Source organism: Mytilus trossulus, chromosome 5, assembly GCF_036588685.1.
Source record: "Mytilus trossulus isolate FHL-02 chromosome 5, PNRI_Mtr1.1.1.hap1, whole genome shotgun sequence".
NCBI classification, from domain to species: Eukaryota; Metazoa; Mollusca; class Bivalvia; order Mytilida; family Mytilidae; genus Mytilus; species Mytilus trossulus.
The window spans coordinates 7,355,092-7,413,287 of NC_086377.1; the positions used below are offsets into that span (position 1 = coordinate 7,355,092).

The 58,196-nt window shown below is 32.7% G+C and overlaps 3 protein-coding genes across 3 annotated transcripts; 1 reads left to right on the forward strand and 2 right to left on the reverse strand.

Moving 5' to 3' along the window:
• Positions 1-23,470: 23,470 nt before the first annotated feature.
• LOC134717544 (uncharacterized) lies at positions 23,471-24,526 on the forward strand. Its single transcript, XM_063580033.1, has one exon. It carries the CDS (start codon positions 23,471-23,473, stop codon positions 24,524-24,526), a length of 1,056 nt encoding a protein of 351 aa, XP_063436103.1.
• A 3,165-nt stretch (positions 24,527-27,691) lies between these two features.
• Positions 27,692-28,603, reverse strand: LOC134717545 (uncharacterized). Its single transcript, XM_063580034.1, has one exon. It carries the CDS (start codon positions 28,601-28,603, stop codon positions 27,692-27,694), a length of 912 nt encoding a protein of 303 aa, XP_063436104.1.
• A 22,872-nt stretch (positions 28,604-51,475) lies between these two features.
• Positions 51,476-52,732, reverse strand: LOC134717546 (uncharacterized). The gene has a single exon (XM_063580035.1). The coding sequence runs from the start codon at positions 52,730-52,732 to the stop codon at positions 51,476-51,478; it is 1,257 nt and encodes a 418-aa protein (XP_063436105.1).
• Between the last annotated feature and the right edge of the window lie 5,464 nt (positions 52,733-58,196).

Below are 58,196 nucleotides of genomic sequence, written 5' to 3' on the forward strand. Positions count from 1 at the left end.
CAAAGAGGCATCAATGATTCGTTGATCCTTTTCAATCCAAATGTAATGAAGAACCAGGGTCTGTTCATGAAAAAAATCTACCCTTTGTTTTTTCTACCTATTATGGTTATGGAGTTAAAATGATAACAAGGTTTTCAGTGTTAGTGAAGATAACGGCAATAAAGGAAATGTTACGGGGTCGTGCCCTCACCACAAGATAGCTTTTGGTCCACTGATACTAGATACCTAATTTTATTTCAACATAACGCGTACTTCTTTTAGAAAATTTCGTTACAGTTTGACGGAAAGAATACTAATAATAATCAGAAGAAATACAGTAAGGTGCTTCCTTATAAAAAAAGAAAAGACCTTAATAAGATTTATAGATGCGGAGAATTTAATCTTGGATGTAACATGTCTTTTGATAAGTTGACAGTGTTTTGTCTATCAAATTACAGACTTAAATGTTTTCATATGACCGTGACTTTATCAAGTTTTTTTTATTATCTACTCCGTATAAAACAGATTAAATTAAAAGGAATGATTATGACATTTTTTCTGTCTATTCGAAATGACATAAAAAAAAATGGTGTATACTTCAAAATAACCAATACGCGGGTTATTTACTTTGCACAGCATGTTTGATTTAATTTTTTAATAGTCAGAAAAAATATTACAGTAATTCCTTTCATAATATTTTATTTACAACATATAAAAAAGAAGATGTGGTATGATTGCCAATGAGACAACTATCCACAAAAAACAAAAATGACACAAACATTAATTTCTATATGTCACGGTTCGGCCTTCAACATGTTCAACAATGAGCAAAGCCCATACCGCATAGTCAGCTATAAAAGGCCCCAAAAAGACAATGTAAAACAATTCAATCGAGAAAACTAGCGGCCTTATTATGTAAAAAATGAACGAAAATCAAATATGTAACACATTAAAAAAAAACCCACTGAATTACAGGTTCCAGACTTGGGACAGGCACATTCATAAATAATGTGGCGGGTTAAACATGTTAGCGGGATCCTAACCCTCCCCTTAACCTGGGACAGTGGTATAACAGTATAACATAAGAATGAACTATACAAATCAGTTGAAAAAAGGCTTAACTCATCAGATAGACCAAAAAAAGTGACAACACTTCATCTCTCCAAACTTCTTCATTGGTCATATTTAATGGCAAATGTATTAAAACGAAACGATTTGTGGCTAATTGTAATACAAAGTGGCATTCCCGTGTTGGTAATAAATAAAGGCAACAGTAGAATATCGTTATTCTAAAGTCATAAATCGATAGACAGAAAACAAATTCTGATTAAGGCTACAATTTGTTTATTATGTATTCTTCGTTGTGTTTTATAATGTGACTTGTAATCTTTTGTTTTCAAATTAAAATTTTACCCTTAAGAAATTGATTGTATTTTAAATTCCTAAAAATAAGCTACCCTCATCTGTAGTCTTGACAGAGGTCTTTGGTGACTGGTCACATGATTCAGTCCTCATAAAGGAAGTTGAACTCTTTCGGGGAGCTGGTGTTGGAGTTGGTTTTGTGTTTATATCATCTGAAAAACAATCATTTTATTGCTTGAAGAAAGATAGGAACACTTTATAACAATTGTACACACTATGTAGTACAAAGTAATGTGACGATTTAGATAAAATTGATGTATCCACAAATATTTTGGTGAGACATTTCTCTCTCTAAACCAGAAATATCTTAAATTAAAACAACAGTAGTATAACGCTGTTCGACATTTTGATTTCGATTGAGACAAAAACAAATCGGGGCTTCAAATTTAAAAGAGGGACGAAAGATATCAAAGGGATAGTCAAACTCATAAATCCAAAACAAACTGACAACGCCATGGCTAAAAATGAAAAAGACAAACAGAAAAACAATAGTACACATGACACAACAGTTAAGAAAACTAAAGAATAAACAACACGAACCCCACCAATCTCAGGTGATCCGGAAGGGGAAGCAGATCCTGCTCCACATGCGGCACCCGTCGTGTTGCTTATGTCATTACAAATTCGGTAAAAAGTCTAATTCGGATGGTCACATTCATGAAAGGGAAGGGGATTGTAGTTACGACGTAAGGAACATATCCGATATCATTTGTGAAACGGTTATTCCATAACGGTCAACCAACTCGTGATGGCGTCCGTAAAATTTACGAAGGGATGATTTCAACTTCACCATTTGGAACTGTTGGTTTAATAGCTTCCTTGTGAGCAGTAACCTTCTATGAAGAAAATCATGATAGGAAATGCAAGCACGGGAATATCGTATCAATTGGGTGATATATATCCGTATGCAGGTGCTTCTGGAATGTTGCTACTTAGAAATGGAAAGTTCACAATTGGAGCTGAAATCATCTCTTTTGTCGTAAAGTTTTGTTTTCAACCGACCCTCATTGTCAATTTCCAGCTGTAAGTCAAGATATGAAGCCGACTTAAGGTGATATGGGAGTCTAAAATAATAATGATAGAATTTGTTCATACTTTGCCAAAACGTAGTTTCTATTGATATATGTTGAAAAATATAATAAAAATGAAAGGTCACCGCACATTTTCTCAAGCTACAGGACGTGACAAAATGACACATTTTGTAAGGATTAATCAGGAAAAAACACCATTTTGTTATTAGAAACTAAACAAAATGATAGAATTGTTAAATACATTTGTACTTCAGGAAAAGATAGCTTTCATACCATGCTTTGAGTATATCAAAAGAAAAGATAGGGTCACTGTACGTTTTTTCCGGCTAAAATACAAAAAAGGAAAATTCCATGTAGAATCCTTCAGACAAATGCACTGTTTTAGAATTACCTCCCCTTAAAATGCCAGTTAAATATTTTTTTTGAAAAGTCATCTTCTCATTATTCAGATAAACGAACACAATATTTTCATGTTCTTTTGATTCATTTCCTAGAACGAAAAGGCGTTTAAAACAATTAGATGAATAAATATGAAGAATTTACTCTTGGGTGTAACATGTCTTTTGATAGGCTGACAGTATTTTGTCTATCAGATCACTTCATTAAATTTGTCATATGACCATGATGTCATCAAGGTTTCTTTTTTATTATCTACTCCGGGTTAAAATAGAATAGGATTAAAAGGAATGATTATGACATTTTTTCTGTATATTCAAAATGACATAAAAAAATGTGGTGTACACTTCAAAATAATCGATATGCGGGTTATTTAGTTTGCACAGCATTTTTTATGTTATTTCTTCATTGACAAAAAAAACCGTCTTCATTCATGTGTCATTGGTCATATTGAAGGGCAAATGTATTACAACAAAACGATTTGAGGCTAATTGTAATTTTAAATGGCATTCCCTTGTTGATAATAAATAAAGGCAACAGTAGTATACCGCTGTTCTTATGTCATAAATCGATTGAGAGAAAACAAATCCTGATTAGGGCTACAATATTATTTATTATACATTATCTGTTGTTTTTATAAAGTTACTTGTAATCTGTTTGTTTTCAAATTAAGATTTCACCCGTAAGAAATTGATTGTATTTCATAATCCCTCAAAATAAGCTACCCTCATCTGTAGTCTTGACAGAGGTCTTTGGTGACTGGTCACATGATTCAGTCCTCATAAAGGAAGTTGAACTCTTTCGGGGAGCTGGTGTTGGAGTTGGTTTAGGGTTTATATTATCTGAAAAAACAATCATTTTATTGCTTGAAGAAAGATAGGAACACTTTATAACAATTGTACACACTATGTAGTACAAAGTAATGTGACGATTTAGATAAAGTTGATGTATCCACAAATATTTTGGTGAGACATTTCTCTCTCTAAACCAGAAATATCTTAAATTAAAACAATAGTAGTATAACGCTGTTCGAAAGTTTCAATTTCGATTGAGATAAAAACAAATTCGGGCTACAAATTTAAACTGAGAGAAAAAATAAACAATTTGTTAACTTCCAGTGCTGATTATCTGTTTTATGTGCAATGAAATGATATGTGATTTTTTTTTCTATAGTGCCGGACCGGATATCATACTCATGACATGTATTTCTTCATTTGAAATAAAGAAAAACTATGCACATTTTTTTGAAACATGTAAATTTAACAAAGACGAATAGGGGACAATAAATGGTGTTATTACACCTCAACTATAAAAGGAAAACAACGAAACAACAGAAACACTGCAGTTAACAAAAAACATACAAAAATGCAACATACCCAGAAACGAACTATACGATAGATAACAACTGCATTTTCCTTACTTGGTACCGAACGTTCTAAAAATAAATGGTGGGTTGGACCTGGATTTGTGTCTACCCTCACCTCGAACTTATATGGAATGTTAAATATATCACTAAATTGATATCATAACATTAGAGGAACACAGTTCAAAAAAATGCAAGAAAATTCAGGACAGGGAATTACGAAAATTATTAATTTTATTTGTTTTGTAAATAAAATCTACATCCTAAACATTGCTAAATGAATGTGGTGATGCATGGTATATTTACCTATTTTTTCTGATGAAAAAACGGTAAACATGCTCAAATAATAAGTTCAGTAATTCAAAACTATTTGAACTAACTCAAAGATATAACCATTCTGTTGCACTGGGCCGATATCCCAATTGTTGACTGTTAACACCCGTTTGTTTCATAGGTTGAGTTGTTACTGCTTTAAAATTATTATTCTGAACTGTTATCAAAACATTGATTAAATCTAAAAAAACTCAGATTTAACTATGTTTCATATTTCAAACGTTTGTCATATATCTATTCATATAAAATCTATAACACGTGATAAAGAGATCGGTGTGTTTTCTATTTACCAACTATTTGATACTTTTTCATCATTATAAGTCACTATAAATACATGCAAGGAAAACACGAGATGACTTATAATCATTTTGTTTTTAATTTAAATTTTTACACTTAAAAAATCATTGTATTTCATGATTCCTAAACATAAGCTACCATCATCTGTAGTGTTGACAGAGGTCTTTGGTGACTGGTCACAGGATTCAGTCCTCATTTGAGAAGTTAAACTCTTTCGAGGAGATGGTATTGGAGGTGGTTTAGAGTTCATCTCATCTGAAACAATCACTTTTGTGTTTATTGCTTGAAAAAAGATAGAAACACTTTATAAACATTGTACACTATGAAGTAGCAAACAACCAAAAAATAAGACATAAAAATACTTCGAAGACATTATTGTCTCTACATTTCATTTGGTTAAACATCCATTTTTTGATTATATTAATAACAAAAATGTACTGATCACGCAGATCTTTTGAATAAAATGAGCACACTGAATAATAGTGGCGATGATGATACATAGTGTATTTACTTAATCTGGATGATGTAAAAACAGTTAATATGTTCAAATATTAATAGTCTAGTCAAACTAAGATTTAACCTCAATCTAATTGCAACAGAATATGTTTTAGTTCTATTTTATAGCAAAATGCCCTTTAAATACACAGAAAGAAGTTTTAGGGAAAAGTCAAAATCAGCATTTTTGATTCCCTATGAAAATTAACATTGGAAGGGGAGATAACTCTTGCAAAAATGTTTTTTTTTGTGTCAGTATTTTTTTTTTTTGAGAAATTTAAGTAAGGTTTAATACTTTAATGGGGTAATAAGTTTGTATTTGACTAAATTATATAATCTTCTGCTCATGAAATGTTCAAAGCCAAAGTGCTTTGAGTAGTTTTATTTCATGCATTTGTCATTTAGTTTAAAGAAATTGCAAATTTGAAGCTTTGTTACCATTTTGAAAAAAAATAATGTGAAAATTTGATATTGTTTATATTATATTTTTCAGCAACTTACTTATCTAAAGAAGTTTTTACCCACAAAAAGAAGGATACATGCTAAAGGATTTTTTTTTAAATCTGAGATTCTTATCCTTGACATATTGAAATATTCATTAAATGGTGAACTAATAAATTACGAAATCTAGATTATAGCTTGATAAAATATATGAAAACACCTTTAGAGTTGTTTGTTTTACTTTAACGATCGCTAAAAAATAAAGAATCAATACATTCTGATGAATAGAACCGGTAAAGTTATAATTTTGTAACAATTTTAATTGATATTTCTGCCTATTTTTGCACGGGTTATCTCCCTTTTCAATGCAAATCCCCTTAGGAATTTTAAATGGTGATTTTTCTAGTCTTTTTCAAGTTAGATTTTCTTGGGCTTTTTTCTGTGTGTATTTGGGTATAATGCTAAAGATAAAAATTCAAAAATCTCCTGTTGCAATTACTTTTAGATTAGGGCATTTATGCTAGATTGACTGGACTATAAATTCAGTTCCCGTCGTGTTGCTCATGTAATAACATATCCGGTAAATAGTCTAATTCGGTAGGTCACATTCATGAAAGGAATTGGGTTGTAGTTATGACGTTAAGAACATATCCGATATTATCTGTGAAACTAATTACGTATACGGTCAACCAACTTATAACGATTCTAACTTCACTATTTGAAACTCTTGGTTTGATACTTCCTGGTAAGCAGTAACCCGCTATCAAAAAATTCATGATAGGAAATACAGGCACGGGAATATCGTATAAATTTGGAGATATATACACCGTATGCAAGTGCTTTTTGTAATGTTGCTACTTAAAATGTAATGTTCACAATTGGAAAGGTGCGAGTTGTCAAATATAATCATTTGTGGTCATATATCTGCTAACATTGATACGGATTCATACATTTGTAGATTTTCAAGTGTCTGGATTAAAGCCTTCATAGTGAAGGCTAATAAAGAAACGTGCTGCAGAAGCACGAAGTTCATAAAAATATATTCTGTCATCTATTATAACGAACAAATTAACTTTTTTTTCAAATTTGTCTTATTATCATCCACCAAACCATTGTTTTCTTGTCGTTTTGATAGATGAATATAAATAAATATTTGTTTGTGTACTTTAATCCATCTCTTGACTTGTCTTCATTGATCATATCGAAAGGCAAAGATGTTGAATCCACAGCAAGTTATGGTTTACTGTATTTACAACTGATATTCCCTTGTTGGTTTAAAAGGCTTAAATACATTTATGAGACACTCAAAATTGGGTTTTGTAAACATCGTTTATTATTGGGTTCGTTTCTCGTTTGCTTTGGTAATGGCGTATTAATGTAAAATTAAGAGAATATGGCATTGTTTCGAATGATACAACTATCAATCAAAGTTGAAATAAAGAAAATATAAGCAAGTATAAGCACGTGATCGATTTGCTTGCATTTCTTACAGAAAACATATTTGTTGAATATAAAGGTAGAATTTCTGTCCCAATTAATTTGATCCTCATGAGCTTGTAGCTCCTACTCGGACTTTTTAAAATGTCATCAGTGCAAAAAGTTGACGAACCAGGTTTATTTCAAAGAACGCCTCGTCATTTTTTAAAAAACAAGTTCATCGGAAGGACCAAGATCATGTTGATAAATATTTCGTTTCAAATAAACAAATAATACACGATAATGTTAAGCATAGATTATGAGTACTGACGTTGTTTATCATCTTAATTATGTGTTATACCTTTCTTTTGTTTGTCTTTTCCAAATTACTGTGACTGTTTATATTTTTTTTATTGTTAGAAATTTGACATTGATCGGTACTGGAACATCCCGTCATTGTGTTATTGTTCTTTGATTATTCCTGTGTTAATTTCTTCCATATTTGCTTATGTGCGTTTAATGATATGCCGTTGTAATTTATTGATACATACGACAAGGCTCTTCACTTAGACCTCCCATTATTGTGCTCTTGTATACAAATTGTGTACTCTTGTCTTTCTCTTATGCTAATGTGCTTTGTTTATATGCTTTTTCAAGTTTCTTTGATACACCCCTTCATTGTGTTATTGTACTACAGTAATTTGTGTATTCTTTTCCTTAACGTTTGCTAATATGATTGGTTTATATGTCATTGTGTGCTGCTTTGTTACGTTTAATTTAGAGTGAATAAGATATTAACACAATTTTGACTGCTTTTGACATTTGATTAAGGATTTCGTTTTTTAATTTCCTCGGAGTTCGGTATTTTTCGTGAGTATACTTATTTGTAAAATTTAGATTACTTATAATGACATAATGAATTAGTTATCTTCGGATGATGAGTATGCATATTCCTGTACAATCTTTTTTCACTAACCATAGACTAACCTCTAAGAAAGGATCATGAATATTATTATTTAAATCTACTAACATATATGTGTTGAAAACAATACAAATAAAAATTAGTTAAATTTCTGTGACCCTGGCAACAGTGTCAACTTGAACTGTGTGCTCGATATTCAAAACTGTTTAATTTTACAATAAGGCTTTTTATTTTCATTTGATCACTAATAACTTCTGATTCTCTACCAAGCGTCATTTTTCATTTTCCTTCACAACTATATTTATCCATGATATCATTTATTATTCTATTGATCTGAAGTCAATTAAGGTGGTACCCAACATTTAGACCTAAATTAATTTGGCTCGTTTAATTTTCATAAAATGTTGAGAAAATATTAACTTTGAGCCTTTGAAAAACATATAAAATTTTCAAAAAAATTCAACCAATCACTTTCTTGAAAAAAAATTGTTGGATATATAGCAGTTGGACAAACACTAATTTTGATCATTGAGAAGCTTATTTTTTTCCTGAACAATACTACGTGATTTAAACGTTTAGCTGATTTTACAGAGTTATCTCCCTGTAGTGTTAGGTACCACCTAAAATAATTTTCGGTAGTAGCTTTGATAAAAGTATGGATGAAATGCAAATTAAGCAGACACTTATTTTGTTCAACGTTTGACAAACATCTCTTTATAAACAGATTAAACAAATGATATCAAGTTTGATGTGTTTCCTTTTAAGAAACTTTCTAACACTGTTGTAAAACTATTTGTTAATGTAAACCGAAAGACGATTTTGTTATAAAGGACAGATATGATAACTTATATAATCATTTTGTTTTCAATATCAAATTTCACTCCAAAGATATTGATTCCATGTAATGATTCCTAACAAATAAGCTACCGTCATCTGTAGTATTGACAGAGGTATTTGGTAACTGGTCACAGGATTCAGTCCTCATGTGAGAAGTTGAACTCTTTCGACTGGCTGGTGTTGGAGGTGGTTTATAGTTCATTTCATTTGAAAAAAGCAACAAGTTAATTGCTTGAAGAATGGAAACCCTTTACAAAAGTAGTAACAAGCAGCCACAGTATAAAAAATTAGACAATTTTTTTTTTAATGTTTCCATTTTTCATTTAATGGGTTGATCATTTTTCTAAAAAAGGGAATGGAAATTTTCATTCACATATTTTGAAAATGAAATGTGCACATTAAATGATGATTGTTATTATGCATGGCGTATTAACTTAATCTTCATGATGTTAATATTTCAGATACTTAATTCAGTATATAATTCCACCTTATGTAATAATGCTGTATTTTGATTGGATGAGAAACATGGTATTTTTCAATAATTTTTATGTATTGGGATTTTCTTTTCTCTGTCGGGGTATTTGCTAGCAAATAACTTGGCAGATGGGAAATACTCTAGCAAATACCATGGCAGATGGGGAATACTATGTCTAAAAATAAGTCAATAAATTATTTCTATACTAATATGACAAATTCAGTGTCATTCTGAATATATGGTTCCAGATGAAATGTTTAGGATAAAAAGTTTCATTATTGAATTTAAAGCGAATGACGTAAAGATACCTGGAATGACGTCATGAATAAAACTCAACGGAAACGATTTGTCAACCGGACACATAGAACCTGAATTCCGTTTCACTAAAACAATGATTATATGGTCAATGCAATTTGACTGCGCAAATAGCACAGCTGCAGTGTATACAAAAATTATACATCCAAGTCGAAACTTCATATAATACCTTATTATAATAAACCTTCTAAGGTGGAACATTCGGTGGAATTAAACAATTATATCATGCTTATAAGAGGTATTTCCCCAAAATACCGGTTTCGAGGTTATCGAATTTCCCTCGCCTAACGGCTCTGGAAATTTGTACCTCTCAACCGGTATTTTTGGCAAATACCCCTTGTAAGCATGATATATTTGTATATAATTTTCTGTTGCACTGGGCCGATATGACGGATTGTTGAATGTAAGTCCCACTGGTATCAGTATATCAGTAGTTATCGCACCGCGGGTAAATTATCACGTAGTGAGACCGTATCGGGGTTAGTTAATTTCATAGGGGATTCATGACGCTTTTATAGTGACGTCATCTATAAATGTTGCTGTGTTTCATTGTTTGTTTTTTCAACAAAACGCAGCAGAAAAAGTCTAGGGTGCCATTGATTCGTTATACGAACTGCTACGGACCCATATATGGTATATAACTTGCCTCGTCTCCAATGATCATATTGAAGGGCAAATATATGTCAAATAAAAAATGATGTTAAACATTAAAATCCTGCTATAGTTGATAAGTGTTTTTTGGAGTCATACATACTAATATGGTGCCCAGTACCGAAAAAGGTGCCTAGTTAACGAGATAAAGTTAAAGGATAACACACGGCTATATTTATATGCAAACTATTGGATATAAACTCATTTTAAATACCAGGACTAAATTTAGTATGTACGCCAGACGCGCGTTTCGTCTACAAAAGAATCATCAGTGACGCTCGAACCCCAAAAAGTTTAAAAGGCCAAATAAAATACGAATTTAAAGAGAATTGAGACCAAAATTTCGAAAAGTTTTGCAAAATACAGCTAAGGTGATCTATGCCTGCGAGAAGACAAGCCTTAGTATTTCCAAAAAAAATTCAAATATTTGTAAACAGTAAATCTATGAATATAAACATATCAATGACAATTCATGTCAGCATAAAAAGTGCTGACTACTGGACTTGTGATACCCTCGGAGAAATAAATATCCACTAGCAGTGGCATCGACCCAGTGGTTGTAAAAAACTCATCATAGAAACCAGGACTAAATTTAGTATATACGTCAAACGCATGTTTCGTCTACAAAAGCTCCCAATGACGCCCGGATCCAAAAAAGTTAAAAAAGCCAAATAAAGTACGAAGTTGAAAAGCGTTAAGAACTACAATTCCTAAAAGTTTTGCCAAATACAGCTTAGGTAAAAGAGGGACCAAAGGGACAGTCAAACTCATTAATCTAAAACAAACTGACAAAGCCATGGCTAAAAATGAAAAAAAGACAAACAGACAAACAATAGTACACATGACACAAAATAGAAAACCAAAGAATAAACAACAGGAATCCCACCAAAAACTAGGGGTGATCTCAGGTGCTCCGGAAGGGTAAGCAGATCTTGCTCCACATGTGGCACCCGTCGTGTTGCTTATGTGATATCAAACACGGTAAATAGGCCAATTTTGACTGTCACATTCATGAAAGGGAAGGGGATTGTAGTTACGACGTAAGGAACATATCGGATATCATTTGTGAAACGGTTATTTCATAACGGTTAACCAACTCGTGATGGCGTCCGTAAAATTTACGAAGGGATGATTTTAACTTCACCATTTGGAATCTATGCGTGCGGTAGAAAAGCTGTATTATTTCAAAAAAATCAAAATGTAAACACTAATTATAACCATAGAAATGACAATTCATGTCAGCTCACAAAGTGCTGACTACTGGGGTTGTGATACCCTCGGGGAAATACATCTCAACCAGCAGTGGCATCGACCCTGTGGACACTCATTTAAGTTACCAATCATAAATGTCATCTTAAGCTCCCGTTGTCATGTTTTCATTTTTTTTTGGTTTCTTAGGGTATCCACAAAATACCTCATTATACAGGCCATCTTTAACACGAAAAATCGATTATTGCTTTCCGTGTTATTTGTTCAAATGACACTGATTATTTTGCTTAAATTTTTTTCTATCATATAACGAAAGCTGAAAAGATTTATATAATTTAAGTATCAGAATTTCATAAATTTAGTAAGATTATTTTTAGCTGAAATTTACCACATTTTGAACAAATAAATATTTATTGCGAGTTACTTTTACGTGATTATAACTGTGATAACATCAATAACTGCAGATGTTTTCTTGTTCTTGTTCGTCTGTAAAAGTGTTTCGGGTAAAAAAAAATATGTAGAAGGTTGTCAAATCCCTGACTGGAAAAAAGTTTCTTTGAGTCTGTGATAAGCAGCAGGCCTTAATAAGATTTCTTGGCGAATCGATTGTTCAGAATCGTGGTAGATCAACTGTTACTCTGATACATGTACATGTATCTAGCTAGCAATTCCAATGACCCTAAATCTGCTCAGGAGTATCTTAAAAGATTTTAAAAATAATTTTCTACGCCAGATGAAGTAGATACTCGCATTATTTTACATGTTATTCATCTAGACAAAGAGTTCGTTGTAAAACATGTCAAAGGAATCAAGGGTAGGATAATAATAAAGTCACAAGATACAGATGTTCTGATCTTATGCGTTTATAACCCCCCTCCATGCAGCATACGCATGAGCTATAATTTCAAACAGGCACTTTAACTTGCACACAAGATTTGCACCGCGATGTATATACCTGTCCACGAAATACTTAAAAGTCTCGAGTTTGCCATCTGTAACATTCTACCAGCCGTACATACTTTACCATAATCATCCCTGTTTCGGATAGTTTTTTTTAGTCTTAAAGGACTTTCCAGATTATTTCACCGATTTGTCAAACCTTTCTAATTTTGACATCGATTAATCTATAGATGTAGCTCGAGATCTTGTAAGGTTGAATGATCTCAAGTAGAACTAAAAATAGATCATAGTGACCTAAAAAACTTAAGAGTAAAATTGGCTATAAAAATGTCTTTTGCATCTACATTTAGAACTTATATATATTTTATAATTTTTTTGTTTTACATTACTACCTACAATGTATCTTATATTGAATACTATACATGTTTTGATCAACAGCAAAGCACAACTTCCTTGTATTTAACGGGAGAAGTCAGTGCTTGTTATTGTCCGGGTTTTTCGAGAGCAACTGTGAAATCGTCTGTTTTTTTTTAAAACAAGTGGTCTGGTTTTTTTTTTACAGAAAATTTGAATAAGAAAAACGGTATTCTAGATCTTTAAAATAACTGTTATTAAGTGTAGGACAATATCATATATTCCCAATAAATAATCAAAAACATAGTACGACGTTGATAAAAATGAACTTTATTTTTCAATTTAATGCACATTTTCGGAGATCGTTCTACAACTACTTTTTAGTGTTCATTAAGCAATTACTTGATTCTTAACAAAACGTTGTTAATGACATAGTGCAGGGAACTCATATTCATTTTAAATTCATTTCATGTTGGTTTTTTTATTTTACAGTTAATATTGCTTGTGGTGCACCCCGGAGATTAAAAAAAAGAGTAATAAACATAATAAACAGCAGTGAAGAATCAGAAAAATGAATGGAAATAAAAAAATATTACTTAAAGTGGTATGACCCCGTCCACATAGACAAAGACCATTCATAAATCTTTTTTTTTAAAACACACACACTTAATCCACCCTATCTTTTTATTGCCATTGAAAATAAAATTTGAATAACATTTTGCATATAATCAGCAATGAATTCAAATGAATAGTTCATCAGCCAACGTATACATATGATCCTTTAAAAATGATCGAAAATGCAAAATGTGTATATTATATGCTATCACCAGTTAGATTGTCCATATTTTCCATTTTTATGCACTTTTTTTTTATTGAAGGGAGGTTCTCATTATGTGTTGTTGATGTATAACCAATTATTACATATGCATAATCAGACTCCATCATGCAGTATTAGCATTTCAACATTTTCGGTTTTCATTTCTTGAACAAATAAAATAAATAATACAAGATACAAGACAAATAGTTAATGGAATATTTCGAATGTATACTCTTTAAAACAAACGTATATCTCACATTACACAATATATGTATGTACGTCTCAATTCGAAATGTCTATGCTTATGTCAGATCGTTGTCATCACGAATATATGCTATACATGCAATTCATAAGATGTAAGAACAAAAATATATATACTAATGAACGATACTTTATAAAATGCAAGTGTTAATACACCATGTGCCTTGAAAGTACTTATTTTGAAACTTAATTAATATATAGTTTTAAAACGTAATACACCAACACATAATATATTCAGCTATAAAAAAATTGTGTAATCACTCGATAAAACAAGGAAGGTCTCGAAAAAGCCCGGACATGAAGAAATGAATTTAGTCTCAAAATGTCACTTTCAATTAAAAAAAAGATTTAAATCAAACAATTTAACTTGATATCAATAAATATATTTATTTAGTTTGATTACCTTTAGGTGAAATTATTTTTTCTAGATATGTTTCAGGAATCCATCCTCCTATTCCATTAAAGACAACCCACACATCACAACTACCATTTTTGTTAATAACTGTGACTTCATTTCCCTCATCTAATTTTAAGTCGCCTGCAACCTCATTATTGACAGACTTGATGACTAAATATTTTTCTCCTAAAAACGAAATGTTTAATCAAGAAGTCTCGTATCTTCACTGTGAAGACTGTTCACTAGTGGTAACAAGTATTTTTCCTTTACGATGTAAGGTTATTGCATACGAACTATTTTAAAATAAGTAGAGTGTTCAATGTAGATTGTTAGACAATTTATATATGTTTATATATTTATATTGGTATATTTGTGTATGAAAAGTTCCTTGGTAAAAACAAAAAAAATATAGAACTGCATGGCAATAACGTCAAACGGTTATATGTTATTTCTTTTTATTGATATGAATACGTTAACGTTCCTGCTACAAATGAACAAAATGCATAGAACACTAATGACGTTTAGCTAATAGGTTGAATTGTAAATACATGATTATGGATTGAATGAGGTTTCGTTGCACATTATGATAATATTGAACCAAATTGTCTGCTAAAAACAAATTAGTATATCATTATTTCATTTTAATTAATTATTGAAACACACAAAATTGTATTCTATTTTTTTTCATTTTTCATAAAACTCGAAATGTAATGTTAATATTGTAGGGCTTAAATTTCTTCATATTCATGTAGGATAACTTCAAACAATATTACTTATATTGTAACTGTGACATAGACTCAATGAATATTTGGCTAAAAACGGACGTCTTTAGTATCAAATTTAGGTGTGGTTTGAACTTTAGCCTTAGTCGTCATTAAAACGTAACTGCACCACTTATAATTATTTTGTATGTTTTTTTTTATTTGTTGTCAATCCGTTATCATTTTTTTTAATACATTTGTATTATCACTTTGGTATCTTTTACCTCTTTTTTTCGATCAACTTTATGTATTTTATTTTTATCAAATAAGACGTTAATTTGTAATTTGATTCAAAAGCGAAACTAACTGTTGAGCATCAATTGATTGATTTGGTAATATTCCAAAACTGCGTTGTTAGACACCATTCGTATTGTGCTATTTTCTTCACTTCATATATTACATGTAAGCTAAAAAAGTTGTTTGTAAATTACAAAATTTACAAAATTCATAAATAATTACTTTCACCTGTTCTTCTGATGCTAGAATAAAGCAATCTATATTCAAACAAATACTTTTTCTTCAGGTCATTTGTTTTCATATTTACTTTCTACTTAAATGTTTTATATGAAATCTATGAAAGTTTTCGGAAAATGTAACACACAAAAAATGGTGGTTAAAAAAAGACACATATTTTATATCATTATATTTGAAATGTATACGCTTTATGATTGTGGCATCAACACATTTCTTCGGGAACCATCCTTCATGAAAACCAAATTTTCCTCTCCATCTCTCCCCTTCTTTCTTGAATACACTGATCACATCACCGATAGATAATTTAAGTTGATCTTCAGCTTTTGGTTCATGATTGGTCACAACTGTAAATGGTCAATTGTAATAATGATTATCACAAGACATGTAAATGCATTTATGTATCACTGAGGTAGGAAAAAAGAAGACAATATCAGTTGACAATTAATATATCTTTTGCAAATTTAATGATTAAATTAAATTGATTATTAAATAACTAGTTTAATGAAGTTTGATAGACCAGGAACGCGATGTGACTACCTTACATTTTTGTTAAGTTCAATTGTAATTTAAAGTCAATGACGCGTACTGTTTTCAAGCAATTTATTATACCTTGACAAGGTAAGTTCAATTTTAAATTTATAGATCGAAAGCGGAAAAGGCCAACACATATCACAAGTAGAGGCGTGACCTATCTTACATGTAACGTAATTATAATACTATGTTATTACGGCATTAACAATTGATTGACATGTAACATGTGAAAACAATTTAAAAATTTAATGGTTGGCATACATTCAATTTTCTTTTGTTAACTGTAACATCACTCAAAAATTTATCAAAGTGAGCAACATCAGCATGCAAACATCTACATCAAGCTCTTTGTAAATGCAAGAACATGCAGTAAAAAAACTGTATTTTCGAGCACACCCCTGTGTCGATGCCACTGCTGGTGGACGTTTCGTCCCCGAGGGTATCACCAGCCCAGAAGTCAACACTTCTGTGTTGACAGGAATATCAATAATGTGGTTATTTTTATAATTTTCCTGTTAAAAAAACTTTGAATTTTCGAAAAACTAAGAATTTCTTATTCCAGGTATTGATTACCTTAGCCGTATTTGGCACAACTTTTTGAAATTTTGGATCCTCAATGCTCTTTAATTTGTACTTGTTTGGCTTCATAACTATTTTGATTTGAGCGTCACTGATGAGACAAAGAAGGCAAAACGCGCGTCTGGCGTACCAAATGATAGTCATTTTACCTTTAATAACTATTTACTATCAGATTTTGGCAAAAACAAAAAAAGCATCGAATTAATTTCTAAATTTACAATCTTCCAAATACCAGATGTTGGCTTTAAATTGTAAACCACTGACGAGTAAGGCTTTCCGTTCCTTTTTCAAACATCACTTTTTTTTTATAGATTTTTCTTTATATACAAAAACAGAAAACGTTTTTTTCCCCATTTTTTTTTAAAATAAAACAAAAGAAAAAAAAAAAACTCAATTATTCGGTTAAGAAAAGCACAAATGGATTTTTTTTTAATTCAAAATATTCCTGTTCTTGCACAGAATATTGCAAACAATATTCGGAATTTATTTCGTACCTACATGTTCTGTACTGTTCTTTGGCATAGGACACGTGCTACAGAAGTCATCTTCAATGTTATTTAAAGTCATGCAAATCTGACAAAGCCACATGTTGGAACCTACAACATATGATTATATAAACATTGATCAATAGGAAATACAATATCGATGAAAATGTACAAATGTACGATAATGGAACCCAATCTGGCTAAAAAACGATAGAAAAAAATAGTAAAAAACAATAAATGACTCATACGAATGGCCACTTATTCCTTATGGACATGTTTACCAAAAAAAAAAATCACATGTTTAAAAAGATTGACATGTTAAACACAATTGTCGTAGGATAATGAGTTGTACTTTAAGAATTTGCTAGCCATAATCATTGCTCAATTTTTTTCCAACTTTATGTTTACACGGGAAATTGATTTCTTTTTAATTTATGTTGAGGAACGATTAATGAAAAATAATATATATCAATTATGTCATAGATAATCAATATTGTTTTACCTGTCGTATTTCAAAATGAGAAGTATCAGGAATGATAAATTGAAGGACAGACCGTATATTATCACGAGTTGGCACAAAGAGTGCCTGGAATAGTGTGTAAAACCAGTAGGACGGTCATCAATTGGTAATAGTACAATTTCTCGTATAGTGCATTTAATTAGAGTAAAAATACATCGACCATAAACAAGTAAATTTTAGATTTTCTACAGTTAATTTTTTTTAACATTGATTTTTACCTGGTTTATTTAAAAAAAAAGTCCTGTCTTGTAAAATGATAAATCCATATAAGGATATTTATATATACAAGAATGGGTTATATATACAACTCGTCTTAACATCAACCCAACAATGTTAGATCTGTAAATTTGCTTTCGCAAATTTTTTGGTTCTTCCCTCGCCGGGATTCGAACCCATGCTACTGTGATATCGTGACACCAAATCGCCTGCACTGCAGCCGTCCCGCTAGACCACACGACCACCTGGGCTCTTAAAAAAAGAGCTTTCGCTGGCCATGTGTTACCTTACCACGTCAGTTTTAATCTAGCGGCGTACTACAGTACATGATATATGAGGCATGAAGATGTTATTGTTACAGATCAGCTAAATTATCTATAGTAAAGGATCCTACAAATTAATGTAAGATACAGTCACAGAAAATAATTATATTCATTAGTACGTCTGAGTCAGTGACAACCGTACAACAGATGTATCCATCGGATCGCCATCAATGGTGGTGATACATGGTTGTGTACATAATGTATATACAACTCGTCTAAACATCAACCCAACAATGTTAGATCTGTAAATTTGCTTTCGCAAATTTTTGGTTCTAACCTCGCCAGGATTCGAACCCATGCTACTGTGATATCGTGACACCAAATCACCTGCACTGCAGCCGTCCCGCTAGGCCACACGACCACCTGGGCTCTCAAAAAAGAGCTTTCGCTGGCCATGTGTTACCTTTCCACGTCAGTTTTAATCTAGCGGCGTACTACAGTACATGATATATAAGGCATGAAGATGTTACTTATGTATATAGAGCCCAGGTGGTCGTGTGGTCTAGCGGGACGGCTGCAGTGCAGGCGATTTGGTGTCACGATATCACAGTAGCATGGGTTCGAATCCCGGCGAGGGAAGAACCAAAAATTTGCGAAAGCTAATTTACAGATCTAACATTGTTGGGTTGATGTTTAGACGAGTTGTATATATATATAGATCTAACATTGTTGGGTTGATGTTTAGACGAGTTGAATATATATATATATATATATACAACTCGTCTAAACATCAACCCAACAATGTTAGATCTATAAATTTGCTTTCGCAAATTTTTGGTTCTTCCCTCGCCGGGATTCGAACCCATGCTACTGTGATATCGTGACACCAAATCGCCTGCACTGCAGCCAACGTTCAAACCTATGATTGCGTTGGATAAAAACCGCAATTTTCATACGTGTGCATGTCAAACAAATTTCGTTGTAGAAGGGTCTAAAAACAGCACAAACAACATTTTCCAAAAGACCAAAAATGTGAAAAAGTATATTTAAACAAAACGCATTTGACTAACAGGTCGAACAACTGATGTTCTTAAACCCTGCTGACTGCCATTGACGATTGCCAAACAAAATTGATCACAAGATGTAACAAAATGGATCTGAATATAAATTTAATACGTCACAGAAAAAAATATTTTGTTAACTTGTGGCTACGATGTTGTGCCACAAACATTCGGTGTCAATATTTCTTTAGTACACCAGATCTAGATTTCGACAATATATGTCTCTTCAGTGATGTTAGGGATCGAAACGGTATTTGGAAGGCCATATAATTTACTCTCAATTTAAGATTGACTCTTGAATTTTAAGAGACAATATAGGATGAACGGATCATATAAACCGGAGGGAAAATATGATACATCCCCAAACAAAAAATATAAACGAGTCTAAATTGAAAACTACGTTCAAACCTATGATTGCGTTGGATAAAAACCGCAATTTTTATATATATATATATAAATTGCGAAAGCAAATGTACAGGTCTAACATTGTTGGTTTGATGTTTAGACGAGTTGTATATATATATATATATATTTGCGAAAGCAAATTTACAGATCTAACATTGTTGGGTTGATGCTTAGACGAGTTGTATATACATTATGTACACAGTCATGTATCGCTATCATTGATGGCGATCCAATGGATACATCTGTTGTACGGTTGTCACTGACTCAGACGTACTTATATATATATATATATATATATATATATATATATAAAATGACTGAATAAATAGTCAACGATCAATCTTACAGGGCGATGGATCATGTAATATGATTCTGTACACTACAAAATATAATATATAACAAGTCAAAAAGAGTACAACATCACCATAAAATAACTATAAAATATACAAATATTAGATATTTCGGATAACAGATATCCTTCTTCAATAATAGCACGATGTCAAATGAATCGTGTCAATTCAAATTGAGACTCTATCAAAATCTTGATTTATACAATTTAAGCGAACGCTGGAACAATTTTAAAATTTCCAAACACACCGCAAAGACTACAGAAATATGCCAAAAATAAAAATAGTTATCAACGATGTGAAATGGCACAACTTTAGATTTCAAAAGGATGTGACAGTTGAGATGTAATAACTGCATTGAGGGCAGTCCTCAAACAAAAACATCAAAATAATCATAAAATAATCAAAAATGTCCTTACAGATCCAGGATGGTATAAATTAGACAACGGTAGGGCAATTACAACGGAAACTACATATTAAAGCCTTCCAAACGAATAGCAGTGTAATAGTGATTGAAAAAATAAGTTTTGTATATCGAGCTTAAATAATTGAACGTGGCAACGTACTTATACATCATCCCGAATCAATGAAAACCTGTAATTTAAACGGTAATTTAAAAAATAATTTCGAACTGTAAAGCCAGTACTAAATCCGGCGTTGTTAACAGGTGGTCACAGGAAAATGAGGGACTCGTTCTATGTTTTTTCATTTATGCCCTCTGGGGAGACTGTCCGTAACTTTCTTATCCAAAATTTTTCCCGAGCGACTCTCGTTGTGGTCTATGATCGTGATGGTAAGGTTTTTGAGATCAGCTTGTGTGTGTCCAGGTGATCTCAAATGACGACTTACGGGTAGGTCGGGCTTGCAAGTGTAGTCACTTCGATGACCATTCATGCGTTTGTTAAATGGCTGCTCTGTCTCGCCAACATACTGCATGCCACATCGACACTGAAGGGGTATACAACATTCTGGGTTTTGCAAGTTACATTGCAATATATAGTGTACACAGACCCAGTCGAGTGGCAGGTGAATGTTTGAGTATTCAGTATTTGTTGACAAGTCAGGCAACGTCTGTTACCACATGACTTGCACCATCCTGCAGTTGAACAGCTTTTATTTGAGGAAACGTCAGCTCTAACAAATAAGTCTTTCAGACTTGCTGGTCTCCGAAAAGCTAAGACAGGAGGATTGGGAAAGATCTTGGATAATTTAGGGTGTTTGGCAATAGTTTGCCAATTGGCACGGATCAAACGTGAAAGGTTATTAAAGGCTGGATTGTATGTAAGAACAAACGGGACTATTTTGCTGCGCTTCTTCCGTTTGTACTGTAAGAGGTCATTGCGGCTGTTATTGCTAGCGCGCTCAAACCCCTTATCTAGGTCCAATTTCTTATAACCTCGTTTTGTCAAAAATCCGCGAAGTTCCTGTAACCGTTTCGTGACAGCCTCCTCAGAGGAGCAAATCCGCTTGACTCTGAGAGCTTGACTGTACGGGATACTTTTTGTACAGTGTTTTGGGTGACAGCTTTGGGGAGAAAGGTATTGATGTGTATCTGTGGGTTTACAGTAGAGGTCTGTTGATATGACACCGTCCTTTATAGATGTGGTTGTATCTAAGAAAGATATCTTAGAGTCGGAAATTTCATACGTAAATTTAATTGAATGGTGGGCGTTGTTTGCATGTCTGATGAAATCATCCAGTTTTTGTTGAGATTCAATCCATTTCATGTCAACATCATCAATGAAACGGAACCAAGACAAAGGTTTGGATAAAGATGTTGCAATAATTTGTTTTTCTAATTTGCCCATGAAAATATTGGCGTAAGACGGTGCCATTTTCGTCCCCATCGCTGTCCCGTTAATTTGAAGGTAATGCTCACCATTAAAGGTGAAATTGTTGCATTTCAGGACCAGAGTAAGCAGCTGGACTAAACATTCAGTAGGTGGTTCTAAAATGTTGCGCGAGTCCCATATTTCCCTACAAGATTGTATGTCGTCATCATGAGGTATGTTGGTATACAATGAGGTGACATCTAAAGTGACAAGGAGGATTTCCTGAGGAAGAGGGTGCATGGATTCCATTTTACGAAGATAATCTGTAGTGTCTTGAATGTGGGAAGGAAGATTTTCTACATGAGATCTTAAATGAAAATCGACGAATTCCGAGATTTTCTCAGTCGGATGGCCGTTTGCGGATACAATGGGTCTACCAGGGTTGTTGACCTTGTGTATTTTGGGAAGAAGATACAATCGACCAGGCTTGGCATTCTCTGGCTTTAAATAACCAATTGTATCCTCATCTATGTGACCGTCATTGTACATGGTTTGTAACGCAGTGGTAATTTTGGAGCTAAACTCGGAAGTAGGGTCATAGTCTAGCTTCTTATAAAATCTCTCATCTGAGAGCTGACGCACTGCTTCCGCGATGTAGTTAGCTTTGTCCATTATCACAACGGCACTGCCCTTGTCTGCTGGTTTTATCACAATATCATCTCGGTTTCTAAGCGATTGTATGGCTTTTTTCTCGTCAGGAGAGGTGTTGTAAAATGACGAGTACTTGTTGCTAGCTAGATGAACAACATCCGATTTGATTTTGTCGATAACATCTTCCAGTGAAGCAGATTTACTAGGTTTTGGAATCCATGAACTCTTCTTTTTAAAATGCGGAATTATGATTTCTTCCTCCAAGTCAGACGTGTCTGTGTCCTCCTCATTATCCACCTCTTTATCCTTGTTACCAAAATATTCTTTGATTCTGAGGGTTCTAGCAAAGTTATCAAGGTCATCTCCCAATTTCATATCATCTATGTTATTGGGAGTAGGGCAAACATTCAATCCCTTGGACAAGACTTTAGTTTCGTCCTCAGATAAAGAGACTGAGGATAAATTGACAACCGTGTTGTTGGGATCCATCGGAACTCGAATTTTTCTTTTAAATCTACGATTTCGAGTTTTTTTCTTAGATTTTGTAGAGGGTCTAATTGAAGGGGTGTTAATTTGCACACCATCACGTTTAAATTTGTTGATCTGTTTGACGTGGAGCTTATGTGATTCAATATGGTTGATATCACCAAGACGTACTTGAATTTCGTCAAGTTCAGGATCAGACAAATGTTCACGGGATCGGCGGTGCAAATTATCACGTAGTTTATAAATATAATTAACTTGATGAATTGCTTCTTGGCGTAAGAGATCCATCAGACGAAAAGAACTGTTGTATAAAATGTTGTTCCATCTGTGAAAAAATCTGTTCGACTTTTCTCCTGTTGTGAGTGGGGAGGCCTTTAAAATAAGTCCTTTCGGAATAATTCCTTGATTAATGTAGGTTTCTAAATTTGCACGAAATTCAAGTACGTCTTGGTGATATCAACCATATTGAATCACATAAGCTCCACGTCAAACAGATCAACAAATTTAAACGTGATGGTGTGCAAATTAACACCCCTTCAATTAGACCCTCTACAAAATCTAAGAAAAAAACTCGAAATCGTAAATTTAAAAGAAAAATTCGAGTTCCGATGGATCCCAACAACACGGTTGTCAATTTATCCTCAGTCTCTTTATCTGAGGACGAAACTAAAGTCTTGTCCAAGGGATTGAATTTTTGCCCTACTCCCAATAACATAGATGATATGAAATTGGGAGATGACCTTGATAACTTTGCTAGAACCCTCAGAATCAAAGAATATTTTGGTAACAAGGATAAAGAGGTGGATAATGAGGAGGACACAGACACGTCTGACTTGGAGGAAGAAATCATAATTCCGCATTTTAAAAAGAAGAGTTCATGGATTCCAAAACCTAGTAAATCTGCTACACTGGAAGATGTTATCGACAAAATCAAATCGGATGTTGTTCATCTAGCTAGCAACAAGTACTCGTCATTTTACAACACCTCTCCTGACGAGAAAAAAGCCATACAATCGCTTAGAAACCGAGATGATATTGTGATAAAACCAGCAGACAAGGGCAGTGCCGTTGTGATAATGGACAAAGCTAACTACATCGCGGAAGCAGTGCGTCAGCTCTCTGATGAGAGATTTTATAAGAAGCTAGACTATGACCCTACTTCCGAGTTTAGCTCCAAAATTATCACTGCGTTCCAAACCATGTACAATGACGGTCACATAGATGAGGATACAATTGGTTATTTAAAGCCAGAGAATGCCAAGCCTGGTCGATTGTATCTTCTTCCCAAAATACACAAGGTCAACAACCCTGGTAGACCCATTGTATCCGCAAACGGCCATCCGACTGAGAAAATCTCGGAATTCGTCGATTTTCATTTAAGATCTCATGTAGAAAATCTTCCTTCCCACATTCAAGACACTACAGATTATCTTCGTAAAATGGAATCCATGAACCCTCTTCCTCCGGAAACCCTCCTTGTCACTTTAGATGTCACCTCATTGTATACCAACATACCTCATGATGACGACATACAATCTTGTAGGGAAATATGGGACTCGCGCAACATTTTAGAACCACCTACTGAATGTTTAGTCCAGCTGCTTACTCTGGTCCTGAAATGCAACAATTTCACCTTTAATGGTGAGCATTACCTTCAAATTTAATAACGGGACAGCGATGGGGACGAAAATGGCACCGTCTTACGCCAATATTTTCATGGGCAAATTAGAAAAACAAATTATTGCAACATCTTTATCCAAACCTTTGTCTTGGTTCCGTTTCATTGATGATGTTGACATGAAATGGATTGAATCTCAACAAAAACTGGATGATTTCATCAGACATGCAAACAACGCCCACCATTCAATTAAATTTACGTATGAAATTTCCGACTCTAAGATATCTTTCTTAGACACAACCACATCTATAAAGGACGGTGTCATATCAACAGACCTCTACTGTAAACCCACAGATAAACATCAATACCTTTCTCCCCAAAGCTGTCACCCAAAACACTGTACAAAAAGTATCCCGTACAGTCAAGCTCTCAGAGTCAAGCGGATTTGCTCCTCTGAGGAGGCTGTCACGAAACAGTTTCAGGAACTTCGCGGATTTTTGCAAACGAGGTTATAAGAAATTGGACATAGATAAGGGGTTTGAGCGCGCTAGCAATAACAGCCGCAATGACCTCTTACAGTACAAACGGAAGAAGCGCAGCAAAATAGTCCCGTTTGTTCTTACATACATCCAGCCTTTAATAACCTTTCACGTTTGATCCGTGCCAATTGGCAAACTATTGCCAAACACCCTAAATTATCCAAGATCTTTCCCAATCCTCCTGTCTTAGCTTTTCGGAGACCAGCAAGTCTGAAAGACTTATTTGTTAGAGCTGACGTTTCCTCAAATAAACGCTGTTCAACTGCAGGATGGTGCAAGTCATGTGGTAACAGACGTTGCCTGACTTGTCAACAAATACTGAATACTCAAACATTCACCTGCCACTCAACTGGGTCTGTGTACACTATATATTGCAATGTAACTTGCAAAACCCAGAATGTTGTATACCTCCTTCAGTGTCGATGTGGCATGCAGTATGTTGGCGAGACAGAGCAGCCATTTAACAAACGCATGAATGGTCATCGAAGTGACTACACTTGCAAGCCCGACCTACCCGTAAGTCGTCATTTGAGATCACCTGGACACACACAAGCTGATCTCAAAAACCTTACCATCACGATCATAGACCACAACGAGTGTTGGTCGAAGGTCGACAGAGTCGCTCGGGAAAGATTTTGGATAAGAAAGTTACGGACAGTCTCCCCAGAGGGCATAAATGAAAAAACATAGAACGAGTCCCTCATTTTCCTGTGACCACCTGTTAACAACGCCGGATTTAGTACTGGCTTTACAGTTCGAAATTATTTTTTAAATTACCGTTTAAATTACAGGTTTTGATTGATTCGGGATGATGTATAAGTACGTTGCCACGTTCAATTATTTAAGCTCGATATACAAAACTTATTTTTTCAATCACTATTACACTGCTATTCGTTTGGAAGGCTTTAATATGTAGTTTCCGTTGTAATTGCCCTACCGTTGTCTAATTTATACCATCCTGGATCGGTAAGGACATTTTTGATTATTTTATGATTATTTTGATTTTTTTGTTTGAGGACTGCCCTCAATGCAGTTATTACATCTCAACTGTCACATCCTTTGGAAATCTAAAGTTGTGCCATTTCACATCGTTAATAACTATTTTTATTTTTGGCATATTTCTGTAGTCTTTGCGGTGTGTTTGGAAATTTTAAAATTGTTCCAGCGTTCGCTGAAATTGTATAAATCAAGATTTTGATAGAGTCTCAATTTGAATTGACACGATTCATTTGACATCGTGCTATTATTGAAGAAGGATATCTGTTATCCGAAATATCTAATATTTGTATATTTTATAGTTATTTTATGGTGATGTTGTACTCTTTTTGACTTGTTATATATATATATATATATATATAAGTGCCTATAAATAGCAGCACATGACATACAAATCTATGGAAGTGTGGATTAATCAGTACAGAGATTAATTCAATTACACAAATAAAATTATAGATTGCCTAACAATGTAATTTTAACACACTATTTAGAGTGTAAATATAAGAATGTTTAAAATATTTACAAAATGATGAAAATAAACGCAATATTTCGCTAGACCAACTAGCTTTATCAAGCGTGCATCTATCCAGGTGAAATCGGATGTAGATGCTAAGAAACTTTTGCAGCTCAATGTATATGTTGAACTTAGCTGCCTTGATAATAAGAAAATTTTGCAGTTCAATGTCTATGTTGAATTTGGATTGAGCTGCCTTAAAAAAAAATACAGCTCCATGTATATGTTGCTCTTGGATTTAGCTGCCTTAAAAATACATAATTGGTAGTTGAAATTAGCAACGTCCATTGGCCGAAATTACGGGATAAAAAGGACGATGCTTAGTATTTTTTTTTTTTTTTTTAACATTCATAAATTCTTTATTGCACTCTTTGCTGTTTTAACAAATTACTTAATGTACAGCATTCCATCATAGTATTGATGCTTAGTATTTAAATTATTCTTTATCTTTCCTGTATCTTTTCTCGTCTTTTTCGTTAAGACCATCAGGTTCTTAAGTGTGGAGTTGGTGAACCCAAAAGTTCTCGCCGTGGTGTCCCACTCGGTGTTGACTTCTATAATTTGGAAAGTGACATTTTCAAAAGGATGTTTCGTTGAACGAAGATGTCTTGTGAGAGGACAGTTTTTGTTGGTTTTGTACGATGAACGATGGTTATTAAGCCGAATATTAAATTTTGTCCATTGTTTCTCCCACATACTGAATACCACAAGTGATACACGTTAATATATAAATTGAGTTCTCCGTTTTACAGTTGGAATTTGAGTAGATGGTATAATTTTGTTTAGTAACGGAGCTGATGAAAGAACTGCTTGTATTGGCAGCTTTACAACACAAACAATTCCTTCGACCACATTGTTTGTAGCAACCGGGCGATGGAGTAGGCTGCTTTGCTAATACAGAAGTCACTAATTTGTCACGGATGTTTTTAGGTCTTCTAAAGGCCATGACTGGTGGTGATGAAAATACTTTTTTTTACATTTAAATCATTTTCTATAATTTTCCAATGCTTCTGAACAATGGATGACACATTTTTAAAATCAGGATGGTAAGTGAGTACAAGGGGTGTTTTGTTAGCTGCTTTATTCTTATCTTTGTACTCAAGAAGTTCTTGCGACTAGTTTTGTTTGCTCTTTCGAAAGCGCCATCAATGATGTTGTTATTCTATCCTCGAACAACTAGATGTTTACAAAGTTGTCCAAGTCTAGCATCTTTCGTATTTTCATTAGAGCATATTCTCTTGATTCGTAATGCCTGGCTGAATGGGATACCACGGGAGCAGTGTTTAGGATGGCAACTTTTTGGAGAAAGGAATTGATGTTTGTCCGTTTGTTTGGTATGAAGGTCCGTTATAATGGTTCCGTTCTTGATGTAACTCGTAGTATCGAGGAAGTTAATTTTCTCCATACAGGACTCATATGTAAATTTTATTGAATGGTGGAAAGAGTTACAGTGTTCTAGAAATTCATGAAGATGTTCTTGTGAATCTGTCCATTTGAAATCAATATCGTCAATGAATCGGAACCATGAAAAGGGCTGATATGGAGCACTAGCCAAGAGGCGTTTTTCAAGTTGGCCAATAAATATGTTGGCATATGACGGGGCCATTTTTGTGCCCATACTAGTACCGTCTATCTGGAGATAGTGTTTTTCATTGAAAGAGAAGTTGTTATTCTCCAGTACTAGTTTGAGAAGTGTAACAAGGCACTCGGTAGGACGATTTTTTTCACTACGAGTGTTCCATGCCTCTTCACACGCTATTCCTTCGTTTTGTGGAATGTTGGTATATAAAGAAGAAACGTCCATGGATGCAAGTATAGTATTGCTTGGTAAAGGATTGAGGCTTTCCATTTTCTTTAGATAATCAGTTGTGTCTTTCACATGAGGTCTTAGATGATGGTCTACAAATTCTGATATCTTTTCAGTTGGATGACTATTCGCTGATACAATTGGTCGACCTGGATTGCCCGTTTTATGTATTTTAGGCAACATATAGAATCGTCCGGCCTTTGCTTCGTTCTCAAGAGGTCGGACATAATCAAAGGTGTCATTGTCTATATGCTTATTGTCGAACATATCTGGAAGGATGGTGTTGATCCTTCGAATAGTATTAAGCGTTGTATCTGTGGTTAATTGTTTTTAAAAATTAGAGTTTGAAAGTTGGCGATTCCCCTCTGCTATATAATCTGTTTTATTCATGACAACCACAGCACCACCTTTGTCGGCAGGTTTTATTACAATATCCTCTTGATATTTTAATGCTTTCAAAGCTATAATTTCGGACTTGGATAAATTATAATTTCTTGTATTTGACTTTATATCAGACCTCACGTAGTTAATGAATGACTCCAAGTTATCATTTGGTTGGTTTGGTGGTTTCCATTAACTTTTTTTCCTAAATTTTAGGATGGACGTGACTTCTTCATTGGTGTCAGTATCTGAATCTGTTAATCCGGCTTCTTCAAGGTTTTTCTTGCCCCTATTGTAGAAAAAATCTTTCAAGCGTAAACGTCTAGCGAATTGGTCTAGGTCTTCGTCTAGCTGAAAGTTATTTACAGTTGATGGGATGGGACAGAAATTTAAACCTTTACTTAAAAGAGATTCCTCAGCACGTGTAAGTTCTTTAGATGACAAATTTACAACAATGCTTTCAGTTTATTGTTTCCGTCTTTTAAATTTTCTTTTTCTAGGGGTCTTATGGTTTGTTGTATTAATATCATTTATAGGCTGATTTAAATTGACAGTTTGAATTTTATCTCTTTGAAATTTATTCTTTTGTTTTTCTTTATGTTTCGATAGTTCAATTTTTTCAATATCTGCGAGGCGACGTTTAATTATTGCTTAATCATCACGAGAAATGTTACTATTGTTGATGATATATGATATTTCATTTACAATTTGTTTGTAATTTGTGGTTGTAAAAGAAAGTAACAGTTGAAGAAGCTGGATTGAGCAGTTAAACAGAATTTCATTCCAACGGCTGATGAATCTTTTGGATTTATGTCCCGGTGCCTGGGGACTCACTTTATATATATATATATATATTTTATATTTCACTGACTCAGACGTACTAGTACTTATGAATATAATTATTTTCTGTGACTGTATCTTACATTAATTTGTAGGATCCTTTACTATAGATAATTAAGCTGATCTGTAACAATAACATCTTTATGCCTTATATATCATGTACTGAAGTACGCCGCTAGATTAAAACTGACGTGAAAAGGTAACACATGCCCTCCGAAAGCTCTTTTTATGAGAGCCCAGGTGGATGTGTGGTCTAGTGGGACGGCTGCAGTGCAGGCGATTTGTTGTCACGATATCACAGTAGCATGGGTTCGAATCACGGCGAGGGAAGAACCAAAAATTTGCGAAAGCAAATTTACAGATCTAACATTGTTGGGTTGATGTTTAGACGAGTTGTATATATTTTATATATATATATATAAACTTCTCAAATTGTTTGTGCTTCCTTTGGTGGTATTCGAACTCATGCTACTGAGATATTGTGACACCGAATCGCCTAGCACTGTATTCGACACGCTAGACCATCCGACCACCTAGGCTTCACAATAATAAAGCCCTCGGTAACCGGGTGTTACCTTTCCTCGCCAGTTTTAATCTAGATTCGTAATAAAGCACATGATATTTAAGGCATAAAGATGGAAGAAAAACAGATTTGCGAAATCAAATTTACAAATCTTACATTGTGACTGGTTCAGACGTATTTACAATAAATAATTCAGTTGATCTGTATCAATTCCACATTCATGCATTATATATCATGTTCTGTATTACGACTCTTGCGTTCAACGTTAATTATTAGCATGTTGTTTCCCTTTTCTTTGAATACAATGCATTGAATTACTTGAGTCAGTCTCATAAAGTTATGCCCCCTCTTTACAAAACATTATTATGGTGGTTTTTAATGGAGATTTCTATTCAACTGTAAATATAGACAATGTCCGACCTACGATAAAATGCGAAAAAGTTTGGCATTAGATTAAACAATGGTTTCAATCAAGAAATTGATTCATGTCTTTCAATTTTGGTCTAGCATTACAAATGCATGATGCATATGATACACATAGTTTGGTTAAAACTTTCCATACAGTCATTGTTTCTTGCATTTTACAACAATATAACGTGTATTACTAAGGCTTCTCTCAAGATATACTGTTGAATATCCAATTGGGGCCATTTACCAGGAAAAAAACAAAAAAACTTTCGGGATAGACCATCATCGTAAAACATGTTCGTACTGTACATGTAGATCTCTCAGTATAGAACTAATGTGTAGTACCACTTTCTAGGGCTAATAAACACTATACTTTCTTCTTTACAATGATATATATATATATTAGAAAAGCACTACTAGCAGTTTGTCCGAGTACACAGTTATTTCGTAGTGCATTTCTTTTAGACAATAAATGGAAATAAAAAAAGTCTCACCTGCGCTTTCTCAATAATACAGTGCTGTGTATTATTGTTGGGACACATTATATCAAAATTATCATATTATAGAAAACTTCATCGTCTCTTACTCAAAATATGGACAATTTTATGTTCAGGGGGTCTTAAAATCTTTTGACAGCTTCCGAAATACTTATTTTTAACCTGTTTCAGCTGAACCAAATCAGTAGTTTACTTTAAAAATTCATAAATATTTTTCTTCACAGTGTAATTTTATCCCCCTACTTGCTATTTGAGGCATGAAGAAATAAACTTGAAAAGGGTATAAAAGAGATTGACAAATAACACACTGTTCACACTTGGGACTATATTCGTGGACAATGAAAATCAAGGGACGATAACTGTGTATTCGGGCCGGTTACTGAGATGCCAACTGCAAACCTCAATTAAACTGATTAAAAGATGATGTCTTCATTATATAAATATTAAGTATAATTTTTGTTCAGGGGTCTTAAAATATTTTGACAGCTTCCGAAATACTTATTTTTAACCTTTTTCAGCTGGACCAAATCACTAGTCTACTTTAAAATTCATGAATCAATTTGAATCAACTTTTTGTAAATGTACATACCATATTAAATGATTCTTAGTTTTATGGTGATTGTGCAAATAATTTTAAAAGGGTTCATAGATTTATAACATGTGAAACATAAAACAAGTTTCTATCTGATGAGTTTAGCCTTTTTCTACAGATTTTTATAGTTCGTTCTTATGTTGTACTTTTATACCACTGTTGCATGTTAGGGGAGGGTTGGGATCCCGCTAATATGTTTAACCCCGCCATAAATGAGGCCGTTAGTTTTTTTACGTTTGAATTGTTTTACATTGTCTTATCGGGGCCTTTTATAGCTGACTATGCGGTATTGGCTTTGCTCATTGTTGGAGGCCGTACGGTGACCTATAGTTGTTAGTTTTTGTGTCATTTTGGTTTCTTGTGGATAGTTGTCTCATTGGCAATCATACCACATCTTCTTTTTAATATTACAACTTCGTGGGAAATAAAAAAAAATAATATAAAGTTTTGAACAGAAAGGAGATAACAATTGTTCACGGCTTAGAATTTATTACCCGGCCAAAAAAATATTTAATCAGTTTATTTCCATTTTTTTTTTACGTTTATTCATTGTTAACCACCCCTTTGACTAGCTTGTAAAATTCATCTTTAGGATTAGTAACTAAGAAATTGTTTGTTTGATTATTTATTTCATTTGAAAAAACATTCATTTGTTTTTGTTTTAATGTCAATTCTCGTATGTATATAATTGTAGAAACAAGTTGAAAATTTTAATACTCTTCTTTAATGCGGCTTATAAGCAATTTTGATATTGATTTGTTGCAGTAGGACAATTATTTATCGAAGAATAAAACAAATAATGAGTGAAAACGTATTGGCAATCAAAAGAGGATACAATTTAAACATTATAGGTAATAGAGGTATTGCCGTTGTTGTAATTTATTAGATAATGGAAGCCATCTGTTATTACATTGTAAAGAAGATGAATGATTCAAATACATTATTTCCACTTATATACGAAACAAATACATGTGTATTATTGATGTGAGAGATGATGAAAGATTGAACCTATCACCACTATTTTAAGTCATTGAAATTGGAACTTATAAAAAATGAAATTTAATTAAAACCCTTTAAACCTCAATGTGGACCAATTCGATGACAGAACCTGAAAAAAACTACAATCTGAAACCTAAGTTAGATCCAATATATGAAGAAAAAAAAACCTTTATGGAAATTTGGACCTAGATTTGCACTTATTCAGCATATCCAAGTACTCAAACAATGTAATCAATTTAGTTCTAAAAGGACAGTTAGAGCTAATGTGTGTATTATGGTTCGTTCCTTAAACAATATGTATATATATATAAATTGAAGATCGCAATATAATAATTCGAACGCAAAATTTTGCTGTCGATTCAAAGTCATGAAAACTAAAAGAATGTTGATTTCATCTGTGTTCCATAGATATTTATCAACTTCATTGTATTTTTCTATGGTGTATAGGTCACATACTTATTTAGTCAAATAACAATAAATATCTGAATTGAAATCGAATTGACTAAAAACGTAAGATGTCAATAAATTAAGATCTATGGGCAAAATTATACTAACACATAATCCTAAATACAGGTTATTTACAGTGTGTACACGATATTTTTCAACAATGTCATAAATCGTTAGGTTTGGCATGCCTTTAAATCAGGTTCAACCAACCATTATTTTTAGATAAACTCATCAAAGATACCAGAAACAGATTTTGTATATACGCCAGCCGCGCGTTAAAATTCCTAAAAGTTTTGCAAAATACAGCTAAGGTAAAAAGGTCTTGTATCAAATATTTCGTTTCTGTTGCGTGTTGGCGTTTGTTTTAGTTGTATCTCGGTGTTCCTGTTCTTCCTTTGTTTTCCTCTGATAATTGATGTGTTTCTCTTAGTTTTTGTTTTTGAATAAAGCAACAGTAGTATGCCGCGGTTCAAAAATCGATTTAGAGGACACAAATCCGGGTTACAAACTAAAACCGAGAGAAACACATCATATATAAGAGGAAAACAGCGAGCCAACAAAAACAATGAAATGCAACATACATAGAAACAAACCATTAGATAACAATTGCCAATTATATTCAGGAAAAAAAGGGGAGTTAAATCTTGGTATGAGGTTAGTCAAACCTCGCACTTTTATAGCAATAGTAAATATACCGTTACGGATTTCTCTATGAAATTATGACTTTTGAACACAGTTATACCTTCTGTTGCCATCAGATAAGTTTTTGCTGCTGTCGAACAGTTTGTATATAGTAAGTATAAATTATATCATACTGAATGACACGTCGCCCATAATAAAACGGCGTGAATCAGTTGCTGTCAAGGAAACAACAACAACGATGTGGTGACACAAGGATCATCTAAAAGGATGTAATGAAAACGACACATTTGCAGTCTTCTTATTCTTCTTTGTACTTTAAAATTTAAACAAGTTGTTTTAATTTTGGCCATATACTGTTCAATTTTAAGAAATAATATATTTCAACGACAGCTTTCAATCTTGCCTTATCTATAACGGTTCAAAAAAGTTAAACCTATGATTTACTAAAATCTGCTTCATATGTAAAAAATTAAAACAAAAACAAATGAATGTTTTTTCAAATGGAAATAAATAATCAAACAAACAATTTCTTAGTTACTAATCCTAAAGATGAATTTTACAAGCTAGTCAAAGGGGTGGTTAACAATGAATAAACGTAAAAAAAAAAAATGGAAATAAACTGATTAAATATTTTTTTGGCCGGGTAATAAATTCTAAGCCGTGAACAATTGTTATCTCCTTTCTGTTCAAAACTTTATATTATTTTTTTTTATTTCCCACGAAGTTGTAATATTAAAAAGAAGATGTGGTATGATTGCCAATGCGACAACTATCCACAAAAGACCAAAATGACACAAACATTAACAACTATAGGTCACCGTACGGCCTTCAACAATAAGCAAAGCCCATACCGCATAGTCAGCTATAAAAGGCCCCCGAGAAGACAATGTAAAACAACTAAAACGAGAAAACTAACGACCTTATTTATGTAAAAAAATTTAACGAAAAACAAATATGTAACACATAAACAAACGAAAACCGCTGAATTACAGGCTCCTGACTTGGGACAGGCACATACATAAATAATGTGGTGGGGTTTAACATGACAGTGGGATCCCAACCCTCCAAACCTGGGACAAATGGTCCCACATTAAAAGTAACTTGGCCACAAATAAGTTACAATACATATAGTTATGAAGATTTAAATTGTACTGCTTCTATTATTATGTATGGTATTGAATTTGATCGTAATGAACTGATAAAGAAAGACTCAATTTATGAATAAATTACCTCTGGTCTAATGTATTGATACTAATAATAACAAAGTAGTAGGTCCATTAAGACCCCTTTTTGGCAAAAAACATATAGCAGTTTTACAAAAATCTTAAAATTAAAAAAAATAGTTATTCATTGGAAATTACAATGCTTCTGCTTCATAAATATGGAGTGTTTTTTTTAAATACAATGCATATATACATCTGTATCTGATACTAGCACCATTAAGTCATGCCAAATTACTGAAATCTTCACTTTTCTAGCATTTTAGTTTGATTTTAGACGGTTTTCGTGTAAAACGAAAGTGGTCACATTCGTGTTCATCCTAAATATTGAAATGTAAGTTGTATTTGATGATAATACATAACATACATAAAAGTTGATGACAAATACGGATGCGATCACTTTCATTTGTGACCAACAATATCTTAAAAGTGGCATTATTTGGCATATTTGATAGATTTTACATATTTAAGCTTGGATCGGATCGTTCTTAAGGGCTATCTTATTTAAAATATTTCACATAAACTAATTGAATCAACTGAAATAGACACTTAAGTATAAGTGTCCAAAAGCTTTTATAAGATGAACATAAAATATGAACCTGGAAATTATTGCCATTTTAGCACCACCAACTATACTATGAGTACAGATGAATTGATGCATTTAGGAACATTTAAAGGCATAGCAGGACATAGTTATAGAAAAGTTGTCTAACGTCCATAGTTTAGGAAATTGAAAACTAACCTAGATTTCGATGTGCATTTTTTCCCAGTCTGCAGAACATTTTTCCATTCTGTAGAAGATAGCAAAACAAACAAAAACATGAGTTTTATTTGTTACGGTCCACTCAGCTACACAGTTTAAATAACATTTATTTTGGCAGATGTCTTTTGTCCATCTATTGTACATTTAAAGCAATACAATTCACAACTTTTGATATATAAGGGGAGATTCTCAAACCTCTTTTCCAACTTAGTTATTTTGGAACTTTTTGCAGGAACAACAAAAAATGAAAAGCAAAATCAAGTAAAGTTATTAATATTTTGAAACTTAAAATGCATTTCAATTTAATCATGTAGGTCCATCCATACATTTAAAGACTTCAAGATGTACAGTTTTGACTGTACTCTGAGTGAAATTTGAAGCGTATATACGACCTATTTGTGAATAGATTATGATGAACCTTAGAAGGAATATGCATACTTTAAAACTCATACCTTTCATTATCATTTTTTTTATTGTCATACTGTCACAGTTCAACAAATGGTTAGTCTATGCACAAATTATGAAATGTCTTTACGATTCAAAATCAGGCCCAGTTTCAAGCTTGCGTTTTGTTACTCGACTGATATGTTGGGACAGATGGATACTTATTTGCCCGAATGTGCGCAAAAGGAGAATCCTGTGCAACATAATTGGCGGGAAGTTAACGTGTGCAAAGAAGATATGTACCGATCATTCAGATCTCAATATCATATACACTCTGTTATTATGATGAATTAACCTGTGAGTTAAACAAACAGCCAGTGCTATTTAAAAAAATGCATGAAATTTAACCGACTGCTTTCTTTTCAGTGATTTTTTCTTTTTTTTGTCAATGTAATTTACGGCCCTGATCATTGATTCTTTTTTTGCTTGATATATATTAGTCTAACAAATCATTGACATTGCTAACCAAAGACTATTTGAACACGTAATAACTACCTCCAACAATGCGGATTTAAAACAATTTCGATTCGGTAATACAAATTAAAGTGCGCTCACTAGTAGCAATAGTTTGCATCACCAGAAATCTGTATTAAAAATATACCTAGATATAGGAAGATGTAGTGTGAGTGCCAATGAGACAACTCTCCATCCAAAATAACAATTTAAAAAAAGTCAACCATTATAGGTTAGTGTACGGCGTTCAACACGGAGTCTTGGCTCATACCTAACAACAAGCTATAAAGGGCAACAACAGTACTAGTGTAAAACCATTCAAACGAGAAAACCAACGGTCTAATATATATATATAAAAAAAAGAGAAACGAGAAACACGTATATATTACATAAACAAACAACAACTACTGTGCATCAGATTCCTGACTTAGGGCAGGTGCAAACATTTGCAGCGGGATTGAACGCTTTAATGGATCAAAACCTTCTCCCTTTTTCTCAAACAATAGCATAACTTCACAACATAGAAAAACACACGATAAAATATCAATTGGCAGACTTAAACTCTATCAAAAAACGTAAATAAAACACAATGAACGAATAAATTTGATCTGCGATATCTGAATGCAAATGCACAGTTAATAAAATATTAGAGACAAACATTCCGGGTCAAAAAGCAAACAAACAAGTCCAAACAAAGCCATGGCAAGACTGAGAAATATTTAACCCTTCGAAAATATTGATCAATATTCACTTCAACAAACAACCGGTTTTAAAAAGAATAATGTAAATCTTGAAGTTCTACAAATGTAGTCGGAATAAGTGAAAAAATAAAGATATTCCAAATGATCAAAGCTGGTATATAGACAAGATCCATATACATATAAAAAAACAAAAAAGCATTATAAACAGTTTCAAAAGGTCGAATTAACAAGAAAATAGGATTTGAGAGTACTCGCAGTTACTGACAGCTAGTTTAAAGCCAAAACCAATTAATAATAAAAAAAAACATGCATCAGAGACTAAAATCAACTAAAACACATGCCAGGGATTAAGTATTTTAACGTCATTAACAGTCAGAGAAGACATGACTTGTACAATGCCAAAATTAAATGTACCGACAGGTAGTAGGAAAGTGAGGAGCGACTTCTAAAGAGATAACAATTAACATGTCTATGTCTCTATACATCTCGCCTCAAAAGATAATACAATTTAGTTATGTTTTAATTTGATAAAGACAAAATCGATATAAGTGCCAATGTAAACTATGTTCAGAGATCTAATTACAAAATTGGTACGATAACCATTACTTATAAGTTTGTTTAAAGGTTCGATGAGTTTAAAAGGATCACATAGTGATTTCCTCGCTTTAAGTACAATATTACCATACAGTTAGGATGTGAAATACAATTTTTGATAAGTTTTGTACAGGTATACATGGTATAGCCAAATTTACTAATTACATCTTTGTATCTATGAAAGAATTTAGTAAAATTGTAATTTATAGTATCGAAATCACTGACACAACAATTTCCCAGTGATGCATTGATTACATTAGTTAAAATCTATGACATCAGAACACACACGGGCAAACCGAACGAGTTGGGATATATAAACACCGTATGATGGAGTCAATGCACATCGCCGTCAAAAAAAAGGAAAATTAACAATAGGAAATGAAAAATCGTCTCGTATGTCGTAAATTTTAATGTGAAGTTTCCCGTTTGAAATTGAAATGGCTAAATCTAGAAAAGGACAACTGCTGCTGTTTATGTTAGACTTAGTTAAAGTAAGTTCTTTTGGGTAAAATAAAAAAAATAAACTTGTATTTTTATACCAAGTAGATTGCATCAAAGATTTTTACCCATAAGAGGGATTTAGAGGCTTTTAACATCAAAGAAGCCGTTTTGAAGACCGTCATATGACCTATAATGGTTAAAAGTTAATAGTTGTGACTTGGATGGAGAGTTGTCACATCTTCTTATATCTATAACGTCAACTTCCTTATAAAAAAAATACCATTTCTCAGCTATAACATACCCTTTTTTCTGTAGTATGGTTTGAACATAACATAAAGATACGGTATCCTCGTGTATGTTCATCCGAAACTGATCTCGTATATAGGAGTGTGGTTATTGCGCGGGAACTGCCAAAACAAAGTAGGGAACATAAAAAATAACACTTCGTTAATTTTATTGACACCATTACAAATGTGTTGATCTAAACGATAAATATGTGTCGAAACCAACTCCAATAAGGTAAAAGGTACTTTAACGTTGGCTTGAACATCCATATCTCTCAATCTTGATTTTTTTATGAAATTTATCAGTAGAAACAAAATAAATCTAGCATCAAAAGAAAGGGAAGCTTCCTGTCTTCGATATTTAAACAGGCTTCATAGTTCCAGTTTGATATTCAAAATATATAGTTGAAACCCACGGAAGACCGCTTAATCACGATACGTGTTTCTTGGTCCTTCAATGTCTCTACACTTAAAGTATATCTGAGATTGTGAGATTATGAAATATATAGACCAAAAAAATTTCCCTTAAAAATGTCCTCGTGCATAAAATATGCTATAGTTTGTTATCTTGGTAATTTCATTCGTTTCCCAAAATGTAACTCATATAAAATTGCACTCACAATTTTTTTTTTTTCTATAAAAGGACGGAGCACCAAATTTAGCAATGGGACAATAAGATAGAAAATATGTATCCACTTTTTGGAACAAAGTATTATTTGATCAAATCGGTCAATGCTAACACGTCAGCCTGTAATTATATATTTCGTATCTGGTCAATACAAATGATATATGATGCCATAGCTAGGGGAATGACATCTTTTATCAATGACGCATAAGAGAAAATATTTATGCACATATGAAACAAGTGTTCAAAGTCATGAAATTGCACACATTCTTTCGAAAATTTTACTGACGCCATCATAATTCGGTTAACTGTTACAGAATATATGTTTCGTCGATCAATGTAAATGACGATGGATTTGTTCCAAAAGCCATAATAACAACCGTGTCCGCTTTTCCTAGTATGTGACCTTCCGAATTACATTCATCACTAGAGTTGCACGTAAATGAGCAACTCAACAAATGTCACATGGGGAAAAGATACCTTTCCAGAGCACCTGAAATTGACCCTAGTTTTGCTAAAAGGCATTCGTATTACTCGTTTACTCTGTCTACATATAAAATGTTTATAACGATCCACATTTGCCTAATAATTTGAAATGACAATTTGTTTGATTGAATATATCACACTCGGGCAAGTTTCAGGGTTCGAAAATGTACATGATCGATAATTTACAACATTGTTGATGTATTACGGTAGATAAAAGTTTAATTGACAATTATAAGATGCAAGATCACTTGATTTGTAAATTTTTGTTATCATATCGGGGGCAGAATGATCAAATAACACTTCCTCGGCACTGGGGACTCCCCTTATGCTCATTCAGTCTATTTTTTTGTTTTGTTCTGTTTTGTGTACCTATGTTTGTGTTTTTTTCCTTTACGGTTTTTGAAATATTATGGTTGGTTTATTTTTTAGTTTTAATGTCTCTATTGAATTTTCCGCTTCTCATATTTGTATATGAAGATGAACGATTTTTATTTATTATTTAACATTATCTGTTTAAGCCCTCTATACATATCGGAGATGAAATTTGTTGGGTATTCTTTTTGATATAATCTGTAAACAACTGAGTCTTTGAGATTTTCATTTTTATCGACATAGCAAAACTAGGCGGTCTTTCTGTTTTTACTGCGGTCTACGGCGGGTTTCCTCAATATATTTGTGACAATCCGTGAACATAGAAGACGATCAGTTTACGCAAATTCCTTTTGATGTCATTTGTATCTTAACTAGCTATTTGCACCACTGGTGTAATCCTTGAAAAAACACTAACCTCGTAAAGTCATATCGCTATATCTTTCTACGAAAGACAAAAGAGTAGGTCTGTTAAAATGGCAATAGGTTTCGGCCTTAAATTTCAGGTTCATCTAACGAAAGTTTTTGGACACTTCTAAAACACTAAAGTATCTATTTCAATCGATTAGATTATTTTTCCTGAAAGATTATAACTGATTTAGTCATTAAAAAACTCCGATTAAAGCTTAAGTATGGAATATCTCTTAGATATGCCAAAAAAACCCGTCACTTTTCAGATGTTTTTTGGTCAAAGTCAGAAAGTGGTCGCATCCGTGTTCATCCTCAACCTTTATATTTGTTATGTATTATCATCGGAAAGCTTCTAAAATTTAAATAAAATGCAAAATTGTGAAGATTTCAGTAATTAAGCATGACTTAATGATGCTAGTTCCCGATATATGTACATTGTTTTGCCTAAATAGCATATATTTACGTTGCAGAAGCATTCTTCTTTCCAATAAAAAGCTAAAAGATTACAACTTCACAATTTTGTAAAACTGCTATATTTTGGGCCCAAAAATGGGTCTTACTGAACCTACTCCTTTGTTGTGAAATTAGTCAAAACAGTACACTATGGAAGTATCATGCACTTGATATATATGTTGTTAGTTTGACGGAAATGATCAACCGAACGACCGTCTGCGTTATTGTTTGACAACAAGGGTAATGCAATGTTTGTTCTCCAAAATAAAAGAACTGATAACAAAGTTATTCTTATATTAAGGTGTTTAATTAATAGTTTATTATATAATGAAAATTAATTAGTCGATTTGCCAAATGCATGATAGAGTTTTACTTATCCAGTCTAAATAACTGTTCAGTTTTCAGAAGGATTTGTTTCTCTTAGCTATTAAAAAAGAATAAAATTGATTGAAGACTGCTTATCGAAATCTTTATTAAAGAGGTTGTGACATTATTTCTTGAACAACAAGGTACTTTCTTGGACACACTTGACAATTTCATAATCGGCAGAGAAAATTGAAAGTTAAGATATGCCAAAAAGAGGTCATAGGATAGAAGTAGTATCCAAAAAACAAAAATAATAAAACTATATGGTTCATGTGTATCAAAACATAAGAACATGGAATCTATTCCAGCAATACATCAAGTTAAGCGTTTGCGTGTATATGTACGTATGTATATCAATTTATTTCGACACACCCGTTCTTATTAATTTAAAAGTGGTCGCTTATAACTTATATTACAATATAAATCATATTATCTATCTTTTTTTACCTGCAATAAGTGACAAAGAAAAATATAACTATAACTATGTGACAAAAATAAGAAAATGAAACATAGTGTTATATTTCACTTATAAAAATACATTTAAAGGTATTTAATTTCTTATCAGCTGCAATATACAAAATCAAATGCAAACTTCTTGTTTTAAATATTACAAATGATAATGAACAAGGAACACACCTACCTTTACTTCAAAAGTCAAATTTAGAATGTAAATATGTAATAAAGTGATTTACCTGAAATCAAATGAAAGTTTCGTCATGTAAAATTATAATTGTTCCATTGGTATGGTTTATTTCAAACTAAAGTTTACTACGTCATGTCTCCAATTTAAGAAATACATAACGTTGAACGATTGACAATTGAAATATACTACACAGCTACTTTTGCATAAGTACTATTTCTGTACTAAAAATCTGTAGTACTCGAAATTTATTTTTATTATTCAGTACTATTTTGTTACTATAAAATTATTGTAATATTTAGGTACTTGTATTTTACAGTACTTGATTTGTACTAAATATTTTGGTACAGAAATAATACAATATTCCATGTTTGAAAATCATAATTTTCAGAGATTTGAAATAGAAAACTTTCAAAATGCTGAAAATGTAACGGAAGAAACCAACAATCTCTAGTACCTAAATCTCAAGTACAAATCAAGTACCGTAAAATATAGGTACCTAAATATTACAATAATTTTATAGTAACAAAATAGTAATGAATATTAAAAGTAAATATTTTAGTACAGAAATAGTACCTATGCAAAAGTAGCTGTGTAGAAGGACATTCGAAATCATTGATCAAAAACAAACTGCATGACAATGGCTAAAAATGAAAAAAGAAAAAGAAAATTACTCCACCCACAACATAATACACCACAGACTAAGAGCCACAAACACAATCACTTGTATCAGATTGTTTTCAACTCCTATATACCCTAATATAACACAAGGTACATAACTTACTTTTTTGAAAAGTATCGGCCGGTCGACAGCTATTTAAAAAAAAATTAAAAATTTTATCAAAAAGGTAACCTTCATTACAAAGTTTACACTTTAAGTAAATTTTCAGATGAATATCAGACCTGTGCATTAGTTTTTTCAATGCCATCATAGCAACAAATAAAAGATTTGTATTAAAGTGTATCATTAAAAAATAAATTACACAGTTTAATCTCAATTTACTGCCAAATAGGGTTACATATATTCTATCATATAAATTACAGCAATATAAAAGTGACAACTGTGACATAAAATCAATTTGATAGCTATCTTTCATATATTATACAGTCAATAAATGAACAATACTTAATATATCGTGGCGACGAGAACAACTTGTGAAACTATTTACCATACATGCCGTAAAATATTAATTGAGTATTGGCTATGTTCATATATAGTCTTTAAAGGAAAACACAAGGGCATTTAATAGTTACAGTTGAAAATCAGATCTTTTTATAGTGAGTAAGAAGTTATAACATCCTGTTTATTAAAACTTAAAACAAATACCCACCTCGATAGTCTCATACTTGAGGCGCGTGTCAAAAGTACACAGTCTTGATACATGACTTCGTCAGATAAAATACTTGTTTGGAACCATGGGTGTACAAAACCATCAAAACCGTCAACACCGTCAACACTCTATATTTTAACATAGCCAAAAACAAATATCAATACAAAGAAAAACGTAAGATATTGGTAAAAACGTTTTCTAACTATTTCACATAGATTTTATCATCGGTGAGGAAACATGTTGAAGTAAAAAAATAAAATCAAAGTACTATGCATGTATCATAACGGGTAAAAAGATTATCAGAGTTTATAAATCTACACAATTATTTATATTAGATTGTGAAGTTGTTATTTTATTATTTTATTTTAAAGTTTATAAAATCAATATTTATAAATATGCATACAGATATGACAAATTGATACAAAATACTCAACGTATGTTTCCTTAGTTTTCACAATAGTAAGAAATTAAAATGTACTATATTAATTTTGTTTGGGCCCAATCTAGGTTTCATAGTATAAGAAACAACTAGTCCCATTTATAATTTCAGGAATTATTGTAATTTTTTTTTTAATGCAAATGCAATTTGGTAACTTTTGTAATATTAAGATATCGTTTTCTGATATCTGATACATGAAAAAAAGGTTACAAATTGTTGTTGCGAAAGTACGCAATTATAAAGACATTGGACTTTTATTTTGACATTGTGTATATAAAATTACATTGTTATTTTAATTATAGTAAATTAATCATACTAGAATATTTTAGATGGATAGTGAAAGTACTTGTGTATATTTATGTTCAAGAAAATTTTGGCAAATTCCGGAATTTACCCTGTTACTAAAAATAGATTATTTCCCATTTCTGATGTTAATTATAGTTTGTTCTAGATTTAGCATGTTCTTATGATTTAAGTATATAAGTGAAGGGTTTTTATTGATAATTATCATTATAAAATTGTAGTAACAGAAGTATAGAAGTATTATCAGTTGAACTAGAAAGAAAAGACGGATTATTCCAATGTGGTATTTATTAACTGTACATACTGTAAATAACTACTAGTTATTTGGATTAAAGATATTTAAAGGATTCCGTGTTAGTCTGATTTCGCCACATTGTATGGGGCCGGAACCTGGGAATTACAGAAACAGAAATGTATAAAGAACACGGAAAAGAAGTAACCACAGAAGAGATGGCAGTCTCTGTACAAGGTACAATCTTTGTTAGCTAAAGAATTAGATAACAGTGGAGAAATAATAGCACAAGGGATTCAAGATGAAAGTGTGACTACACAATTAAGGCAAGTTTTATCAACAGAGAGACGATTAAATGATTTTGCAGCTAAACTTAAAGATAGTATGAAAGAAATTTCACTTATATTACAGGAGAGAGAAGATAACGAAGGTGACATTGCAAAATGTACAAAGGCAGTTGAATTGTATGTTTTTCTTATACAACTTAATTTATGTATGTAAAGTCTTCCCGTAAACGATAGAAGGTTTTCAGTTCTGGTGTAAAATTGCGCGCTTGAAATTCGCACAGGTAGACATAAAAATAATTTTGTCGTTCAAAGTATGACGGCATACATACAACTAAGCCGAGCATGCCGATGAGAGCGGACGTGAACATTTTTGCAGATACAATCCTTCAACATCATTGAAATTGTTTCGTCAAATTGATTTCATGGATAAATATTATTATCCTTACATCGTATATTTTATGATTTGGATTATATTTTTTTGTTGAGAAAGGTTTCTGCAGATATTTTCAGGTTTGTTTGAGACATGTTGTCAGATGGGATCCATTAGTAGTTTCCATGTGGGAAACTATCAGACCAATCTATTTGATGTCTGAGGGTTTTAGCTGTTCCCCTAATGGATCGGTAGTTTCTTTCCGAGATCCTTTCTCATAGGATTTTCGGCTTTCCTCTACCAGGAATACAGCTGGGCATTTAGCGATATCGGTTTGGATTCTAAGTATGTCCTCTCCGATTTCCCGTTCGTTGTCTAGGCATTTGTGCGGCATCCGGGGTGACCTTATCCTTTTATACCATAACCCATGGTGGTGCTCTTACTAAAGGAGGAAGATACAGAACATACATACATACATACATGCAGAGTCACTTAAAGTAGATATAACAAAAATAGATTTTACAGTTAAATTAATAATAATAAATAAAATAATTGTGAAGTTCAAAGTATGACGGAATACATAAGTACAGTTTCACGTCAAAAGTATATCATAAAAAACAGACCTAACAGAAAAAGTAGTATTATTGAATAAAATAGTTTAGTCATTCATAGTATTCAAGATCAATACGTAAAAGTAATAATAGTAGTAACACAGCGCTTAGACGAACTACAAATATTCGAAGAAGAAATTCAGGCCACAGACTGGAATAGATTCGACAGAGAATGCAGTTACATTATATAAAAAGGCAAAACAAATATTCAGTGATGCATCAATGAACTTAAGAGAATGGGCATCAAATTCACAACAATTTTTAAAATGCATTCTCAAGGAAAACCAGGTGAATAGAGAAAAAAATAAAGGTTCTTGGATTAACTTGGACAATTAAATATGATACTTTAACGGTGAACAGTGCAAGCAATGATTACATGTTTCCAATCACCAAAAGAGAAGTATTACAGATAGTGGCTTCTGTGTTTGATCCACTTCGAATTTTTACACCTGTGACTTTAAGAACCAAGCTTTTCCTCCGAATGTTGTGGAACAAGAAAATGGAATGGGAAGAACAACTGACAGATGAAAATATTCAGCAATGGAAAGAAATCTTTTTTGATTAAGATGAAATTCCGGAATATCATATTCCTAGAGCTATTGGGCTACCAGGTACATTTAAGTTCAGATTACTATGCTTTTGCGATGCTTCAACCAAAGCCTATGCTTCTGCTGTTTATCAACATCAACTCAGGGAAGACAACTTAAGTAAAATTAAATTTACTGTTTTCCAAGACACGCTTGGTACCAAATAAGAAAATAGCATTACCACGACTTGAGTTATAAGCAGTTGTCAATGGTGTCCGTTGCATTGACTTTGTTAAGAAGCAATTAAACCTTCTTATCTGTGAGACGATTTTGTTGACAGATTCTCAATGTGTTTTACACTGGATTAGATAAAAAAAAACCTCTAGAAACATATGTTGATAAGAGAATAAGGGAGATAAGGCATCAACAAGACATTCAATTTCAGTACGTCTATACGAAGGAAAATCCAGCTGATATTGCAAGCAGAGGCACAACAGTATCACTGTTAAAAGAAAACAGCCAATGGTGGCATGGTCCCTCTTGGTTAACAAAACACAAAACTGAGTGGCCTAGATGGAATCATTACAATATAAGTGTTGACAATCAACATTCGATTTAATCAGAATACAAGGTATCGAACGTATTACATGAAGCAAACTTGCTTGCTGCAGAGGGTCCTGACGGAGAAACAAACAGTGTTGGAAATTCGAAATCTAGTGTTGGGTATCTGTTAGACAGTGATTGTAGCAGATTTTTTTTTTATCATTTATCCGTTTGATCAGAGTATCAACTTGGGTATTGAGATTTGTTAAATGGTTAATTAAAGAGACAATATCTGGTCCTCTAACAGCTGCAGAGCTAGAACACGCAAAGTTATTGTGGATAAAATCTGTTCAAAAAACAATATTTTGGTGAAGTGATGATAGTAGTTAAAGAAAATAAAAGACACAACTTAGAAAGTCAGTTAGGGCTCATTGTAGACCAGGAAAATGTGATCAGGTGTTTGTAGATTAGGAGCTGATTAGGAGCTGATTAGGAGCTGATAAACTATCAGAAGGGGAAAAAAAAACCAATATTACTTCCAAAGAAAAACAAAGTTACTGAACTGTTAATTGAAAGCATGCACAGAAAACAATTTCATGTTGGTGTCTCACAAACTTTATCGGCGATGCGTCAAACGTACTTGAGTCCACAAGGATGTTCAGAAGTAAAAATAGTTTTGAGAAGATGTACAATCTGCAAACGGTGTGAAGGCGGACCATATAAAATGCTATTAATGCCTCCACTACCAAAGAAACGAGTAAAGGAGTCAGCCCCATTTACATATACAGGAGTGGACTATTTTGGACCAATTTTTGTGAAATGAGACACTGGGAGCAAAAAAGTATGGGTTTGCTTATATACATGTCTAGTGGTTCGAGCCCTACATATGGAATTAATGCAAGACATGTCAGCAGAGGAATTCTTACTAGGCTTTCGAAGGTTCATTGCACGCTGGGGTAACCAAAAATAATTTCAGATAACGGATCCCAGTTCAAGTTAGCTAGCAATACCAATGGTGTAACAGTTGACTCAGATGTGCAAACATACATGGCAAATAACGGAATTCAGTGGCAATTCATCGTTAAGTTAGCACCTTGGATGGGTGGATGTTTATGAAAGATTAATTGGTATTGTAAAACGATGTTTACGGAAAACAATTGGAAATTTACGTTTAACATTTGAACAATTTATAACTCTCTTAGCTGAATCTGAAGCAGTGGTGAATTCTAGACCACTTGTTAAAATTGGAGATGACATAAATTCCAATATTATTCTTACACCAGCACACTTTCTAACTCTGAACGCTAAAACAGGATTTCCAAATCATAACGAAGAAGATTCTACAGATCCAGAATATTTACCGCAAATCAGTAGTGCTAAAAAATTGCTATTGACATGGAAGAAAGGACAGAAACATATGTTTTAGAAACATGGAGAGATGAGTATCTCCTTAGTCTACGTGAAAAAACTACCAACAAACTAAAGGAGTGGAAGAATTCAGAGCAAAACTCCAGCTAAGGTTGATGACATAGTGTTAATTAAGGAAAACCTTTGACGAGGATGTTGGAAAATTGGCCGTATATGTCAATTAGTAGTCAGTCGAAGAGTTAGATGAGGGCTTAAAAAACTTAGATACGGAAAAAGAGACTGAGTTGATAAATGACAAAACTAGTACTACACGAGAGAGAACACAAAGACAAGCAGCCCGAACAGCAATAAAGAAGATACAAGAACAGTTGCAATCATGATAGACTTTCTTTGGCCTCTGGAGTGTTGCGAAAGTACGCAATTATAAAGACATTGGACTTTTATTTTGACATTGTGTAAATAAAATTATATTGTTATTTTAATTATAGTGAATGAATCATACTAGAATATTCTAGATGGATAGTGAAAATACTTGTGTATATTTATGTTAAAGAAAGTGTTGGCAAATTCCGAAATTTACCCTGTTACTAAAAATAGATTATTTCCAGTTGAGTGTTTTTATGGATAATTATCGTTATAAAAATAGTAGTAACAGAAGTATAGAAGTAATATCAGTTGAACTAGAAAGAAAAGACGGATTATTTTAATGTGGTATTTATTAACTGTACATACTGTAAATAACTGTTAGTTGTTTGGAATAAATATATTTAAAGGATTCCTGTAGTTCATTTTACCGTTTTGGTTCGACTTCTTTTAGTCAGACTGCATATCTGTTCTCACTTTTTTATTACAGATTTTTATCACAGTTTTCCCAGTCAGTCGATTTATCTTTTTTAAGAATGTAGTCAAATTTACGGTAACAAACAGTTTTCCCTTTTTTGTGAGCGGAAAAGATGTATGTATCGATTTTTGACGTTCATTTTTTTTTGGTAATTCTTGAAATATTCTAGATTTTCCATCGTTTGAAGCATGTCACCGATTTGTCATTACAAATAAAAGGGGAAAAAAAAGACCAGTATGTAGACTAAAGGTGACACTTACTTCCACATGATACTATTTTTTTTGCATTTACACGTCTTTATTGTGCACAATACTTTTCAATTAAACTTCTTGCTTGCGAGTGAACCGTTAGCCTTCTTAGCACATGCAGTGATACCGATGTCTTTTGCCATTCCGATGTTTCTACGGTGTTTTTAAAAGAGCTCTGGGTCTTACTTATCGTAACACGACTGCAGTAAATCGTATTCACAGACAACTTCAAATATAAACTATGCTGCTTGACCGTGACTTCTTGTGTAGCATATAAAAATAAATGTGGTATGACTGCTAATGACACAATTCATTAATAGAAAGTTTTAGTCGATATATTGCCATTCACTCGTAATAACAAATCGGTAATTACCATCGGTATAAAATGTGTTTATTATAATTTTGATCAGTGAGTAAAATAAACTATGTGAAACGGCTTTTTTTATTTAGTTTATCTTTTCATCTAAATATTGTAATAAATATATATGTATATATGAATATATGTATATATGATATCGTCTTTTTAATGACATGAGAACTGGAAGCAAAGCAATTAAAAAGTTAAGGATGTTCTTAAGAAAAAGTATATGTACATAAGTTTATAAATAAATATTTCCATTTAGTTTTTTTAAAAACACCATGCATATTTTATTTTCATTTGACCATTATTAAACTATTTTAGATAATGATCTAATTTATATTTACATAAACAGACTAAACATTGTCTAATTTCATCTGTTAGAAAAATGTATCATAATTGTTGTAGGAGTAATGTTAGCTTGAAGTTTGTGTTGCGTAGTCTTTTTTTTCAATATTGTGTTTTGTGTACTATTGTTTGTCTTTCATTTTTAGCCAATGCGTTGATAGCTTATATTCGATGTACATGTTTTAAATGTCCATCCTCGTATCTTTAGCTTCTCTTTATCATGTTTGATAGGATAACTACATCTGTATTCAGTAAATTGAGAAATACTTTCTGCAATGAAAACTGCATGCACAATGCATTTGATAAAAATTGAAATTCGAGAAACAAACATTCCGATTTAAATCAAATATCTTTTAGTGTGAACCATGTGCTGCAAACATATTTGTACTTGTTTTTTTACATACTGACATACAACTTTGAAATATATTTAATTTGTTTTTAGCCAAGAACACATTTTAAATGACCTGAATACCTTAAATGAAAATTATATCTTCGGATGATAAACATAAACAAAAGAGACTGCTGCTTTGATTTTTTAAATCAATAACTATTGCATTTATTTCATTTTGCATAGGTCATGAAGATAGCTGAAAGCTGTCGTGCAAAAACAAATTATATAATTAAAATTCCGTGAAACAATAGTGGTACATAGGTGTTACGTGAGATGAACAGCATCGTCATGATGTCAGACTTCAGAGTAAATCGATGCAATATTAGGGTGGGAAGGGTGGGCACGTAACACCTATGTACCACTATTGTTTCACGGAATTTTAATTAAACTTCAATTAAAATTTCGTTTAATTATATAATTCCATTTCACAAATATGGTACATAGCTGTCACGTGAGATGTTTAGAGATATTGCATCTATTTATCCGAAAATTACTGGAGATTATAATCAGTAATAAATATACAATAATAAAGTTCTCATACATTTATCTAATCAACATATTTACATTGCATTACTGAGTATCGCATTACAGAAACTGGTGTCTATTGTTACAGGTTTATTATAGAATTTCCGAAAAGTGCATTGATTTGTCCACCCTGCGGTGCGTAAAATTGTCGAAAGTGGTAAACCTTTACTACAAGCTTTTGAAACAGACGCTGATCTCACACTGTGAGGTTTAAATGCGGAGCAATCTATAACAGCTGCTATCATAACTGTTTTCATCCATCTGGATATAGTGTCTTTGCTTACACCTTTATACGGTGCTACATAACTTACAAAAAATTTCTTTTCTTTCCCGCGAAATTTTTCAGTCATTTTTATATATAATTTTAAACAAGTTACAATACACAAATTTGTATTTACAAATCTATCTAAAACAATTTCATTTAAATGTTTTCCTGGTTTAGTTTGCTTCAAAATGTCACCTATTCTTATCTTAACAATATCATTCGAAAACTCTAAATTACGTATATCTAATAAATGAATAGACTGTAACCTTTGAGCTGTCAACAAAGACAATAAAGAAACACATTTCAAAGTAATTTGCTTTAACGTCAAACTGTTATTTTCTAACGTATCTAAATAATTAAGTAGATCGGACACGTTCCATGTAAAATTGTATCTTGGAAGTGAAGGTCTCAATTGGAATATTCCTCTCATAAATCGCTTGACCAAATTATGTTTGCCAATTGAATCGTGTCCATTAAGTGTCATAAATGAAGACAAAGCAGATCGCGCTGTATTAAGTCCACTATAACCTATCCCTGAATGGAAAAGTTTTGCTAAAAAATCTAAAACTAAATTTACAGTTGATGACATGGGATCAGCATGTTTTTCAACACAAAAACACACCCACTTTTTGATATAACTCCAATATTGTTGTTTTGTGGAGTCTCGCCATGAATGCATGATAATGTCGACAACTGATTTTGATAAACCTTGACTTTCAAATGATCCCCGGACAATTTGAACGCTGTCAGGTGAAGTTTGTTGAGGAGCGGATGAACTTTTGTTTTGTTGAACGAAAGTGTCACAAGTGATTTCTTCACTGGTAAAATTCTGGGACAATCCACAAGCAACTGTAGAATTTTTGGAAACCAAGGTTGAGTTGGCCATAACGGGGCTATTACGATTGCATCTGCCTGATCCTGTACAAACTTCCTCAATACTGCTCCTAGTATGCTGAAAGGAGGGAAAATATAATTAAAGTTTGTTCCCCAATTAAAAGTAAATGCATCAACAAGTTTTGCATTTGGATCTGGTCTATAAGAACAGTATGGCGTAACTTTGTAATTTAACCGTGAAGCAAATAAATCAATATCAGGGCTTCCAAATAATTGTTCAATTTTTATATAAACTTCACTATCTAATTCCCATTCAGTGTCATCATTGCTATTACGCGATTCATAGTCAGCTTCGCAATTTTCACTCCCCGGTAAATGTGCAGCAGTTAACCAGATGTTTCTATTTATACACCATAACAAAATCTCCCTTGTCAAGTCATTGAGATTTTCTTTCATACCGCCCATTTTATTTATATACGTCACAGCAGTTGTGTTATCTATCTGCGCGTGTATATGTACACATGACGCGTTGCTACAAAATGACTTCAGTGTTAAATACACAGCTAACAATTCTAGCTGATTAATGTGATAAGAATTTTCTTCAGCCGACCATCTACCACCTGTAGATTGGCTCTCATAAACTCCGCCCCATCCCGTTAAAGACGCATCTGATCTAATTATAATTTCGGGATTTCCAATACACACATATTTCTTGCAAATCTCTATATTATCGATCCACCAATTTATATCTTGCTTACACATTTCATTGAGACCGAATTTTGCGTCATAATTGCCTCGTTGTTTCCGTAACTGTTCGTTTTTAGTTATATGCAGTCTTTTGTGAAATAATTTTGCATACGGAACGCCGTATTCGCTTGCTACCATTTTACCTATCAGTTCAGAAAATTCTCTGATAGAAACATATTCCTTGCGTAAAATTTGTTTACATAATTCCTTGAATTTTTGAGATTTTTCTTGAGTAAGACGCACTGACATTTCTCGTGAATTCAACACAAACCCAAGATGTTGAATTTCTTGTGTCGGAACGAAAACGGATTTATTTGGATGAATTGTAAGACCTAGTTTATCGAATAACGTAACTGTGTCATTAATGTTATTAATGCAATCCTCATAAGATTGTCCAATTAAAAGAGAATCATCGATATAGGCTTAATTGCAATGACCTTTCTTCCGTAATTCAGAAAACACACATTTCATTATCTTTGTAAAAACACGTGGGCAAGTACTTAGACCTTGAGCTAAACATGTAAATTGATATAATTCCCCATTCCACGTGAATCGGAGAAATTTTCGATCAGACTCTCTGACTGAAATACTAAAAAATGCATCCTTCAAGTCTATAAAGATTTTAAATTTAAAATCACTCGGTGTGTTCCATCTTTTTTAGGTCGTGTGAAAATATGTGTCACAAACTGATTCTTGCATGGTATAGCTTTTGGGATAATGCCTTTCTTTAAAAAAGTGCTCACTTCTAAAGTTATGGAAGTTTTTTTCATCTTCATTAAACGAAGAATTATTACAACTGTTGCGACTTGGCGGTAAGGTGTGAAATTGTAACCGATAACCAGTCAACATTTCTAGAATTGATGTATCACTTGTTATTGATCTCCAACTTTCAAGATTGTTTTTTACTTTCCCAGCTCTAAAGTTTTCAGGATTTGAAAATTCACATTTACTTTTGTTATCTAATTGTTTAATCTGACTAACCTGTGGACTTATCGATTGTTTGGTTTGTTGAACTGTCTCCCCCCTCTTCCTCGTTTGTTCGTTTCGCTGGTCTAAAAAACGACTTTTGCCATTCCCAGTTTTATTGTTATTATACCCTTCAGAAGAATTACGATGATAGTTATATCCACTTGTTGATGGTTTCTCGGTAAATCCGGTATTAAATCCCGTTACAGATATTTTCTTTGATTTTTGAATATCTTCAATTTTCTTCTGCAAGTCATCCCCAAACAATTTATCAGATACGGAATTGTTTGTATAAGTAAGTTTCTTGAACTTCCCAATCATAATTGGTTTGAAATTTTCTTTTCTATATTGGTTTAGTTGGGTATAAGAAGCCGCGAACATTCGGATGCCATCTGTCATTTTTCTAAGGTTTTTTGTTGGTTCAAATGTATTTTTCTTTAAAGCAGCTTTCAAGATGTCATTTGTCGTTTCTATTGCTGGTATCATTCCCTTAATGACATACCCCATGATTTTTTTGTAATTTTAGATCACGTGATCTTATTGCGTTAATCATAGAGTGTTTTTCTCCCCAAACTTCTTCATTTACTGAAGGGATCATAAGGTTTTGACAGTTTTCTGGTCTTTTATACTTCGATTTAATTTCTTTGAATTTAGAATCTGGGATTTTAGATCTTAGAGAAGTATTGACTGATTTTGCTAAGCTTTCTTCAATAGCCGCACTAGTTTCCTCAGAATCATTATAAAATTCAGTCATTTCATCCATTAATTCATTGACCTCGTTAAGATCCTCGTCATCAGTGACGTTATCTGATTTATCAAGGTTGTCGGTCTCAGCATTTTCAAAACTACACATAAGTTTATCTAGGTCATCAACAGACTCTGTGTCATGCTGGGAATCATCTGCAACTTTTAAGTGTTTATTTGAAATGTTAGATTCCCCGTCATCACAATGGGATCTTTTTGTTCTACTTGCACTATCGTGTGGTGCTATTGTGTATTTATTTGCACTGTCCGACACATCATCGGATTTAGAACCTAAATGTTCTGTTAGTTTTTGCATATATTTCATCTGCTTGTATTGTAAACGTATTAAAGTGTCAATCGACATCGATGACATATCGTCGTCATCATCAGAGTCAGATTCATGGGTTTGAGAATCCCTAAAGTCTTTGGGTATTCTATTATCATCTACACCCTTTCCAGATTGCTGGCTAGTGTTAGGGTTATGGTCATCATCAGATAAGTCTAGTGTCCCACTTTTTGGATCATCATCAACCTGAGATGCCATTGTTCAACAAGTTATATAACTTGCACTTACGTGGTTACGTACTGAAAACCGTGATTTCACGTTAATCTAATTTCAGAAACGCCAAAACTTCGAAATTTATAAAAGTTTGGATAAGTTTAAATCCTGGCACTATATAAAATCCAAGAGTTCTAAAGACAAAATTTATCACATGTTAACAATATAATTGACGAGCATGTTCTGACATCATGACGATGCTGTTCATCTCACGTGACAGCTATGTACCATATTTGTGAAATGGAATTGAACATTAATTTCTTGTTTTCTCTCTCATTTTATGCTCCCTTTTACAAATCTCCTATGACACTTGCTGTAAGCGGTTGCCGTTGAGAGCTGTTTGTCAATTTTGTTTTTGTGTGATGTATTTTCATAAATCTGGGAGCGTGTTTTCCCATATGAACTGTTCCACTTTTGTTAAAGTTAAATCTAATACAAAAATAGAATTTGCGCTTAGGATCATTCGATGATTTTAAGTTGCTGAACTTTGGCACTTTACCATCAATATAGTTACCAATAGAACCATTTCTCATCATTGGTACCCTAGGTACAATTTACATTTTCAAATAGATTTTTTTTAAAGATTATATAAAAAAATCGCGGCGTTTGCTACTCCATCAATTATTATTTACAAATGCATGTATACTTTTCAGGACGACTCACGTTCATCACAAATGCAACGTTTGAACAATAGACTGTTATATTCAGGAGATTTATATTTACATTCGAATAGGAGTAAATTAAATCAGAACATAAATCAGTCATTTATTTACCACAGTGACACAGCAAGATTAAAATAAAAAAAAACATATTTTAGAAATGTATCAGTTTATATGGCACAGTATCAGTTTTGTAGAAATATATATTTGAAGACTCTGTTGTAAAAACCTATATAACTTACGTTGTTTAATATCATATAAAGGTGAATATTTTACATATTTTAATAATATAAACTTTAAAATTGTGGTATATAATTTATTTATTGTGCACATGTAAAGCTAATAATCCAGCGACCCGCAAGAAAGATCGTTTATTTACAAAATGTATATCTAGACGTTTCATATACTAAATACTATAACATATATAACCGTAGCTGTAATTGGCTATTATCTAACAACCAAATTCAAAACCGGTATAAAATATAATTCAGATACACTTATAAAAGATAAGTCTCAAATACAAATACTCTAAATATCAGTAAAACCATTTTGAACATATAGCTGCATTCACCACCACATTTTTTAAGAATACAATTCCTGGTAAGATCCATCCTTTTGAACCATATCAAATCATAACAAATGAATGAGTACTTCATCTTTCTTCAATCTATAATCTCAATAACTAAATATGATATTGAAAACTGTTGGGAAGCATTTTCACTTCATTCCTTGACTTTCAAAAAGCAAACCTAGTATAGCATGTATAGCCTTTTTCTGTTGATATGAATTATCATGCATATATCGGTGACGATTAACTGTAGTGAAAGTAGGAAGTTCTGTTTTGTCTGCATCGAGTTAACTGAATATAAGTTCTCAGATAAACACTGACTGTAATTTATGGTGTTTTCTAGGCGTATTTTATCAGCATTAAGTTAGAGAGATTACTTTAGCATAAAAAAATCACTTTAGATTGTTCAATTCTTTAAATGACTTTATAAAGTTTTTATAGTGATTAAGATGATAACACAATGTTGACTGCTGTACCCCTATTTTTGTAATTTTTACTTATTGTGTCTGTTTGCTATGTTCACGCATCGTTGAAAATGCAACGGAGTTTGATGCAACTGTCATACAAGTGAGAGGTATAGCTAGCTATAAGACCAGGTTCAATCCACTATTTTCCACATAATATAATGCCTGTCATAATATGACAGTTGTTATCCATTAGTTTGATGTGTTTGAACTTGATTTTGTCATTTCATTTGGGACTTTTTTTCATAGTTATTCTAAATTTCATAATTTTTGCTATCTTAAAATTGCGGTAAATTCTTCTCTTGTCGACAATTTTTACCGTGTAAGTTATATCTTTTTGTTGTTTACACGCTTTATTTCAGATGATTTAATTTTTTAGCATTTTAAAATCTGTTGATTAGAAATTAAACCCTAGTGTGAGTTTAACTTAAATATAATTTCAAACAACTCAGTATTCTACGCGAATAGTATGCAAAGAACGATATGTTTGCATCAAGGACCTTTCGGTTATTGTTTAAATGTGCGGAATATGCATATAAATTGTATTAATTACCAGGAAGCGTGTTACAAAGAAGCAAAGTGTCAATGACACTGATACTCCAGCCGGTGACGTTCTCAACATTTTTGAAATCCGATTTGATTTTTTGTTTTTTAATTTTTGGGATGTCTTCGGGGTCGACGGTAGACGAAAGGGAGATCGACACTTGATAGTGCTAATAGGGAAACGTTTTGAATTTAACGATGCATTTAACGATGCCGGTTTCAATTGAAGAGCTTAAAAAAAAAAGTTTGATTTTGAATAAAATACACTTTTAGTACGATCTACTTTATCTGAAAACCTATATTACATGATAATTTGAAATGTCTACTTTAGTTTGTTTTATACTTTGTTGAAAGACCTAGTACCCTACCACCTATCCCGATTCTGCATTCTTTCCAGACATAAAAAAAAATACCGGCGACGTCGGTCGTCAAAATAAACGTCCTTTGCGCTTTCTTTCTAGGCTCATGTTTTATTAGGAAGACATTTAATTACTTTACAACAAATGATATGCATTATGTTATACATAATTAAAATCTGCTATTTATTAGCACTTTTATTTTCTAATATTTAACTAGTAAAAATAAACAAAACTATAAGAAAATACTTGTTCTTTATCATTATGAAATGGAGAAAAATGACTTGTCTAAGAAAATGTTGATACCTTGCTATCCATATTAGGATCCACTAGTTTCTGAACTCCCACAGTTTTTTTGCAACGATTTAATCAAAGCTCAGACCTGTTTAGTATATAGTTGAGCATTTTTTTCTCCGATATATGGGTCATTTTGTCTTTAATTTAGTACCTAGACTGAAACTCTCCTTTGTATTTTGTATTGATGCATCATATAGTATGGGGCCAAATCGACTTTCAGCGGGATAAGCTGTATTATAATTTTTTGACATTTCTATCTGCAGTAAATATCTGGTTGTTTTGCTCCCACAGTCTTGTCTTTATAAAATAGTTGTATTTTACCATGTGAGATTATGGTAGTTGTTTTCCGTTCGTATGATGTGTTTGAACTTTTGATTTTGGTATTTGATTAAGGAACATTTCGTTTTGAAATGTTTCGGAGTTTAGTATTTTTGTGTTTTTACCTTTTGTAAACATACAAGCTTTAACAAAAGATAAGTGTTTTTAACATATGTCAAAGTTCCTTTATACATTTTTGTTGTCAAAAAAATCTTCTATGCATATGGAAAAAGCGAGAG

Bases quoted from the DNA above. Each gene is read 5' to 3' on its own strand.
- LOC134717544 (XM_063580033.1), top strand. From the start codon at position 23,471: ATGGATCCCAACAACACGGTTGTCAATTTATCCTCAGTCTCTTTATCT.
- LOC134717546 (XM_063580035.1), bottom strand. From the start codon at position 52,732: ATGTCAGTGCGTCTTACTCAAGAAAAATCTCAAAAATTCAAGGAATTA.
- LOC134717545 (XM_063580034.1), bottom strand. From the start codon at position 28,603: ATGTTCGACAATAAGCATATAGACAATGACACCTTTGATTATGTCCGA.